Source organism: Ctenopharyngodon idella, unplaced genomic scaffold (genome assembly GCF_019924925.1).
Source record: "Ctenopharyngodon idella isolate HZGC_01 unplaced genomic scaffold, HZGC01 HZGC01CH25, whole genome shotgun sequence".
NCBI classification, from domain to species: Eukaryota; Metazoa; Chordata; class Actinopteri; order Cypriniformes; family Xenocyprididae; genus Ctenopharyngodon; species Ctenopharyngodon idella.
Window position 1 is genome coordinate 133,540 of NW_026138716.1, and position 54,850 is coordinate 188,389.

Genomic DNA, 54,850 nt, shown 5'->3' on the forward strand with positions numbered 1-54,850 from the left:
CCTCTCAGGAGCTGTGGACGGCGGCGGCGGCTGGAGCGGGCCTCGGCGGCAGCGGCTGCGGCTGGGGCGGGCTCGGCGGCGGCTGCGGCTGCGGCTGGAGCGGGCTCGGCGGCGGCTGCGGCTGCGGCTGGAGCGGGCTCTGCGGCTGGAGCGGGCTCGGCGGCGGCTGCGGCTGGAGCGGGCTCGGCGGCGGCTGCGGCTGCGGCTGGAGCGGGCTCGGCGGCGGCTGCGGCTGAAGCGGGCTCGGTGGCGGCTGCGGCTGGAGCGGGCTCGTTGGCAGTGAGGGCTGGCGAGGGGTCTGAAAACGGGGTCCAGTCCATCCCCTCATACTCAACCAAAAGACCCACTGACACTGGAACGGGCTGCGCGGAGGCAGAAAACTCAGGAGACTGGGGCTGCGCGGAGGCAGAAAACTCAGGAGACTGGGGCTGCGCGGAGGCAGAAAACTCAGGAGACTGGGGCTGCGCGGAGGCAGAAAACTCAGGAGACTGGGGCTGCGCGGAGGCAGAAAACTCAGGAGACTGGGGCTGCGCGGAGGCAGAAAACTCAGGAGACTGGGGCTGCGCGGAGGCAGAAAACTCAGGAGACGGGCTGCGCGGAGGCAGAAAACTCAGGAGACTGAGGTTGCTTGGCGGCCTTCTTCCTTTTCCTCTTTAGCCGTTTGGGCCCAGCGGAGGAATTTTTGTTGGCCATGCGGGGTTTTGGGTCCGGCAGGACACCGGGGAAAAGCTCACTGGAGAGGCAGGCGGAGGAAGATGGAGATTGACGAACCGGCACGGGAGAAGCGGGGACCTCGGAAATGAAGAATAAACCCATCTTCCTTGTAGACTTCCAAGCTGTTTAGGTCCGTTATTCTGTTACGTGCTGTGCTGCATAGATGAGGCGAATACAGAAATCACCAATTATATGGGCTTTATTGAACAGTCCAGGAACTAAGAAACAGCATGAACAGACATATCAAACAAGATAACGGACAAGGAGTGCAGGGAATGAGTCCAAAAGGGAGTGCTGACAAGGACAACAGGTGCTGGGAATCCGGGGAGATGGCGGGAAGACTGATGAGGGAAGTGCAGACAGGTGTGCGGAACAGGAGGATTCTGGGAACTGGAGTCTGGGAAGGCGTGGATGTAACAATATTAATATGTTTAATATTTTTGAAATATAAACAAAAAGAGGCAGGGTTGTTTAATATTTCGTTTTGTTATAAATACTATATATGCAGACATTGAAGATAATCAGTGAACGCGTTCCTGAACCACATTTGTGAGGCTATTAATATATTTTTTTTGTTCGTTTGTTTGTTTGTTTTTTAAATAAATTGAAAAGAGGCAGAGTGGTGTTTTATAACACATTTTGTTTTATTGTTGTCTAAAATATACACAGAGATAACCGGAGAGCTGAGTGACATTATCAAGTATGCTGCTGTGCCATTTGCTGAATCACCGGACTTGTGTTCTCCCGTTCACGGGAGTCCGTTCTCCTGAGTTGAACTTGCCAAGTCCTAACTACCAAGGATGCAACTCTGAACTTTGCGAACTTGGTATTGAGAAACGCCTCGTGTCATCAACCGGACATTCGCTGTGCAGGATCGGAGAAGAAAAATAGTGCATTCACCATTGCAACATAGTTCAGAAGATACACCAAGAGAACAGGAAGTGTTTACTCGTCTTGTTTTTGAATCGCTCTTTACACACTCTTCTTCGACGACTGCAGATTGCGCTCAGTACTGTGCGTATTGCTGTCCGCACGATCTCGAAATTTGAGAAGGGTCTGGCTGCCAGACCATGGGCGAGTGGAGCTCCACTCTCGAACAGGAAATACGTCACCTCCACTTGTGTTTTACTAACGTCTACACCTACCCCAACCCTAAACCTACCCTTACAATAATGCAAATACAGTAATTAAATGACGCAATATTGATGTGCGCATGCCCAGCGGCCACAGTAGCTAGCTCCTCTAGTGGAGGTGACGTATTTCCGCCCTTAAGTGGAACTCCACACGCTGCAGCCAGCCCCTAAGGCGACATTTGGGCTGCACGCGGACGGGGCGTGCGGCCGGCCGCGAGTATACCCGGGGCTTAAGTTACCGAAAGCGAAACCACAAACAAAACACTCGAACTGTATGACATGACAGACAACTAGTTGTCCAGTTCCGTTCACACAGCTCAAATATTCCGAGAATGCAGTTGTGAGTCCTGAAAATGTACGGGTGTGAGTTCGGTTATAGAATGCGGTTGAATGCGTAAATAACCGTACTGTATGTGAACATAACCATATTAAGGACTCAAAGACAGGAGTGACTACCGTATTCTGCTGCTGTGTGAATGTGGCCTGAAAAAGCTCAAAATTATGATGTTGAAAAAAATGCCACAAAGTTTTTTTTTTTTTTTTTTTTTTTTTTTTTTTACAAACATAAGACTGACCTAGCAACAGAAGGCATATAAACGATTAAATACAACTAACCTTTGTTCCAGTAATGGCTCGGTTGAGTTTGGGTACTGAAAAAATGGCACATATATGTGTGTCGTCATATGTGGACATAGCCTACCTTGGTCTTCCCTTCAGGACCATCTGTCACTTCATCCACTGTAATGTAAATTACAAAGAGAAAAATGTTATTGTTATTTAGATATTTTATTAAAAACATTTTCCATTTTGTTTCCTCCTACTAGTTCTAGGCTTAAACCCCAAGGGAATACTCAGTTTCGAATAACTGAGTATCCACTGAAATTGACATTACACAGGACAACATGTTGTATTTATTTAGCACTTACAATTAATTATATCTATGTCCAGTTACCGAACCATTAGTAACATGTCAGATTTTAGGAAAAATTGCCCAATTTTATTCTGAAAATTAGAAAAGCCATTAGAAATTAATTTTCACCAACAATGAATGCATGTAAAAAATAAAATTAAGATATTAGCAAGGTATTTATTTATCTCTCTATTAGACATGAAAATTACACTTTTGGTTTCACAATAACATAGTGAAACATAGTCATATTTATATTGTTTGATGCCACAATACCAAATTCTCTGTGATTTCAAAGCCTTTCAAATATTTAACAAAAAAGTAAAAATACTCAAATGGTTTTTGAAATTAACATTTTTACTAAAATTAGCAGATATAATTACCTACTTGCCTTACCTTCTAACAGATGATGTTTTCTTTTTTATTAAAACCATAAAGATCAAGTTATACCAAAAAAAAAGTAAATTTACATAAATTAACCTTAGATTGTATTAATTACAATCATCCCTTAACTACTTCGTGATAATATAGTGGCCTCTAAACTTCTATTTAAACTGACCAGTAATTCATTACAACATTGTTTACTTGTAACTGCTGAAGCTAAACCTTGACCCCCATTGGCCTGCCCCAACGTCCTACTATTGGTTGAACCACAATGATTGATATGTTTTGAACAAAGTCAATGCCATCACACTCACCAACAATCGGTTTTGCTGTACTTTTGCTAAACAACCGAACTCGCTGGAGTGCACACTATTGGGAATCTGTGTTGCAGATTTTGGCACATTTGTCAGAAGGAAACTTTAGAGTCTAGAAAGTCATTGTAGCTAAAGACACAAGTCTCACCATGTATTTCAAATCCGAGAATGATCTAATTATTTTTAGATGATGCTATTTAATTTTTTAGAGACTTTCTATTTGTGCAAACCACAGAAAACATGAGGTATGAACTGAAACATCTAGTTTGTTTCTGCTAATTGTCTGTAAGGGCAGAATTTTCAAACCCAACTTTTGCCTACAGCTCAGACGTAACCATGAGAAATGTGCAAAAAAAAAAAAAAGATTTAATTTGTTAAATATTTAAGTACTTCAGTAATTTATTTTTGTTGAATACTATGCTGCCTATGTGTGGATCAGATACCCTCGGATTTCATCCAAAATATCTTAAATTGTGTTCCGAAGACGAACGAAGTGTTACCAAAAGAAAGATTACCTTAAAAGAGAAATGATCTAAATGTTGCTGTGTCATCAATGAATGTGTGTATATTTGCTCTGTATTAGTAAATTACGACCATTTTTCAGATATAGTGTATTGTGTAAATCTGCGTATCTATTTATGCTTACCAAAAAAATCCAGCTCTTGGCAAGGTGTCAAGACCTTTCCATGTCCGTGATGGCTCGGGTGCTGACAATACAATGCAGAATCATATTTTTAATAATATACTTAAAATAGCGTATGCTTACCTTCATTGCTAGTTTTTATAGGAACACCCACCTGGAGGGTAAAACAAGGCCAAATTCAATATACACCTTTTTGATGATGCATACTATATATACAGGTCGAGCAAGCAGATGAGCCTAGAACATAAATGCAACGCACAGTTTGAGTTTGTCGGTAGGCATTGCATTTATGTTCTAGGCTCATCTGCTTGCCCAGTTAGTGTGTGGCGTTCATATTCTGGGCTCATCTGCTCGCCTGTATATACAGTAGTATGCATCATGGATAAACTGTATAAAGAAATTGATCTGTCAATCTCACTGTTTTATTACTTTAAGCTACTTAAGGTGAATACTCTACTGTTTAGTGATTGAAATACTGCAGCAGGTGCTGTTTATGGATCACAAGTGCCAGAAACGTGCATTTTACTCACAAATATTTTGTTTACCTTTTTTGAGACGCAATTGACAGGCCTGTCCTGCAGTTCTATGGATGTTTTGCCCTCCAGGTCTCTGCTCCAGTCGCCTGACTGAAAACTATGAGTAAGAAAATAGCCTGTTGAGTAAAGAAATAAAAGAAAATCAACATAAGAATAATTGCTTTATTCCAACCCTAGCAAAGATTTACATGATTATAATATTGAGTGCATAACACACACTACTGTTCATAAGTTTGGGCCTGTAAGATTTGTTTAATGTTTTTGAAAGAATTCACTTGTACTTTCCAAGGGTACATTCCTTGTATTTGATCAAAAATACAATATAAACAGTAATATTTAAATTATTACAATTTAAAATAACTAGCATTACAATTTGTAATTTATTCCTGTGATCAAAGCTGAATTTTCAGCATCATTACTCCAAGCTTTTGATCGGTAATGTGAAATGCTACAATGTTGGCCTGACGAAGAGCTTCTGTAATAATAAACAAGGTAAACAATACCGTGTTTCTCGATGGATAGCACGGGTTTCATGTTTACCCCCTTGTATTTAGATAATTAAAGAGTTTTAGGGCACAAGGACATGTCCATGTAGCATGTTAATCTAACCACAAAACGGCTTACTCTGAGTCTGCACTGTTACCCGCTAAAATGTCATGGTTCCTACACATGATAACAAATAATGTACATAAATAACGAACACATGTCAAAATGAAAAACACAGATACTTACAAGACCAAAAGCAGGAAAGAATTTGCTTCAACATTTGCTCTTGCTTGCTGTCCGACAGTTGTAAAATGGTGGAAATGTTCATCGCGAGATCTGGGAACAGTGATCTCTACTAACTAACAAGTCTCGCGTTGCCAGTAGTCATGTCTCAGTAGAGCCACAGTTGCCATCTAGCGGTTGAGAATTGTAATTGTCAATTTTTATGTAACTTAAAATTAAAGACAGTCATATAATGTGTGTAAAAAAAAATAAAAATAAATAATAATAATAATAATAAAATAAAAAAGTTTTTAGACAAACTTTAAGTTGGCTTGAAAAAGCCGGTCCAGAAAGTTTGAAGTAGTTTTAAAAGTTTGAAGTTTGAAAGTTTGAAAGTTTAAGTTTTAGTTTAGTAGTTTAAAAGACAGACAGACAGACAGACAGATAGATAGATAGATAGATAGATAGATAGAGTCAGGGTACTCTGAGTGGTTGCAAGGGTTTTATATGGTTGCTGGGGTTTTGCTTTGTGGTTGCTAAGGTACTAGGGGTGGTTGCTAGGGTGTTGCTATGTGGTTGCTAAGGTATTTTGGATGGTTGGTAGGGTGTTGCTATGCGGTTGCTAGGGTACTCAGGGTGGTTGCTAAGGTGTTGCTATACGGTTGCTAGGGTACTCGGGGTGGTTGCTAGGGTGTTGCTATGTGGTTGCTAGGGTACTCAGGGTGGTTGCTAAGGTGTTGCTATACGGTTGCTAAGGAATTCTGGGTGGTTGCTAGGGTGTTCCTATGTGGTTGCTAAGGCACTCGGGCTGGTTACTAGGATGTTGCCAGGGTGATTTGTGTGGTTGCTAGGCGGTTGCTAGGTTGTTCTAGGTGGTTGCTATGAGATGGTAGATAGATAGATAGATCGATTTAGTTAGAAAGATATGATCGAAATAGTCAGATAGATAGAGAGATAGATAGAAATGGTCAGATGATAGATAGATAGATAGATAGATAGATAGATAGATAGATAGATAGATTAAATGAGTTTATGAGTTTGAATGAGTCTCAATGGTTTAGAAATAGTACATAGAATGGCAGCTAATGGAGTCTGATGAGTCTTTAGTCTGAGTTTGGTGGTTGTAGCTTGTACAGTCTAGGAGGAGTAGCATTTAGAAATTTAGTCTAAGAATCGGAAGAATAATAATAATAAGCTTAAATAGTAGATGAACAGTTTTTTAAAAGCCGTTTTTAATACCAATGTACTCGGCAAATGTGTTTATTTTAACCGTGCGGTGGGGCCGGATATTCTTTAATCGGTAATGACAAACGGAGACATAATTAATTTACAACATTAACAGGATGACTCGTTGAATTCATTTTGGGAGCGACGACTGAATGTATTTTTAGTCAAATGCCTGTATATAAGATTAGTACTGGCAAAGTTCAGAAGCTGTCATATATGTGAATCAACTTTATTGTTGAAAAAAAAAAAAAACGTGTCATGGATTTATTGCATTTTGGGGAAAAAATAATCCATTATATAATAAACATTTTAAAATCAAAATGTAGATTTGAATTTTTAATGTTTTTATAACCAAAAGATGCTATGTGAAAGTTTGAAACAGAAAATAGTGGTTTTCATCTTGCCACTTTCTTGGTAAAGAAAACAGCTTTTAACTCAAATTAATCAAAATCAGAGTTATAGCGTTTTGGAACCAAACTCTTCACATACATTGTAGAATGTGTATGATTGTGTGACACCAAAAATATGCTGTTTCAAATGTATGGGCGACTTGCATTTGATGGTAGCATATATAATGAATCCCACAAGCTTTGTGGCCGAAAATTAGGCTGCTTAACACTATTTTGGCTACACTAATTGCTGGTCTGAATCAGGGCTATAGTCAAGCTGTAAAAATTAGACTATAGATTGCCTCGATTTCGCCGGGTGGGCTAAAAGCAGACTGCACATAACCTATCAAATTCAGAGCTAAATCGTGACTACAGATAGACCATGTCATGAAATGTCACTTACATCTTGTAGATATCATTGACATTGCAAACATGATGGGATATCAATCATCTCATGCACTTCCTGTTCAAAAAATACAATAAATCAGGATTGACTATAGGTGGGCTACAAATAGCCGGTCTGACTACGAGCTAAATCGTGGCTACGCACAGCCTACGCAATAGAACGTCAAAGATATGAAACCAAACACCTTGTAATCAGTGTGGGCATGGCTCAGGATTCCAACCACTCAAAACAACATCATAACTGTTAATCATTTCGAGGCTAATGGTGCCTAATAAATAAATAAATAAATAAATGAATGAATAAATAAATAAATAAATAAATAAGTAAACATGATCAAATTGGTCTGTAAGGGCATAGAGTTTTGATGCTGTTTGTGTCTATTTATTTGCTTAAGTAACCCAAACAATAATGTGTCTGCCTGTTGTTTATCTGACAGGGTCCTGGTATGCTGACAATACATTAATAGGTCATTTTTCATAATTACAGCGCTGTTGCTAATGTGTTACACTGTTTCCAGTGTGATGTACTGCAACTCCAAGTCATTTTGCATGCAAATTATACATTAATATGACTTGAAAGTTACCAATGTCTCATTTGTCATCTGCCTTCATTCCTATTAAAGGAAAGACGTCAAGGTGCTCTGCAAGCATTGAGTAATAGATGCAATTCATGGGCTGTAAAGTATGATATTCTTGCTTACGTTCATGTCCTTGCACTTCAAGAAATGTTGTTGGAACTACAATCATAAAATTCCTAATAAATGTTAGTAAAGCAAGATGCCTGCACTTTTTAAGAATTTAGAAAATATAATAAATAATATAATTAATTAGGATAATTTGTTCAAACACCTTAAAACTTTTTTTAAATGAATACATCTTATTAGATTCAGTAACAATAAATCCAATGCACATAACAAGCACAGAAAACAAAATAGAAGAACAGAGGAATAAACCCAGAGACGTCAGGTAGTTTAACAAACAACACTACTGTGTAAGATGCACCTGTGTTTTCTCTTGAATGAGGAGGAATTGTTAGACTACTGAGAAGTGCACATGCAAAACCAAAATGGGCGTTTACCAATCAGTGGCCAGAGTTTCAAACATACCTGCATGATCTTGTGGTCATCAACTACAAATCACCGTTAGTTCAGTGTCACTGTGTAGGGGAATTTTACAATTAAAGACCCAAAAGGCCAGATATGATGAATGAAGATCAGGAGTCAAAAATAAATTGAAGAAAATTTTGTTGAAGAATAGTTTGCAGCCTCATCAGCAGAAGCCAGCTTCAAGTCTCACATGGAGTTCGTAGGCCGCTCTGCGTACATTCACATTTCCACTAACTACGTCATTACCACGGGTTAAAATGATTCGGATTGGCTAAGAAAAATAGACAAGATTAGGAATCTTCCACACATGGACAGATAGTCAGAAGCATATCTCCATTCGTCAGGATGCTGACAAGGGGACCCTGGATTTAGGTACTGGATGTCCTGTTGGGTCATGACATGACGTCTTCAGGTCTCCGGCCAAATGCCATCTGTCCATTGATACCAATACAGGACCTAGACACAGAACACTAGCGCACATACACAGATACACATGATTCACAGCTTCTTCAAGGCTGAAGTTGGCCCTGTCTCCAACTGTAAACAGGAACGTTCCTCAAAACATACTGATAAGTTGTACTTTTCTCTCAGTGAGAGGCACAGACAATATTCATCATTATTCTCTAATGTTTGAAAAGGAAAATAAATGCTTTAACATAAGTTGATGAAATGAACTTAATCATCATAAATGATGATTAATAACTCAAAAGACATGTATTGACGCGGCAGTGGATTCTAGAATTCACCTTTCAACTGTCTTCACCCATGTGTGCGGTCGGCTTTCATCAAAATTTCAACGCTGATCCAACGCACTCTTTAAACACTGAAATGTCAGTCTCAACCAAAATGATGCTTTGGACCAAAAATCTACATCGTATCAATGTCACCATGCTATCTGGGTACTTAAGAACACATAGCGTATAGAAAATAAATTGTAAAAAGAAATGTATTTTGTTCAAACATGTTTATTCATGAAACTTACACAACTTAAAGTGCACAACAGAGGAAAAAAAACATGAAAAATCAATACAAGTATAAAAATGTCAACTTTCTATTAGAGTTTTAACAAAATTAGTTTGTCTTTGAGCATTTTGACACTCTGACCTCTGCAACTTTTGGTTGCCTGATATAAACATGAATACCTATGACAGGTACACGATTAATAAAGTGCAACAAATAAGACTTGAATAATGACAAATACAGATCATTAACAACAAAAGAAGAAATGACAAACGTAGATTGAAAACATGAACAAAAAATTATAATAGCATCTGTATGTACAGAATAAGAATATAATGATTATAGCTGTCTTGTTTTGAAGGCTGTGTCCTCCGAAGGTCACTTTTGAAGGCTGCATATGTCATCGAGGCGGTCTCATTTGAAAAAAAATTAACTGTTAGATTGCAAAGTAAGAAAGAAATTATAGTATTTTACGTCTCACGAGGAATAACAGTTTGTTTAATTACGTTTACTTTTCTTAAATAAGACATCCTTGATGACGTATGCAGCCTTCAAATGCGACCTCCGTAGGACGCAGTCTCCGAAATGAGATGCAGCGTATGGATCCAGCGTGCGCCTTCCTCTGTCAAATCCTCCTCCTCCTTCTTCTTCGTCTTCGTCTTCTTCTTCTTCTTCTCTGGAGTCCTCATGTAGTGGTCCTCGAGTGAGCTGCTGATGTTTGGTTATTTGTAGCTGCAATGAAGAAAAAAATCACAGTAGTTCAACTTAATGAATTGAATGATTAGTGGAGCATTTGTGAGTTTGTGAGTGTGTGAGAGTGTGCATAAAGGTTTTGTATCATTACCTGGTGCACTTCCAGTTGCCTATGAATATTGAAAGAAAAAAAAATCTGTATTGGTGGTCTTTTTTTACTTTTTTGTGGCTGAAAACAAAAAAGTAGGCAAGGAGAAGAGATATGTGGCTTGGAAATTAGCCCGCTCACATATCTTTGAGTAAAGTACTAAAAAAAGAGACAGAGTCATTCAGGGCAACTTGGAGAGCAAGAGAGGTGGTGTTTTGTGGCTGAAAACAAAAAAGTAGACAAAGAGAAGAGATATGTGGCTTGGAAATTAGCCCGCTCACATATCTTTGAGTAAAGTACTAAAAAAAGAGACAGAGTCATTCAGGGCAACTTGGAGAGCAAGAGAGGTGGTGTTTTGTGGCTGAAAACAAAAAAGTAGACAAAGAGAAGAGATATGTGGCTTGGAAATTAGCCCGCTCACATATCTTTGAGTAAAGTACTAAAAAAAGAGACAGAGTCATTCAGGGCAACTTGGAGAGCAAGAGAGGTGGTGTTTTGTGGCTGAAAACAAAAAAGTAGACAAAGAGAAGAGATATGTGGCTTGGAAATTAGCCCGCTCACATATCTTTGAGTAAAGTACTAAAAAAAGAGACAGAGTCATTCAGGGCAACTTGGAGAGCAAGAGAGGTGGTGTTTTGTGGCTGAAAACAAAAAAGTAGACAAAGAGAAGAGATATGTGGCTTGGAAATTAGCCCGCTCACATATCTTTGAGTAAAGTACTAAAAAAAGAGACAGAGTCATTCAGGGCAACTTGGAGAGCAAGAGAGGTGGTGTTTTGTGGCTGAAAAGTAGGCACAAAAATAATGTGGCTTGGAAGTAGCCCGCTCACATTTATTTTTGTAACCCACAGAGCCGCAGGGGAGCTGTTCAAGGCTACTTGGAGTATTTCTTGAGTATTAGGGAAGCCTGTGGGACGTTAGACGTCCATCCTTGTTTCTCCACCCAGGCCTCCACTTGTGACTCAGACAGCTGACACCGACCGAAATATTCTATAAAGACAAATCACGAGAAGCATTAGCCATTGTGGTTACATGTTCTATGAGATTTCACTATTTGTGCAGCCCTGACATTACATATATGACTGTCACAGAACACGTATGTGGCTCCTCACCAAGGACACGCTGTTCACGCAGCTTGAGCTGCTCGCTGCGCCAGCGGTCGTAGCAGTGCCTCTCGTGTTCAGCGCACAGTTCGTGTCTGCGTGCCCTTTTCGGAGGAGGCCCGTCAAGAGTCACTGGGCAGGACTGAACCAGCAAGTCAAACGCCGTCTGTTCATCCATCCTTTTCTCTTGGCCAGAAGCCCCACTAGACGCACCTCTATAAGATCAAAGAATAAAAAGCAAAGAAAGTGCTAATTAATGATGGCTTTGAGTAGCAACATCACAATAATCTCATTCGTTAGATTTCAGATTGCATACCGTGTTTTTGCAGTGAGCTCATCGACCACAACCTTGGCCAGGAATGCATCTGCCGGAGTTTTCATCCGGTAATGCTTCTCTGCTGTTTCCGGCGTGTGTCCCAAGAGACGTGCCACCGCATTCCTCTGCACCTCCGGCAGATTTTTAGCAGCCGTCTCAAAGGCTGTCCGAGCGTCGCTGCTGGTCACCCTGGGAATGTTGTATCTAGGACACACAGCAACATAAGTATGCAAAACAACAAGGGGACCATGAACAAATTTGTGTACTTTAGATTTTGTAAAAAATGATACAGATATGTATAATGGCACTTACTTGGCATGGAATCTTTTCAAGTCGTTGCAGGGGTTATAAATTGGCCTTCCAGTACTTGAAACAAAAAAACTCTGCTCTGCTGCTGCATTGTCCACTGACTTATTACCTTGTAACATCACCGGCCGAATCTCATCGAAGTACAGGCCAAACCACTGGGAAAATAAATAAATAACACTCACACATTAATACATATAGCCCTGTAGTCCTGCATGCCTTTATCCACAATACATTTAATCTGAGTGTAATTTTGAACTTAAACTCACATGTTCTTGGTCATCAGTCAGCGGTACTTCTGCTATTTGCGACGCGGCCGTTTTATGCTCCTTCACCGCCACGGAAGCTCCGTTTGGATGCCGGGTTCTCCCCTTCCATTCCTCAACCTGAAAACAGACAGTTGTGTGCTTTCAATGACAGGCGTCACAAACACTCAAAAGGTACACGCATCTGTGAAGCACAAGATCAGGAGGCATATGGGTAAAGGAAAATAAAAGATGCTGTTGTTACTAAAATACACTTACGGTCATATTCGTAACAACCCCTGGGCGTTGTAGAAGTTTAAGCATAATTATGGCCTCAAGATAATAGAGGACAAGCAGACGTTCGTTTTTGCTGAGTTCCTCCCCTGAAATGGCTCCTGGACCCTGAAGTTTGCCCATGACAGCCAGGAAATCCGTATAAGCAGCATCCAAGATTGTGATGCAGTCAGCCGGAAATTTTTCCTTGCCGTAGCCGCGGAATCTGAGGGGAAAAAAAAAATAGTAATGTTGAACTTGAACTCACCTGTGCTTTCCATTAAATAGATAAAAAAAAAAAAAAAAAAAGAGTAAAAAAAAAAAAAAACTGACCTTTTTTGTGTCTGCTCCTTGTTGACCTTCTTAGACATCCCAGCCCGTATGCCATCCAGAGGATCAGTGAAGCTCTTGCAGTCGTTGTACAGGCTGGGATCTTTGACACGGATGCTGGTGCTGGTAACAATGTACCTCATGAACCTTGAAGAGAGAGACAGGAAGTCAGAAGACGAATAATCATCCCATAAATATTAGTTGAAATTCAGATGAGATGTTTACGTTACACAGTACTGACCTCTTGAGACTCTTCCAGTAGTTCAGCACCGTCTGCTTCGAGAGCTTTGTCTGGGTCAGTGTATTGAAGTACTCTCGCACTTTCTCCACCTCCCGCACAAAATTCAGGTTCGGCTCACTGGGGTCCACGTAATACATGAACCTGGAGACTTCTTCCACCTGTAAGTATACATTTCACATTAAAATCTGCAGGGCTGAATATAACACAGGTTAACATGTGACCGCAGCACACAGTTCAGAAGAGCATTTGTCTTCACATTTATTTCTTTATTTTTCTGTGTGAAAGCGTGAGTGTGTGGGTGACACTTAAAGGTATCTTTTCTTTCACTTACCTCTTGTTTGCTCTTTTTGTTGCCCAAGTCAACACGCAAATATCGATTAAATCCCCGAAGGAGGGGGTGATCGATGGAGTGTTTCTTGTACAGGCCCTTTTTTGACATCTCCACCCTGACTTCATCGGTCCACCTCGGTCCCTCAGTGCTGAAAGAAAATAAACCAGGTGCTCAAATGATTGTGAATATGTTCAAGAGAAATCATGTCCAATCGCTGCACATGTTATCTGAGAATGATGATGTGAAACTTTACCTCTGATAGAACTCTCCAGAGCTCTCCTCAGACGATGGCTCGCGGTCTGGCTCCTCGTCTGGCTCGTCCGCACCTTCTCCAGGGCTTTGAGGAGCAGATGTAGCTGGAGAGGGCGCAGGCAGCGGGGGGGCCGGGAGAACTGGAGGTATGTTCATTACAACCAGGCCCTTCTTCTGCATCTCCTCTAACAACCTAAGGAAATAAAATACATAACAGTGAATACACACACACACACACACACACACACTGAGTATTGCACTGCAACAGGACATGACAAAGGAGCAAAAATTTACACACCTGGCAAGAGGATCAGCAGTTGCCAAGATGTCTCGAATACGCTGGTAATCCCAGAAACGTCCCTTGTGGGTAAATTCAGACATCTCTTTCTTGGCTTCAATCACAGTGGCCTGTATCTCTGCCTCTGTGCGGTCGCGCATGCACGCCGTCCTGAGGTGCCCAGGAAGGGAGCGTGGAGCCTTCTTGCAGTGAGAGCAGAGAAAGTAGATCCTGCTGTGGAAAGAGCTGTGCGAACAATAAGAAGACCAACAGTGGTTTAATAATGCATATAGATGTGCTAAATAACAAGTAGGCATCATGTAGACATCAGACACAACTCTTCAAAAACAATCACAAAAATATAAAAATAAAACACAAATTGTAGTGCCAAGGTGCAAATGTGTATCTTTTCACTCTGGCCTGAAAGCTTTGTGTCACCGACTCAACTATCCCCAAAATGACATTACTGAATTTGCACAAATTTTGTTTAACAGTAAGATCTTTTAACAAATAAAAACAAGACAGCTACACAGTGTGTGTGTGTGTGTGTGTGTGTTTCTTTAAAAATGCTTTTCTTTAGTTTTTTTTTCTTCTTGTTTCCAGTCCAGATAATTTAGCTTGTTTCAAGCAAAAACTCACTTAATTTTGATTGTTTTTTTCTTCAGAAAACAACACAATACTTTTTACTTATCTAGTAAATGCTTCTTTGTTTAATATTTTTTTTAGATTCTTGGACTGGAAACAAGAAAAAAAAAAAAATAAATAAATAAGTAAAGCATTCTATGCGGTGTAGTCAGATAATAGATAGAAAGTACTTACCTTTCAGAAGCCATTTCAAATGCTGAATATCCAAAACAAGCTGTTACTGGTCACAAAGAACAGATAATTCTCCAGATGATACTGAAAACAACTCTTGTAAGTCTTCACAGTCACAAGCAATAGACTGATTTCCAGATAAAACTGAAAAATAGCTGTTGGTAACTTTTCACAATGATGTCCAGATGAAGCGGTAGACAACCAATCGCATCTCAGCACCCAACAGCCCCGGATCAAACAACCAATCAGCATCCTGCAGCCCATGGCCAGGTGTTGATGGCCCATCACGCCCTACTGCTTTAGTTTAGTTTAGTAAGAAAAAAAAAAAAAAAAAAACTCTTTACCTCCTTTCATATAATAATACTATTGATATTATGTTGATATATTTGAACTAAGTCCTTGACATGGTGTCTTTGAGGTCAAGTCAAGCCTTCACAGAAACCAAGATTTTAGTTTTAAACAAGTGTTTGACAGTCGAATATCTGTGTTTTCTTTTTATTATGACAGGGGGTCTAATAAATGTAAGCACTGTATACTAATGTGTTTCTATTTTAAATAGAAATAAGGAAATTGTTCCTTTGTAGTTCTATATAAAAACCTGTATGTCACTTGTATGTGTATCCTTCAGAGGTTTTCTTCATTTTGAGAAATAAGTTATCCAAAAATAACCAGTTAAGGTCAGAGGTTATATTAGCAAAGAAAAGTTACTGTGTTTTGTTTTAAAGCAAATTTATAAATGCTCACCTGGAAGAAATGTTGCATTATTTTTGTAAGATATATGTTAAACTATGCATCGTCAGTTTATGAATAAATATCGATCGATCAGAACCTCTTTGTCTTACAATTGGAAAAGGTCTTTTTTCAGCTTTACTGCAAGCAGATCAGGCCTAAGAACATTTATCTGTGTTCTCCATGCCACGTCGGGTATTTCATAATAATATATTGTATTTATAATGGCATAAAAGAATATGTTTTCGGTCTGATTTTTTGATCCGATGCCACATCACATCAAAGAAGGTTTCTTTTTTCATTGCATTGATACAGTTTCAAAGATGGTGAAGTGAGAAGTTTGATGAAAGAAATGAGGGATTTAATCTGCTTGAATACAACATCGTCAGTAATTATAATAGAGACAAAAGAAAAGAATAATTTGAGCCATAATCAGGTCGGAGAGGTGTGAATGTGTGCAGGGGACTGAAACTGAACGGGGAAGTTTGCACCACATAACAAAAGAATGAATACACTGAATGGGTGCGTACAAGATGGCAATAAGTCATGCTATAATCAGTTAGCATTTTAGAGTCTTTTCAAAGTAAAACCACATGACTTGATCTTGAAAACATCATAATTAAACTTCTCATCTGCAGATTTGAAATATAACATGGTCAGACATGTGGCTTTAGCTGCAATGCATTTCTAGATTGCTACAAGGCCAACTTCACTTTTATTTTCATAACGATATTTCATAAAAAATAAATTTTGAATAACTATTATGACAATAATTAATTATGACTTTACAATAAACTGCATAGTGTCTGCCATTTCTTGGGATTTATTCAAAGGGGGGAGGATGTGCTGGCTAACAGGTTAAAAATGTCACGTTTTCATGAATACATCTTTATTATATGATTTAATATATGGAGATAATATTTATACTGATTAACTGATTACACGGTGGAAAACTGAACTTTCTGAATAAAAGAATGAAACTTTTCCCTTTTCCTTATAAAATGCTTGTTGTCAGTGGAGTCAGTTTGTGCTGCATCACGCTAAGAATATGCAGATAAATTAAGTCTGATTACACATTGGCAAAGCTTTCCAAATAAAGAAATATGTCATGTGACACTGACGACTGGAGTAATGATGCTGAACAACAGAAATAAATTGTATTTTAAAGTAGCCCATAGTAAAAATAGAAAACCATTGTTTTACATGGTGATAATATTTCACCAGTACAAAAGCATCTTTTGTGAGCTGTAATGTGTGACTCCATTAACACTCGATGTACTGTCGTTTACACATTAGAGATGAAACTCTGATAATCACTGCATCATCTGTTAATGAGACAGTGATGTTGTTTCTTACAAATAATTTGCTTTGCAAAACAAGTGTTGATCTTCCCAACAACAACAACAAGTGGTTGTTCCCAACAACCCAGTTAAATTTATCTTAAACTTGTTGCAGTTAATAACTGATTTTTGTTCTCAAGATTGTTTTAATATTTATACTGAATAAAAAAGTACTGGTACTGATAAAAGAAAAGAATGAAATTAAGCAATGGGTTAAGGGAAATTATTATAAAAAAAAGAATGATATACAACAAAGCACAGCTTAAAAATAAAAATAAAGATTCCAAAAAAAAAAATGTTTATTAAGAATGAGAAGAATATTAAGATATCTTGAATACTTTTAGAGTAACAGGCATGGAAACTTTAGAAAAAGAATATTTATGGCACTCAGGTGTGTTCTATGCATTTCAGGTGATAGAAAAAAGGAGATGCATTTCTAGTTTCAACATTATTTGTTCTTCAGATATTCCTCTTTAAAATAAAAACAGCATCGGCTGTTTGTATAAAAGTGACCCACATTTGGATTTTGACCACTGAAAATGTGTACATTCAACCAATTTACTGATGGGACCGCATTAAGATCGCCATATCTCTGAGATTGAACCATCGAGAGCCTTTAAAATGAAGATACCAAAAGAAAAGTTTGTTGAGAACCAGAATCTTTTTTTTTTTTTTTTTTGACTTTAGATAATTAATAGGAATATTGATAAATCACATTATGAAATAAATGTTTTTCTCCAAAACATGTTGGCCACAATTATTGGCACCCTTTTATTCAATACTTTTTGCAACCTCCTTTTGCCAAGATAACAGCTCCGAGTCTTCTCCTATAATGCCTGATGAGTTTGGAGAACACCTGACAAGAGATCAGAGACCATTCCTTCATACAGAATCTCTACAGATCCTTCAGATTCCAGCTCCATGTTGGTGCTTCTTCTCTTCAGTTCACTCCACTCATTTTCTATAGGGTTCAGGTCAGGGGATTGAGACAGCCATGGCAGAAGCTTCATTTTGTGCTCAGTGACACATTTTTGTGTTGGTTTTGATGTTTGTTTTGGATCATTGTCCTGATGGAAGATCCAACCACGGCCCATCATTGGATTTCTAGCAGAAGCGGTCATGTTTTGATTTTTTTATCTGTTGGTATTTGATAGAATTCATGATACCATGTATCTGAACAAGATAGGCCCACAACATATTTATCTGATCAAAAATACAAGGGAAAAAACAGCAATATTGTTTAAAATAATGGTTTTCTATTTTAATATACTTGACAATATAATTCATTTCTGTGCCATGGCACATGATCCTTCAGAAATCATTCTGATATGCTGATTTATATTATTAATGTTGGAAACAGTAGTGCTGCTTAATATTTTTTATAACCTGTGATATTTGATGAATAAAAAGATTTATATTGTTAGAAAAGATTTCTATTTTGAATAAATGCTGTTATTTTTAACTTTTTATTAATTAAAGAATCCTGAAAAAAGTATCACAACAGGTTATAAAAAAATATTAAGCAGCACAACTGTTTCAAAAATCATCATATTAGAATGATTTCTGAAGGATCATGTGACACTGAAGACTGGAGTAATGATGCTGAAATGATGCTGAAACTCCCTGAAAACAATATATATTTGGAAAAAAAGGTCCACTTACACCAAAGCACAGTGGATCCTAGGTCACCATCACAATCCCATGGGATAGACATTTACATGGCTGCACTGTAGTTTTGCCAAGCACTTGAGTAATGACACATTAACTGGACTGCTGGAATTGAATTTAAATTTATTTGATGAATAATTCAACCATAACATTCAATGTGTATTTTGTTTTCAAAAACTGTTTCATTTATACATAGAAGAATGGATAGCTAAAGTGCTTTAAAACCAGTGTAGGTCTGTTGTAAATAAAATATTGCATTAGGTTTTTCCCCTTCTCAAAAATAAAACAGCAATACTACATGAACATGTGCATAGGTTAACTGCATCAAAATCAATGTCCCAACAAGTCCAAACAACAGGTCAAACTATGGTACTGTAACTTAACTTATAGACATGGTGTCTTTGTGTCAACTGTGTCGGATTTCATAGATCTAAACAAGTTCAAAACCAAACTCAGAAGTGCCAATGCACATAAGGAGTTTGTCCTTAAAATGGCTGAAATCCGTGTAATGACCTGGTAAGCGTAGCATGTTGAAGCAAGTGGAGGACTTCGGCATGTCAGCATTAACAACTTTCACTGCCATCTTTCCATCTGGCACTTCCCACCCCAGCCACAACTTTACTAAGTGCTCAAGGTCAGAGCTGGATGCTAGATAAAGACAAAACAAAACAAAAACAAACAAACAAATTAGTAGATGAATTCCTAATACAAGTAGTTGTTCTTCCTAACAGTCAGCCTTACCTCTTTCCTATTTAAGAAATAGAGTGGAGGAAGTCTGATGTCAAAACCCCACCCCTGGTTCCCTCAAGATTTTCTTAATGGGGTTTAATGAGTTCCTTGAATTTAAGAGTAAAATAAGTTCTGTGATGAACATAACGTGACAATACTTTGAGAGTTTGTTCTACAATAAACACGGCACACTCACACCCCAAGCACACTGTAGAAGAAAAAGCATCATCAAGTTATGTTTACCACAGGCTTTATTTTACTCAAATTATAAAACCCCATAGGAAAATCTCAAAGGAACAAGTGATGAAATAGTCTTTCCTGATGTCATCCCTGCCACCACACCATTATATAATCCAGGTCATCAAACATGTAGTCATTGTAAATTAAAGCAAATTGTACGTGAAATACAGACCTACATAAACAGGATTCCCACTCTTTTTTTCAGCGATCATTTTCCAGGACATTTTCAATTTTACGATAGCAGGAATAAAATACAAGGATCACACTCTAAAGTAATATATTGCTCTCTAAGTCTTTAAAAGGCGTAGCTACAGTTTGTTGCCATAACTTAACTATAAAATTCTTTTTTTATATGAGCTCTTAATCATACATTATGACTATGGAAGCTTAAAAAAAGTTAATTGCATCTTTTTATCTCGCTATTCTGACTTTTTTTCCCCCCTCACAATTGCGAGTTGCAGAATCACAATTCTGACTTTATATCTTCACAAATCCACAATTATGTAAGCTCGCAATTGTGAGAATTTTTTTGAATTTGTGAGATAACGAGTTCCCTTTTAAATCACTGCAGCGCAATCTCACGAAGTTCTGCACTGTTGTGAAAAGCAGTTAATAGCATTAGCTAACTGCTGCAAGTGGCAACACAAGACTAAACACCATTGAAAATAATACTCTCACATGTCAAACCTCAGCATTCCGGAACATCGCACTTTCTGCAAGTGATTTCTGCAGGTAATTGTTTTTGGCCAGTGATAAACTCTTTGTTCTTGGCTAAGAAAAAACTGAAGAACTTTTTAAAAAACTATGGTCTCAATGAAGTGATGCAAATCCACACTGCCAGCAGATACAGGGAAGCAGCATCTGGAAACAATTATAGTATATTTCTGTTTCAACATCTATCTATAGCTATAAACTGATGTGTATATGTATTACACACACACACACACACACACACACACACACACACACACCTACCTATCTATAGTGGTGGCCAAAATTCTTAAATTAAATCATGTTTTAGAAGAAGTCTGAAATATTTTTACAAATTTAAAATTACACTTTACTATATATTCAGTTAAAAGTTATGTATTCCTGGGATCAAAGCTGAATTTTCAGCATCATTACTCCAGTCTTCAGTGTCACATGATCCTTCAGAAACCATTCTGATATGATGATTTGATGCTCAAGAAACATTTATGATTATTATCAATGTTGAAAAAACAGTTGTGTACAACTTTTTCAGGGTTATTTGATGAATAGAAAAGTTCAAAAGAACAGCATTTATCTGAAACGGAAAGCTTTTGTAACATTACTGCTACTGTTCGAAAGTTAGGGGTCAGAGTTTTTTTTTTTTTTTTTTGAAAGAAATTAACACTTTTATTCATCAAGGGTGCATTAAATTGATCAAAAGTCACAGTAAAGACATTTATAATGTTGTTTCTATTTCAGATAAATGCTGTTCTTTTGAACTTTCTATTCTTCAATAATCCTGAAAAGAAATTGTACACAACTGTTTTCAACATCGATAATAATAACAATAATAAATGTTTCTTGAGCAGCAAATCATCATATCAGAATGATTTCTGCAGGATCATGTGACACTGAAGACTGGAGTAATGATGCTGAAAAGTCAGCTTTGATCACAGGAATAAATTATATTTTAAAATATATCCAAATTGAAAACAGTTATTTTAAATTGTAAAAATATTTCACAATTTTACTATATGTATACACATGCATCACTTTATAGCAATTAAAAATTTACCGACGGGGTGAGTGAATTTTCATATTCTTTCGGAAAGATATCCACATCTTTCCTTTCGATCAGCAGTGGCCACACTCTAGTTTCTTTGAGTCCTTTACGTATTTGTTTCAACTGCGTCCAATGACCTATAGTATTGCACTGAATATCAAGCTGTCCTTGACCTTAGTCTTGCTTGGGATCTTCCTGGCCCAACATCACAACTGAGTTCAGCCTCTCCATCAAGCTCCATGCAGAACAGTATAAATGAATTAAAAAAAAATATGAATTGTTTCAATTACTGATTATGCTACATACCAGTCAGTCTCGGGTGAACCTCCTAGAAGTACATGGACTATTGCTTGGCTGACTCCAGCCATCCGAGGTCCACCATGTTGGAAAGAGTGTCCTATCATGCGTCCTGCAACTAGGAACAGAAATTGTGATGATGATGATGGAACAAGATGACCTGGTTCACCCTCAAAGAGACATGTCCTTGCAGTATTAAAACAATGGGCTTAAAGTAATGCCGTTCGGTGGCAGAGCAGTGGTGTCCAATTCAATTTGAAGAGGAGCTATGTAAAGAACTCCAAAAGAAAGATTACCTTAAAAGAGAAATGATCTAAATGTTGCTGTGTCATCAATGAATGTGTGTATATTTGCTCTGTAGTCCTCCCTAGCGTCTCTGGATCAATGACATACAGTATTAGTAAATTACGACCATTTTTCAGATATAGTGTATTGTGTAAATCTGCGTATCTATTTATGCTTACCAAAAAAATCCAGCTCTTGGCAAGGTGTCAAGACCTTTCCATGTCCGTGATGGCTCGGGTGCTGAAAATACAATGCAGAATCATATTTTTAATAATATTACTATCTGCTGTTATAGACAAATGACAACAAAGTTATAGTTCACAGTAAAAAATAAATAAATAAATAAAAATCTTTTTAGATAATTTCTTACTTGTTCTTGGTGAGGAGAGCAGGGCCTGTTGTATGGTGTTGATATTGCCTAAAAAAACGAGAGAGAGAGAGAGAGAGAGAGAGAGATTTTTGTATCTAACAACACTTTCACACAGTACTTATGTTATCTACTGCATCCATCCATCAGGAATTACAGCTTCACTGCTCTGAGGTGAATCTCACAAATGAAAACATTCTGAAAGTGTTACTTACTTTTTTATTGTTACTGAGCCCTGCAGATGAGTTCAATTAACAATCTTTAAATTGTATTAAATTTAATAGATTCATTAATAGACCCATTTGACTGTTTACAAGAAAATACTTAAAATAGCGTATGCTTACCTTCATTGCTAGTTTTTATAGGAACACCCACCTGGAGGGTAAAACAAGGCCAAATTCAATATACACCTTTTTGATGATGCATACTATATATACAGGTCGAGCAAGCAGATGAGCCTAGAACATAAATGCAACGCACAGTTTGAGTTTGTCGGTAGGCATTGCATTTATGTTCTAGGCTCATCTGCTTGCCCAGTTAGTGTGTGGCGTTCATATTCTGGGCTCATCTGCTCGCCTGTATATACAGTAGTATGCATCATGGATAAACTGTATAAAGAAATTGATCTGTCAATCTCACTGTTTTATTACTTTAAGCTACTTAAGGTGAATACTCTACTGTTTAGTGATTGAAATACTGCAGCAGGTGCTGTTTATGGATCACAAGTGCCAGAAACGTGCATTTTACTCACAAATATTTTGTTTACCTTTTTTGAGACGCAATTGACAGGCCTGTCCTGCAGTTCTATGGATGTTTTGCCCTCCAGGTCTCTGCTCCAGTCGCCTGACTGAAAACTATGAGTAAGAAAATAGCCTGTTGAGTAAAGAAATAAAAGAAAATCAACATAAGAATAATTGCTTTATTCCAACCCTAGCAAAGATTTACATGATGAGTGCATAACACACACTACTGTTCATAAGTTTGGGCCTGTAAGATTTGTTTAATGTTTTTGAAAGAATTCACTTGTACTTTCCAAGGGTACATTCCTTGTATTTGATCAAAAATACAATATAAACAGTAATATTTAAATTATTACAATTTAAAATAACTAGCATTACAATTTGTAATTTATTCCTGTGATCAAAGCTGAATTTTCAGCATCATTACTCCAAGCTTTTGATCGGTAATGTGAAATGCTACAATGTTGGCCTGACGAAGAGCTTCTGTAATAATAAACAAGGTAAACAATACCGTGTTTCTCGATGGATAGCACGGGTTTCATGTTTACCCCCTTGTATTTAGATAATTAAAGAGTTTTAGGGCACAAGGACATGTCCATGTAGCATGTTAATCTAACCACAAAACGGCTTACTCTGAGTCTGCACTGTTACCCGCTAAAATGTCATGGTTCCTACACATGATAACAAATAATGTACATAAATAACGAACACATGTCAAAATGAAAAACACAGATACTTACAAGACCAAAAGCAGGAAAGAATTTGCTTCAACATTTGCTCTTGCTTGCTGTCCGACAGTTGTAAAATGGTGGAAATGTTCATCGCGAGATCTGGGAACAGTGATCTCTACTAACTAACAAGTCTCGCGTTGCCAGTAGTCATGTCTCAGTAGAGCCACAGTTGCCATCTAGCGGTTGAGAATTGTAATTGTCAATTTTTATGTAACTTAAAATTAAAGACAGTCATATAATGTGTGTAAAAAAAAATAAAAATAAATAATAATAATAATAATAAAATAAAAAAGTTTTTAGACAAACTTTAAGTTGGCTTGAAAAAGCCGGTCCAGAAAGTTTGAAGTAGTTTTAAAAGTTTGAAGTTTGAAAGTTTGAAAGTTTAAGTTTTAGTTTAGTAGTTTAAAAGACAGACAGACAGACAGACAGATAGATAGATAGATAGATAGATAGATAGATAGATAGATAGATAGATAGATAGATAGATAGATAGAGTCAGGGTACTCTGAGTGGTTGCAAGGGTTTTATATGGTTGCTGGGGTTTTGCTTTGTGGTTGCTAAGGTACTAGGGGTGGTTGCTAGGGTGTTGCTATGTGGTTGCTAAGGTATTTTGGATGGTTGGTAGGGTGTTGCTATGCGGTTGCTAGGGTACTCAGGGTGGTTGCTAAGGTGTTGCTATACGGTTGCTAGGGTACTCGGGGTGGTTGCTAGGGTGTTGCTATGTGGTTGCTAGGGTACTCAGGGTGGTTGCTAAGGTGTTGCTATACGGTTGCTAAGGAATTCTGGGTGGTTGCTAGGGTGTTCCTATGTGGTTGCTAAGGCACTCGGGCTGGTTACTAGGATGTTGCCAGGGTGATTTGTGTGGTTGCTAGGCGGTTGCTAGGTTGTTCTAGGTGGTTGCTATGAGATGGTAGATAGATAGATAGATCGATTTAGTTAGAAAGATATGATCGAAATAGTCAGATAGATAGAGAGATAGATAGAAATGGTCAGATGATAGATAGATAGATAGATAGATAGATAGATAGATAGATAGATAGATAGATAGATAGATAGATAGATAGATAGATAGATTAAATGAGTTTATGAGTTTGAATGAGTCTCAATGGTTTAGAAATAGTACATAGAATGGCAGCTAATGGAGTCTGATGAGTCTTTAGTCTGAGTTTGGTGGTTGTAGCTTGTACAGTCTAGGAGGAGTAGCATTTAGAAATTTAGTCTAAGAATCGGAAGAATAATAATAATAAGCTTAAATAGTAGATGAACAGTTTTTTAAAAGCCGTTTTTAATACCAATGTACTCGGCAAATGTGTTTATTTTAACCGTGCGGTGGGGCCGGATATTCTTTAATCGGTAATGACAAACGGAGACATAATTAATTTACAACATTAACAGGATGACTCGTTGAATTCATTTTGGGAGCGACGACTGAATGTATTTTTAGTCAAATGCCTGTATATAAGATTAGTACTGGCAAAGTTCAGAAGCTGTCATATATGTGAATCAACTTTATTGTTGAAAAAAAAAAAACGTGTCATGGATTTATTGCATTTTGGGGAAAAAATAATCCATTATATAATAAACATTTTAAAATCAAAATGTAGATTTGAATTTTTAATGTTTTTATAACCAAAAGATGCTATGTGAAAGTTTGAAACAGAAAATAGTGGTTTTCATCTTGCCACTTTCTTGGTAAAGAAAACAGCTTTTAACTCAAATTAATCAAAATCAGAGTTATAGCGTTTTGGAACCAAACTCTTCACATACATTGTAGAATGTGTATGATTGTGTGACACCAAAAATATGCTGTTTCAAATGTATGGGCGACTTGCATTTGATGGTAGCATATATAATGAATCCCACAAGCTTTGTGGCCGAAAATTAGGCTGCTTAACACTATTTTGGCTACACTAATTGCTGGTCTGAATCAGGGCTATAGTCAAGCTGTAAAAATTAGACTATAGATTGCCTCGATTTCGCCGGGTGGGCTAAAAGCAGACTGCACATAACCTATCAAATTCAGAGCTAAATCGTGACTACAGATAGACCATGTCATGAAATGTCACTTACATCTTGTAGATATCATTGACATTGCAAACATGATGGGATATCAATCATCTCATGCACTTCCTGTTCAAAAAATACAATAAATCAGGATTGACTATAGGTGGGCTACAAATAGCCGGTCTGACTACGAGCTAAATCGTGGCTACGCACAGCCTACGCAATAGAACGTCAAAGATATGAAACCAAACACCTTGTAATCAGTGTGGGCATGGCTCAGGATTCCAACCACTCAAAACAACATCATAACTGTTAATCATTTCGAGGCTAATGGTGCCTAATAAATAAATAAATAAATAAATAAATGAATAAATAAATAAATAAATAAATAAGTAAACATGATCAAATTGGTCTGTAAGGGCATAGAGTTTTGATGCTGTTTGTGTCTATTTATTTGCTTAAGTAACCCAAACAATAATGTGTCTGCCTGTTGTTTATCTGACAGGGTCCTGGTATGCTGACAATACATTAATAGGTCATTTTTCATAATTACAGCGCTGTTGCTAATGTGTTACACTGTTTCCAGTGTGATGTACTGCAACTCCAAGTCATTTTGCATGCAAATTATACATTAATATGACTTGAAAGTTACCAATGTCTCATTTGTCATCTGCCTTCATTCCTATTAAAGGAAAGACGTCAAGGTGCTCTGCAAGCATTGAGTAATAGATGCAATTCATGGGCTGTAAAGTATGATATTCTTGCTTACGTTCATGTCCTTGCACTTCAAGAAATGTTGTTGGAACTACAATCATAAAATTCCTAATAAATGTTAGTAAAGCAAGATGCCTGCACTTTTTAAGAATTTAGAAAATATAATAAATAATATAATTAATTAGGATAATTTGTTCAAACACCTTAAAACTTTTTTTAAATGAATACATCTTATTAGATTCAGTAACAATAAATCCAATGCACATAACAAGCACAGAAAACAAAATAGAAGAACAGAGGAATAAACCCAGAGACGTCAGGTAGTTTAACAAACAACACTACTGTGTAAGATGCACCTGTGTTTTCTCTTGAATGAGGAGGAATTGTTAGACTACTGAGAAGTGCACATGCAAAACCAAAATGGGCGTTTACCAATCAGTGGCCAGAGTTTCAAACATACCTGCATGATCTTGTGGTCATCAACTACAAATCACCGTTAGTTCAGTGTCACTGTGTAGGGGAATTTTACAATTAAAGACCCAAAAGGCCAGATATGATGAATGAAGATCAGGAGTCAAAAATAAATTGAAGAAAATTTTGTTGAAGAATAGTTTGCAGCCTCATCAGCAGAAGCCAGCTTCAAGTCTCACATGGAGTTCGTAGGCCGCTCTGCGTACATTCACATTTCCACTAACTACGTCATTACCACGGGTTAAAATGATTCGGATTGGCTAAGAAAAATAGACAAGATTAGGAATCTTCCACACATGGACAGATAGTCAGAAGCATATCTCCATTCGTCAGGATGCTGACAAGGGGACCCTGGATTTAGGTACTGGATGTCCTGTTGGGTCATGACATGACGTCTTCAGGTCTCCGGCCAAATGCCATCTGTCCATTGATACCAATACAGGACCTAGACACAGAACACTAGCGCACATACACAGATACACATGATTCACAGCTTCTTCAAGGCTGAAGTTGGCCCTGTCTCCAACTGTAAACAGGAACGTTCCTCAAAACATACTGATAAGTTGTACTTTTCTCTCAGTGAGAGGCACAGACAATATTCATCATTATTCTCTAATGTTTGAAAAGGAAAATAAATGCTTTAACATAAGTTGATGAAATGAACTTAATCATCATAAATGATGATTAATAACTCAAAAGACATGTATTGACGCGGCAGTGGATTCTAGAATTCACCTTTCAACTGTCTTCACCCATGTGTGCGGTCGGCTTTCATCAAAATTTCAACGCTGATCCAACGCACTCTTTAAACACTGAAATGTCAGTCTCAACCAAAATGATGCTTTGGACCAAAAATCTACATCGTATCAATGTCACCATGCTATCTGGGTACTTAAGAACACATAGCGTATAGAAAATAAATTGTAAAAAGAAATGTATTTTGTTCAAACATGTTTATTCATGAAACTTACACAACTTAAAGTGCACAACAGAGGAAAAAAAACATGAAAAATCAATACAAGTATAAAAATGTCAACTTTCTATTAGAGTTTTAACAAAATTAGTTTGTCTTTGAGCATTTTGACACTCTGACCTCTGCAACTTTTGGTTGCCTGATATAAACATGAATACCTATGACAGGTACACGATTAATAAAGTGCAACAAATAAGACTTGAATAATGACAAATACAGATCATTAACAACAAAAGAAGAAATGACAAACGTAGATTGAAAACATGAACAAAAAATTATAATAGCATCTGTATGTACAGAATAAGAATATAATGATTATAGCTGTCTTGTTTTGAAGGCTGTGTCCTCCGAAGGTCACTTTTGAAGGCTGCATATGTCATCGAGGCGGTCTCATTTGAAAAAAAATTAACTGTTAGATTGCAAAGTAAGAAAGAAATTATAGTATTTTACGTCTCACGAGGAATAACAGTTTGTTTAATTACGTTTACTTTTCTTAAATAAGACATCCTTGATGACGTATGCAGCCTTCAAATGCGACCTCCGTAGGACGCAGTCTCCGAAATGAGATGCAGCGTATGGATCCAGCGTGCGCCTTCCTCTGTCAAATCCTCCTCCTCCTTCTTCTTCGTCTTCGTCTTCTTCTTCTTCTTCTCTGGAGTCCTCATGTAGTGGTCCTCGAGTGAGCTGCTGATGTTTGGTTATTTGTAGCTGCAATGAAGAAAAAAATCACAGTAGTTCAACTTAATGAATTGAATGATTAGTGGAGCATTTGTGAGTTTGTGAGTGTGTGAGAGTGTGCATAAAGGTTTTGTATCATTACCTGGTGCACTTCCAGTTGCCTATGAATATTGAAAGAAAAAAAAATCTGTATTGGTGGTCTTTTTTTACTTTTTTGTGGCTGAAAACAAAAAAGTAGGCAAGGAGAAGAGATATGTGGCTTGGAAATTAGCCCGCTCACATATCTTTGAGTAAAGTACTAAAAAAAGAGACAGAGTCATTCAGGGCAACTTGGAGAGCAAGAGAGGTGGTGTTTTGTGGCTGAAAACAAAAAAGTAGACAAAGAGAAGAGATATGTGGCTTGGAAATTAGCCCGCTCACATATCTTTGAGTAAAGTACTAAAAAAAGAGACAGAGTCATTCAGGGCAACTTGGAGAGCAAGAGAGGTGGTGTTTTGTGGCTGAAAACAAAAAAGTAGACAAAGAGAAGAGATATGTGGCTTGGAAATTAGCCCGCTCACATATCTTTGAGTAAAGTACTAAAAAAAGAGACAGAGTCATTCAGGGCAACTTGGAGAGCAAGAGAGGTGGTGTTTTGTGGCTGAAAACAAAAAAGTAGACAAAGAGAAGAGATATGTGGCTTGGAAATTAGCCCGCTCACATATCTTTGAGTAAAGTACTAAAAAAAGAGACAGAGTCATTCAGGGCAACTTGGAGAGCAAGAGAGGTGGTGTTTTGTGGCTGAAAACAAAAAAGTAGACAAAGAGAAGAGATATGTGGCTTGGAAATTAGCCCGCTCACATATCTTTGAGTAAAGTACTAAAAAAAGAGACAGAGTCATTCAGGGCAACTTGGAGAGCAAGAGAGGTGGTGTTTTGTGGCTGAAAACAAAAAAGTAGACAAAGAGAAGAGATATGTGGCTTGGAAATTAGCCCGCTCACATATCTTTGAGTAAAGTACTAAAAAAAGAGACAGAGTCATTCAGGGCAACTTGGAGAGCAAGAGAGGTGGTGTTTTGTGGCTGAAAACAAAAAAGTAGACAAAGAGAAGAGATATGTGGCTTGGAAATTAGCCCGCTCACATATCTTTGAGTAAAGTACTAAAAAAAGAGACAGAGTCATTCAGGGCAACTTGGAGAGCAAGAGAGGTGGTGTTTTGTGGCTGAAAACAAAAAAGTAGACAAAGAGAAGAGATATGTGGCTTGGAAATTAGCCCGCTCACATATCTTTGAGTAAAGTACTAAAAAAAGAGACAGAGTCATTCAGGGCAACTTGGAGAGCAAGAGAGGTGGTGTTTTGTGGCTGAAAAGTAGGCACAAAAATAATGTGGCTTGGAAGTAGCCCGCTCACATTTATTTTTGTAACCCACAGAGCCGCAGGGGAGCTGTTCAAGGCTACTTGGAGTATTTCTTGAGTATTAGGGAAGCCTGTGGGACGTTAGACGTCCATCCTTGTTTCTCCACCCAGGCCTCCACTTGTGACTCAGACAGCTGACACCGACCGAAATATTCTATAAAGACAAATCACGAGAAGCATTAGCCATTGTGGTTACATGTTCTATGAGATTTCACTATTTGTGCAGCCCTGACATTACATATATGACTGTCACAGAACACGTATGTGGCTCCTCACCAAGGACACGCTGTTCACGCAGCTTGAGCTGCTCGCTGCGCCAGCGGTCGTAGCAGTGCCTCTCGTGTTCAGCGCACAGTTCGTGTCTGCGTGCCCTTTTCGGAGGAGGCCCGTCAAGAGTCACTGGGCAGGACTGAACCAGCAAGTCAAACGCCGTCTGTTCATCCATCCTTTTCTCTTGGCCAGAAGCCCCACTAGACGCACCTCTATAAGATCAAAGAATAAAAAGCAAAGAAAGTGCTAATTAATGATGGCTTTGAGTAGCAACATCACAATAATCTCATTCGTTAGATTTCAGATTGCATACCGTGTTTTTGCAGTGAGCTCATCGACCACAACCTTGGCCAGGAATGCATCTGCCGGAGTTTTCATCCGGTAATGCTTCTCTGCTGTTTCCGGCGTGTGTCCCAAGAGACGTGCCACCGCATTCCTCTGCACCTCCGGCAGATTTTTAGCAGCCGTCTCAAAGGCTGTCCGAGCGTCGCTGCTGGTCACCCTGGGAATGTTGTATCTAGGACACACAGCAACATAAGTATGCAAAACAACAAGGGGACCATGAACAAATTTGTGTACTTTAGATTTTGTAAAAAATGATACAGATATGTATAATGGCACTTACTTGGCATGGAATCTTTTCAAGTCGTTGCAGGGGTTATAAATTGGCCTTCCAGTACTTGAAACAAAAAAACTCTGCTCTGCTGCTGCATTGTCCACTGACTTATTACCTTGTAACATCACCGGCCGAATCTCATCGAAGTACAGGCCAAACCACTGGGAAAATAAATAAATAACACTCACACATTAATACATATAGCCCTGTAGTCCTGCATGCCTTTATCCACAATACATTTAATCTGAGTGTAATTTTGAACTTAAACTCACATGTTCTTGGTCATCAGTCAGCGGTACTTCTGCTATTTGCGACGCGGCCGTTTTATGCTCCTTCACCGCCACGGAAGCTCCGTTTGGATGCCGGGTTCTCCCCTTCCATTCCTCAACCTGAAAACAGACAGTTGTGTGCTTTCAATGACAGGCGTCACAAACACTCAAAAGGTACACGCATCTGTGAAGCACAAGATCAGGAGGCATATGGGTAAAGGAAAATAAAAGATGCTGTTGTTACTAAAATACACTTACGGTCATATTCGTAACAACCCCTGGGCGTTGTAGAAGTTTAAGCATAATTATGGCCTCAAGATAATAGAGGACAAGCAGACGTTCGTTTTTGCTGAGTTCCTCCCCTGAAATGGCTCCTGGACCCTGAAGTTTGCCCATGACAGCCAGGAAATCCGTATAAGCAGCATCCAAGATTGTGATGCAGTCAGCCGGAAATTTTTCCTTGCCGTAGCCGCGGAACCTGAGGGAAAAAAAAAAAAATAGTAATGTTGAACTTGAACTCACCTGTGCTTTCCATTAAATAGATAAAAAAAAAAAAAAAAAAGAGTAAAAAAAAAAAAAAACTGACCTTTTTTGTGTCTGCTCCTTGTTGACCTTCTTAGACATCCCAGCCCGTATGCCATCCAGAGGATCAGTGAAGCTCTTGCAGTCGTTGTACAGGCTGGGATCTTTGACACGGATGCTGGTGCTGGTAACAATGTACCTCATGAACCTTGAAGAGAGAGACAGGAAGGGTTGTTACAGTCAGAAGACGAATAATCATCCCATAAATATTAGTTGAAATTCAGATGAGATGTTTACGTTACACAGTACTGACCTCTTGAGACTCTTCCAGTAGTTCAGCACCGTCTGCTTCGAGAGCTTTGTCTGGGTCAGTGTATTGAAGTACTCTCGCACTTTCTCCACCTCCCGCACAAAATTCAGGTTCGGCTCACTGGGGTCCACGTAATACATGAACCTGGAGACTTCTTCCACCTGTAAGTATACATTTCACATTAAAATCTGCAGGGCTGAATATAACACAGGTTAACATGTGACCGCAGCACACAGTTCAGAAGAGCATTTGTCTTCACATTTATTTCTTTATTTTTCTGTGTGAAAGCGTGAGTGTGTGGGTGACACTTAAAGGTATCTTTTCTTTCACTTACCTCTTGTTTGCTCTTTTTGTTGCCCAAGTCAACACGCAAATATCGATTAAATCCCCGAAGGAGGGGGTGATCGATGGAGTGTTTCTTGTACAGGCCCTTTTTTGACATCTCCACCCTGACTTCATCGGTCCACCTCGGTCCCTCAGTGCTGAAAGAAAATAAACCAGGTGCTCAAATGATTGTGAATATGTTCAAGAGAAATCATGTCCAATCGCTGCACATGTTATCTGAGAATGATGATGTGAAACTTTACCTCTGATAGAACTCTCCAGAGCTCTCCTCAGACGATGGCTCGCGGTCTGGCTCCTCGTCTGGCTCGTCCGCACCTTCTCCAGGGCTTTGAGGAGCAGATGTAGCTGGAGAGGGCGCAGGCAGCGGGGGGGCCGGGAGAACTGGAGGTATGTTCATTACAACCAGGCCCTTCTTCTGCATCTCCTCTAACAACCTAAGGAAATAAAATACATAACAGTGAATACACACACACACACACACACACACACTGAGTATTGCACTGCAACAGGACATGACAAAGGAGCAAAAATTTACACACCTGGCAAGAGGATCAGCAGTTGCCAAGATGTCTCGAATACGCTGGTAATCCCAGAAACGTCCCTTGTGGGTAAATTCAGACATCTCTTTCTTGGCTTCAATCACAGTGGCCTGTATCTCTGCCTCTGTGCGGTCGCGCATGCACGCCGTCCTGAGGTGCCCAGGAAGGGAGCGTGGAGCCTTCTTGCAGTGAGAGCAGAGAAAGTAGATCCTGCTGTGGAAAGAGCTGTGCGAACAATAAGAAGACCAACAGTGGTTTAATAATGCATATAGATGTGCTAAATAACAAGTAGGCATCATGTAGACATCAGACACAACTCTTCAAAAACAATCACAAAAATATAAAAATAAAACACAAATTGTAGTGCCAAGGTGCAAATGTGTATCTTTTCACTCTGGCCTGAAAGCTTTGTGTCACCGACTCAACTATCCCCAAAATGACATTACTGAATTTGCACAAATTTTGTTTAACAGTAAGATCTTTTAACAAATAAAAACAAGACAGCTACACAGTGTGTGTGTGTGTGTGTGTGTTTCTTTAAAAATGCTTTTCTTTAGTTTTTTTTTCTTCTTGTTTCCAGTCCAGATAATTTAGCTTGTTTCAAGCAAAAACTCACTTAATTTTGATTGTTTTTTTCTTCAGAAAACAACACAATACTTTTTACTTATCTAGTAAATGCTTCTTTGTTTAATATTTTTTTTAGATTCTTGGACTGGAAACAAGAAAAAAAAAAAAATAAATAAATAAGTAAAGCATTCTATGCGGTGTAGTCAGATAATAGATAGAAAGTACTTACCTTTCAGAAGCCATTTCAAATGCTGAATATCCAAAACAAGCTGTTACTGGTCACAAAGAACAGATAATTCTCCAGATGATACTGAAAACAACTCTTGTAAGTCTTCACAGTCACAAGCAATAGACTGATTTCCAGATAAAACTGAAAAATAGCTGTTGGTAACTTTTCACAATGATGTCCAGATGAAGCGGTAGACAACCAATCGCATCTCAGCACCCAACAGCCCCGGATCAAACAACCAATCAGCATCCTGCAGCCCATGGCCAGGTGTTGATGGCCCATCACGCCCTACTGCTTTAGTTTAGTTTAGTAAGAAAAAAAAAAAAAAAAAAACTCTTTACCTCCTTTCATATAATAATACTATTGATATTATGTTGATATATTTGAACTAAGTCCTTGACATGGTGTCTTTGAGGTCAAGTCAAGCCTTCACAGAAACCAAGATTTTAGTTTTAAACAAGTGTTTGACAGTCGAATATCTGTGTTTTCTTTTTATTATGACAGGGGGTCTAATAAATGTAAGCACTGTATACTAATGTGTTTCTATTTTAAATAGAAATAAGGAAATTGTTCCTTTGTAGTTCTATATAAAAACCTGTATGTCACTTGTATGTGTATCCTTCAGAGGTTTTCTTCATTTTGAGAAATAAGTTATCCAAAAATAACCAGTTAAGGTCAGAGGTTATATTAGCAAAGAAAAGTTACTGTGTTTTGTTTTAAAGCAAATTTATAAATGCTCACCTGGAAGAAATGTTGCATTATTTTTGTAAGATATATGTTAAACTATGCATCGTCAGTTTATGAATAAATATCGATCGATCAGAACCTCTTTGTCTTACAATTGGAAAAGGTCTTTTTTCAGCTTTACTGCAAGCAGATCAGGCCTAAGAACATTTATCTGTGTTCTCCATGCCACGTCGGGTATTTCATAATAATATATTGTATTTATAATGGCATAAAAGAATATGTTTTCGGTCTGATTTTTTGATCCGATGCCACATCACATCAAAGAAGGTTTCTTTTTTCATTGCATTGATACAGTTTCAAAGATGGTGAAGTGAGAAGTTTGATGAAAGAAATGAGGGATTTAATCTGCTTGAATACAACATCGTCAGTAATTATAATAGAGACAAAAGAAAAGAATAATTTGAGCCATAATCAGGTCGGAGAGGTGTGAATGTGTGCAGGGGACTGAAACTGAACGGGGAAGTTTGCACCACATAACAAAAGAATGAATACACTGAATGGGTGCGTACAAGATGGCAATAAGTCATGCTATAATCAGTTAGCATTTTAGAGTCTTTTCAAAGTAAAACCACATGACTTGATCTTGAAAACATCATAATTAAACTTCTCATCTGCAGATTTGAAATATAACATGGTCAGACATGTGGCTTTAGCTGCAATGCATTTCTAGATTGCTACAAGGCCAACTTCACTTTTATTTTCATAACGATATTTCATAAAAAATAAATTTTGAATAACTATTATGACAATAATTAATTATGACTTTACAATAAACTGCATAGTGTCTGCCATTTCTTGGGATTTATTCAAAGGGGGGAGGATGTGCTGGCTAACAGGTTAAAAATGTCACGTTTTCATGAATACATCTTTATTATATGATTTAATATATGGAGATAATATTTATACTGATTAACTGATTACACGGTGGAAAACTGAACTTTCTGAATAAAAGAATGAAACTTTTCCCTTTTCCTTATAAAATGCTTGTTGTCAGTGGAGTCAGTTTGTGCTGCATCACGCTAAGAATATGCAGATAAATTAAGTCTGATTACACATTGGCAAAGCTTTCCAAATAAAGAAATATGTCATGTGACACTGACGACTGGAGTAATGATGCTGAACAACAGAAATAAATTGTATTTTAAAGTAGCCCATAGTAAAAATAGAAAACCATTGTTTTACATGGTGATAATATTTCACCAGTACAAAAGCATCTTTTGTGAGCTGTAATGTGTGACTCCATTAACACTCGATGTACTGTCGTTTACACATTAGAGATGAAACTCTGATAATCACTGCATCATCTGTTAATGAGACAGTGATGTTGTTTCTTACAAATAATTTGCTTTGCAAAACAAGTGTTGATCTTCCCAACAACAACAACAAGTGGTTGTTCCCAACAACCCAGTTAAATTTATCTTAAACTTGTTGCAGTTAATAACTGATTTTTGTTCTCAAGATTGTTTTAATATTTATACTGAATAAAAAAGTACTGGTACTGATAAAAGAAAAGAATGAAATTAAGCAATGGGTTAAGGGAAATTATTATAAAAAAAAGAATGATATACAACAAAGCACAGCTTAAAAATAAAAATAAAGATTCCAAAAAAAAAAATGTTTATTAAGAATGAGAAGAATATTAAGATATCTTGAATACTTTTAGAGTAACAGGCATGGAAACTTTAGAAAAAGAATATTTATGGCACTCAGGTGTGTTCTATGCATTTCAGGTGATAGAAAAAAGGAGATGCATTTCTAGTTTCAACATTATTTGTTCTTCAGATATTCCTCTTTAAAATAAAAACAGCATCGGCTGTTTGTATAAAAGTGACCCACATTTGGATTTTGACCACTGAAAATGTGTACATTCAACCAATTTACTGATGGGACCGCATTAAGATCGCCATATCTCTGAGATTGAACCATCGAGAGCCTTTAAAATGAAGATACCAAAAGAAAAGTTTGTTGAGAACCAGAATCTTTTTTTTTTTTTTTTTTGACTTTAGATAATTAATAGGAATATTGATAAATCACATTATGAAATAAATGTTTTTCTCCAAAACATGTTGGCCACAATTATTGGCACCCTTTTATTCAATACTTTTTGCAACCTCCTTTTGCCAAGATAACAGCTCCGAGTCTTCTCCTATAATGCCTGATGAGTTTGGAGAACACCTGACAAGAGATCAGAGACCATTCCTTCATACAGAATCTCTACAGATCCTTCAGATTCCAGCTCCATGTTGGTGCTTCTTCTCTTCAGTTCACTCCACTCATTTTCTATAGGGTTCAGGTCAGGGGATTGAGACAGCCATGGCAGAAGCTTCATTTTGTGCTCAGTGACACATTTTTGTGTTGGTTTTGATGTTTGTTTTGGATCATTGTCCTGATGGAAGATCCAACCACGGCCCATCATTGGATTTCTAGCAGAAGCGGTCATGTTTTGATTTTTTTATCTGTTGGTATTTGATAGAATTCATGATACCATGTATCTGAACAAGATAGGCCCACAACATATTTATCTGATCAAAAATACAAGGGAAAAAACAGCAATATTGTTTAAAATAATGGTTTTCTATTTTAATATACTTGACAATATAATTCATTTCTGTGCCATGGCACATGATCCTTCAGAAATCATTCTGATATGCTGATTTATATTATTAATGTTGGAAACAGTAGTGCTGCTTAATATTTTTTATAACCTGTGATATTTGATGAATAAAAAGATTTATATTGTTAGAAAAGATTTCTATTTTGAATAAATGCTGTTATTTTTAACTTTTTATTAATTAAAGAATCCTGAAAAAAGTATCACAACAGGTTATAAAAAAATATTAAGCAGCACAACTGTTTCAAAAATCATCATATTAGAATGATTTCTGAAGGATCATGTGACACTGAAGACTGGAGTAATGATGCTGAAATGATGCTGAAACTCCCTGAAAACAATATATATTTGGAAAAAAAGGTCCACTTACACCAAAGCACAGTGGATCCTAGGTCACCATCACAATCCCATGGGATAGACATTTACATGGCTGCACTGTAGTTTTGCCAAGCACTTGAGTAATGACACATTAACTGGACTGCTGGAATTGAATTTAAATTTATTTGATGAATAATTCAACCATAACATTCAATGTGTATTTTGTTTTCAAAAACTGTTTCATTTATACATAGAAGAATGGATAGCTAAAGTGCTTTAAAACCAGTGTAGGTCTGTTGTAAATAAAATATTGCATTAGGTTTTTCCCCTTCTCAAAAATAAAACAGCAATACTACATGAACATGTGCATAGGTTAACTGCATCAAAATCAATGTCCCAACAAGTCCAAACAACAGGTCAAACTATGGTACTGTAACTTAACTTATAGACATGGTGTCTTTGTGTCAACTGTGTCGGATTTCATAGATCTAAACAAGTTCAAAACCAAACTCAGAAGTGCCAATGCACATAAGGAGTTTGTCCTTAAAATGGCTGAAATCCGTGTAATGACCTGGTAAGCGTAGCATGTTGAAGCAAGTGGAGGACTTCGGCATGTCAGCATTAACAACTTTCACTGCCATCTTTCCATCTGGCACTTCCCACCCCAGCCACAACTTTACTAAGTGCTCAAGGTCAGAGCTGGATGCTAGATAAAGACAAAACAAAACAAAAACAAACAAACAAATTAGTAGATGAATTCCTAATACAAGTAGTTGTTCTTCCTAACAGTCAGCCTTACCTCTTTCCTATTTAAGAAATAGAGTGGAGGAAGTCTGATGTCAAAACCCCACCCCTGGTTCCCTCAAGATTTTCTTAATGGGGTTTAATGAGTTCCTTGAATTTAAGAGTAAAATAAGTTCTGTGATGAACATAACGTGACAATACTTTGAGAGTTTGTTCTACAATAAACACGGCACACTCACACCCCAAGCACACTGTAGAAGAAAAAGCATCATCAAGTTATGTTTACCACAGGCTTTATTTTACTCAAATTATAAAACCCCATAGGAAAATCTCAAAGGAACAAGTGATGAAATAGTCTTTCCTGATGTCATCCCTGCCACCACACCATTATATAATCCAGGTCATCAAACATGTAGTCATTGTAAATTAAAGCAAATTGTACGTGAAATACAGACCTACATAAACAGGATTCCCACTCTTTTTTTCAGCGATCATTTTCCAGGACATTTTCAATTTTACGATAGCAGGAATAAAATACAAGGATCACACTCTAAAGTAATATATTGCTCTCTAAGTCTTTAAAAGGCGTAGCTACAGTTTGTTGCCATAACTTAACTATAAAATTCTTTTTTTATATGAGCTCTTAATCATACATTATGACTATGGAAGCTTAAAAAAAGTTAATTGCATCTTTTTATCTCGCTATTCTGACTTTTTTTCCCCCCTCACAATTGCGAGTTGCAGAATCACAATTCTGACTTTATATCTTCACAAATCCACAATTATGTAAGCTCGCAATTGTGAGAATTTTTTTTAATTTGTGAGATAACGAGTTCCCTTTTAAATCACTGCAGCGCAATCTCACGAAGTTCTGCACTGTTGTGAAAAGCAGTTAATAGCATTAGCTAACTGCTGCAAGTGGCAACACAAGACTAAACACCATTGAAAATAATACTCTCACATGTCAAACCTCAGCATTCCGGAACATCGCACTTTCTGCAAGTGATTTCTGCAGGTAATTGTTTTTGGCCAGTAATAAACTCTTTGTTCTTGGCTAAGAAAAAACTGAAGAACTTTTTAAAAAACTATGGTCTCAATGAAGTGATGCAAATCCACACTGCCAGCAGATACAGGGAAGCAGCATCTGGAAACAATTATAGTATATTTCTGTTTCAACATCTATCTATAGCTATAAACTGATGTGTATATGTATTACACACACACACACACACACACACACACACCTACCTATCTATAGTGGTGGCCAAAATTCTTAAATTAAATCATGTTTTAGAAGAAGTCTGAAATATTTTTACAAATTTAAAATTACACTTTACTATATATTCAGTTAAAAGTTATGTATTCCTGGGATCAAAGCTGAATTTTCAGCATCATTACTCCAGTCTTCAGTGTCACATGATCCTTCAGAAACCATTCTGATATGATGATTTGATGCTCAAGAAACATTTATGATTATTATCAATGTTGAAAAAACAGTTGTGTACAACTTTTTCAGGGTTATTTGATGAATAGAAAAGTTCAAAAGAACAGCATTTATCTGAAACGGAAAGCTTTTGTAACATTACTGCTACTGTTCGAAAGTTAGGGGTCAGAGTTTTTTTTTTTTTTTTTGAAAGAAATTAACACTTTTATTCATCAAGGGTGCATTAAATTGATCAAAAGTCACAGTAAAGACATTTATAATGTTGTTTCTATTTCAGATAAATGCTGTTCTTTTGAACTTTCTATTCTTCAATAATCCTGAAAAGAAATTGTACACAACTGTTTTCAACATCGATAATAATAACAATAATAAATGTTTCTTGAGCAGCAAATCATCATATCAGAATGATTTCTGCAGGATCATGTGACACTGAAGACTGGAGTAATGATGCTGAAAAGTCAGCTTTGATCACAGGAATAAATTATATTTTAAAATATATCCAAATTGAAAACAGTTATTTTAAATTGTAAAAATATTTCACAATTTTACTATATGTATACACATGCATCACTTTATAGCAATTAAAAATTTACCGACGGGGTGAGTGAATTTTCATATTCTTTCGGAAAGATATCCACATCTTTCCTTTCGATCAGCAGTGGCCACACTCTAGTTTCTTTGAGTCCTTTACGTATTTGTTTCAACTGCGTCCAATGACCTATAGTATTGCACTGAATATCAAGCTGTCCTTGACCTTAGTCTTGCTTGGGATCTTCCTGGCCCAACATCACAACTGAGTTCAGCCTCTCCATCAAGCTCCATGCAGAACAGTATAAATGAATTAAAAAAAAATATGAATTGTTTCAATTACTGATTATGCTACATACCAGTCAGTCTCGGGTGAACCTCCTAGAAGTACATGGACTATTGCTTGGCTGACTCCAGCCATCCGAGGTCCACCATGTTGGAAAGAGTGTCCTATCATGCGTCCTGCAACTAGGAACAGAAATTGTGATGATGATGATGGAACAAGATGACCTGGTTCACCCTCAAAGAGACATGTCCTTGCAGTATTAAAACAATGGGCTTAAAGTAATGCCGTTCGGTGGCAGAGCAGTGGTGTCCAATTCAATTTGAAGAGGAGCTATGTAAAGAACTCCAAAAGAAAGATTACCTTAAAAGAGAAATGATCTAAATGTTGCTGTGTCATCAATGAATGTGTGTATATTTGCTCTGTAGTCCTCCCTAGCGTCTCTGGATCAATGACATACAGTATTAGTAAATTACGACCATTTTTCAGATATAGTGTATTGTGTAAATCTGCGTATCTATTTATGCTTACCAAAAAAATCCAGCTCTTGGCAAGGTGTCAAGACCTTTCCATGTCCGTGATGGCTCGGGTGCTGAAAATACAATGCAGAATCATATTTTTAATAATATTACTATCTGCTGTTATAGACAAATGACAACAAAGTTATAGTTCACAGTAAAAAATAAATAAATAAATAAATAAATAAAAATCTTTTTAGATAATTTCTTACTTGTTCTTGGTGAGGAGAGCAGGGCCTGTTGTATGGTGTTGATATTGCCTAAAAAAACGAGAGAGAGAGAGAGAGAGAGAGAGAGAGATTTTTGTATCTAACAACACTTTCACACAGTACTTATGTTATCTACTGCATCCATCCATCAGGAATTACAGCTTCACTGCTCTGAGGTGAATCTCACAAATGAAAACATTCTGAAAGTGTTACTTACTTTTTTATTGTTACTGAGCCCTGCAGATGAGTTCAATTAACAATCTTTAAATTGTATTAAATTTAATAGATTCATTAATAGACCCATTTGACTGTTTACAAGAAAATACTTAAAATAGCGTATGCTTACCTTCATTGCTAGTTTTTATAGGAACACCCACCTGGAGGGTAAAACAAGGCCAAATTCAATATACACCTTTTTGATGATGCATACTATATATACAGGTCGAGCAAGCAGATGAGCCTAGAACATAAATGCAACGCACAGTTTGAGTTTGTCGGTAGGCATTGCATTTATGTTCTAGGCTCATCTGCTTGCCCAGTTAGTGTGTGGCGTTCATATTCTGGGCTCATCTGCTCGCCTGTATATACAGTAGTATGCATCATGGATAAACTGTATAAAGAAATTGATCTGTCAATCTCACTGTTTTATTACTTTAAGCTACTTAAGGTGAATACTCTACTGTTTAGTGATTGAAATACTGCAGCAGGTGCTGTTTATGGATCACAAGTGCCAGAAACGTGCATTTTACTCACAAATATTTTGTTTACCTTTTTTGAGACGCAATTGACAGGCCTGTCCTGCAGTTCTATGGATGTTTTGCCCTCCAGGTCTCTGCTCCAGTCGCCTGACTGAAAACTATGAGTAAGAAAATAGCCTGTTGAGTAAAGAAATAAAAGAAAATCAACATAAGAATAATTGCTTTATTCCAACCCTAGCAAAGATTTACATGATGAGTGCATAACACACACTACTGTTCATAAGTTTGGGCCTGTAAGATTTGTTTAATGTTTTTGAAAGAATTCACTTGTACTTTCCAAGGGTACATTCCTTGTATTTGATCAAAAATACAATATAAACAGTAATATTTAAATTATTACAATTTAAAATAACTAGCATTACAATTTGTAATTTATTCCTGTGATCAAAGCTGAATTTTCAGCATCATTACTCCAAGCTTTTGATCGGTAATGTGAAATGCTACAATGTTGGCCTGACGAAGAGCTTCTGTAATAATAAACAAGGTAAACAATACCGTGTTTCTCGATGGATAGCACGGGTTTCATGTTTACCCCCTTGTATTTAGATAATTAAAGAGTTTTAGGGCACAAGGACATGTCCATGTAGCATGTTAATCTAACCACAAAACGGCTTACTCTGAGTCTGCACTGTTACCCGCTAAAATGTCATGGTTCCTACACATGATAACAAATAATGTACATAAATAACGAACACATGTCAAAATGAAAAACACAGATACTTACAAGACCAAAAGCAGGAAAGAATTTGCTTCAACATTTGCTCTTGCTTGCTGTCCGACAGTTGTAAAATGGTGGAAATGTTCATCGCGAGATCTGGGAACAGTGATCTCTACTAACTAACAAGTCTCGCGTTGCCAGTAGTCATGTCTCAGTAGAGCCACAGTTGCCATCTAGCGGTTGAGAATTGTAATTGTCAATTTTTATGTAACTTAAAATTAAAGACAGTCATATAATGTGTGTAAAAAAAAAAAAAAAAAAAAATAATAATAATAATAAAATAAAAAAGTTTTTAGACAAACTTTAAGTTGGCTTGAAAAAGCCGGTCCAGAAAGTTTGAAGTAGTTTTAAAAGTTTGAAGTTTGAAAGTTTGAAAGTTTAAGTTTTAGTTTAGTAGTTTAAAAGACAGACAGACAGACAGACAGATAGATAGATAGATAGATAGATAGATAGATAGATAGATAGATAGATAGATAGATAGATAGATAGATAGAGTCAGGGTACTCTGAGTGGTTGCAAGGGTTTTATATGGTTGCTGGGGTTTTGCTTTGTGGTTGCTAAGGTACTAGGGGTGGTTGCTAGGGTGTTGCTATGTGGTTGCTAAGGTATTTTGGATGGTTGGTAGGGTGTTGCTATGCGGTTGCTAGGGTACTCAGGGTGGTTGCTAAGGTGTTGCTATACGGTTGCTAGGGTACTCGGGGTGGTTGCTAGGGTGTTGCTATGTGGTTGCTAGGGTACTCAGGGTGGTTGCTAAGGTGTTGCTATACGGTTGCTAAGGAATTCTGGGTGGTTGCTAGGGTGTTCCTATGTGGTTGCTAAGGCACTCGGGCTGGTTACTAGGATGTTGCCAGGGTGATTTGTGTGGTTGCTAGGCGGTTGCTAGGTTGTTCTAGGTGGTTGCTATGAGATGGTAGATAGATAGATAGATCGATTTAGTTAGAAAGATATGATCGAAATAGTCAGATAGATAGAGAGATAGATAGAAATGGTCAGATGATAGATAGATAGATAGATAGATAGATAGATAGATAGATAGATAGATAGATTAAATGAGTTTATGAGTTTGAATGAGTCTCAATGGTTTAGAAATAGTACATAGAATGGCAGCTAATGGAGTCTGATGAGTCTTTAGTCTGAGTTTGGTGGTTGTAGCTTGTACAGTCTAGGAGGAGTAGCATTTAGAAATTTAGTCTAAGAATCGGAAGAATAATAATAATAAGCTTAAATAGTAGATGAACAGTTTTTTAAAAGCCGTTTTTAATACCAATGTACTCGGCAAATGTGTTTATTTTAACCGTGCGGTGGGGCCGGATATTCTTTAATCGGTAATGACAAACGGAGACATAATTAATTTACAACATTAACAGGATGACTCGTTGAATTCATTTTGGGAGCGACGACTGAATGTATTTTTAGTCAAATGCCTGTATATAAGATTAGTACTGGCAAAGTTCAGAAGCTGTCATATATGTGAATCAACTTTATTGTTGAAAAAAAAAAAACGTGTCATGGATTTATTGCATTTTGGGGAAAAAATAATCCATTATATAATAAACATTTTAAAATCAAAATGTAGATTTGAATTTTTAATGTTTTTATAACCAAAAGATGCTATGTGAAAGTTTGAAACAGAAAATAGTGGTTTTCATCTTGCCACTTTCTTGGTAAAGAAAACAGCTTTTAACTCAAATTAATCAAAATCAGAGTTATAGCGTTTTGGAACCAAACTCTTCACATACATTGTAGAATGTGTATGATTGTGTGACACCAAAAATATGCTGTTTCAAATGTATGGGCGACTTGCATTTGATGGTAGCATATATAATGAATCCCACAAGCTTTGTGGCCGAAAATTAGGCTGCTTAACACTATTTTGGCTACACTAATTGCTGGTCTGAATCAGGGCTATAGTCAAGCTGTAAAAATTAGACTATAGATTGCCTCGATTTCGCCGGGTGGGCTAAAAGCAGACTGCACATAACCTATCAAATTCAGAGCTAAATCGTGACTACAGATAGACCATGTCATGAAATGTCACTTACATCTTGTAGATATCATTGACATTGCAAACATGATGGGATATCAATCATCTCATGCACTTCCTGTTCAAAAAATACAATAAATCAGGATTGACTATAGGTGGGCTACAAATAGCCGGTCTGACTACGAGCTAAATCGTGGCTACGCACAGCCTACGCAATAGAACGTCAAAGATATGAAACCAAACACCTTGTAATCAGTGTGGGCATGGCTCAGGATTCCAACCACTCAAAACAACATCATAACTGTTAATCATTTCGAGGCTAATGGTGCCTAATAAATAAATAAATAAATAAATAAATGAATAAATAAATAAATAAATAAATAAGTAAACATGATCAAATTGGTCTGTAAGGGCATAGAGTTTTGATGCTGTTTGTGTCTATTTATTTGCTTAAGTAACCCAAACAATAATGTGTCTGCCTGTTGTTTATCTGACAGGGTCCTGGTATGCTGACAATACATTAATAGGTCATTTTTCATAATTACAGCGCTGTTGCTAATGTGTTACACTGTTTCCAGTGTGATGTACTGCAACTCCAAGTCATTTTGCATGCAAATTATACATTAATATGACTTGAAAGTTACCAATGTCTCATTTGTCATCTGCCTTCATTCCTATTAAAGGAAAGACGTCAAGGTGCTCTGCAAGCATTGAGTAATAGATGCAATTCATGGGCTGTAAAGTATGATATTCTTGCTTACGTTCATGTCCTTGCACTTCAAGAAATGTTGTTGGAACTACAATCATAAAATTCCTAATAAATGTTAGTAAAGCAAGATGCCTGCACTTTTTAAGAATTTAGAAAATATAATAAATAATATAATTAATTAGGATAATTTGTTCAAACACCTTAAAACTTTTTTTAAATGAATACATCTTATTAGATTCAGTAACAATAAATCCAATGCACATAACAAGCACAGAAAACAAAATAGAAGAACAGAGGAATAAACCCAGAGACGTCAGGTAGTTTAACAAACAACACTACTGTGTAAGATGCACCTGTGTTTTCTCTTGAATGAGGAGGAATTGTTAGACTACTGAGAAGTGCACATGCAAAACCAAAATGGGCGTTTACCAATCAGTGGCCAGAGTTTCAAACATACCTGCATGATCTTGTGGTCATCAACTACAAATCACCGTTAGTTCAGTGTCACTGTGTAGGGGAATTTTACAATTAAAGACCCAAAAGGCCAGATATGATGAATGAAGATCAGGAGTCAAAAATAAATTGAAGAAAATTTTGTTGAAGAATAGTTTGCAGCCTCATCAGCAGAAGCCAGCTTCAAGTCTCACATGGAGTTCGTAGGCCGCTCTGCGTACATTCACATTTCCACTAACTACGTCATTACCACGGGTTAAAATGATTCGGATTGGCTAAGAAAAATAGACAAGATTAGGAATCTTCCACACATGGACAGATAGTCAGAAGCATATCTCCATTCGTCAGGATGCTGACAAGGGGACCCTGGATTTAGGTACTGGATGTCCTGTTGGGTCATGACATGACGTCTTCAGGTCTCCGGCCAAATGCCATCTGTCCATTGATACCAATACAGGACCTAGACACAGAACACTAGCGCACATACACAGATACACATGATTCACAGCTTCTTCAAGGCTGAAGTTGGCCCTGTCTCCAACTGTAAACAGGAACGTTCCTCAAAACATACTGATAAGTTGTACTTTTCTCTCAGTGAGAGGCACAGACAATATTCATCATTATTCTCTAATGTTTGAAAAGGAAAATAAATGCTTTAACATAAGTTGATGAAATGAACTTAATCATCATAAATGATGATTAATAACTCAAAAGACATGTATTGACGCGGCAGTGGATTCTAGAATTCACCTTTCAACTGTCTTCACCCATGTGTGCGGTCGGCTTTCATCAAAATTTCAACGCTGATCCAACGCACTCTTTAAACACTGAAATGTCAGTCTCAACCAAAATGATGCTTTGGACCAAAAATCTACATCGTATCAATGTCACCATGCTATCTGGGTACTTAAGAACACATAGCGTATAGAAAATAAATTGTAAAAAGAAATGTATTTTGTTCAAACATGTTTATTCATGAAACTTACACAACTTAAAGTGCACAACAGAGGAAAAAAAACATGAAAAATCAATACAAGTATAAAAATGTCAACTTTCTATTAGAGTTTTAACAAAATTAGTTTGTCTTTGAGCATTTTGACACTCTGACCTCTGCAACTTTTGGTTGCCTGATATAAACATGAATACCTATGACAGGTACACGATTAATAAAGTGCAACAAATAAGACTTGAATAATGACAAATACAGATCATTAACAACAAAAGAAGAAATGACAAACGTAGATTGAAAACATGAACAAAAAATTATAATAGCATCTGTATGTACAGAATAAGAATATAATGATTATAGCTGTCTTGTTTTGAAGGCTGTGTCCTCCGAAGGTCACTTTTGAAGGCTGCATATGTCATCGAGGCGGTCTCATTTGAAAAAAAATTAACTGTTAGATTGCAAAGTAAGAAAGAAATTATAGTATTTTACGTCTCACGAGGAATAACAGTTTGTTTAATTACGTTTACTTTTCTTAAATAAGACATCCTTGATGACGTATGCAGCCTTCAAATGCGACCTCCGTAGGACGCAGTCTCCGAAATGAGATGCAGCGTATGGATCCAGCGTGCGCCTTCCTCTGTCAAATCCTCCTCCTCCTTCTTCTTCGTCTTCGTCTTCTTCTTCTTCTTCTCTGGAGTCCTCATGTAGTGGTCCTCGAGTGAGCTGCTGATGTTTGGTTATTTGTAGCTGCAATGAAGAAAAAAATCACAGTAGTTCAACTTAATGAATTGAATGATTAGTGGAGCATTTGTGAGTTTGTGAGTGTGTGAGAGTGTGCATAAAGGTTTTGTATCATTACCTGGTGCACTTCCAGTTGCCTATGAATATTGAAAGAAAAAAAAATCTGTATTGGTGGTCTTTTTTTACTTTTTTGTGGCTGAAAACAAAAAAGTAGGCAAGGAGAAGAGATATGTGGCTTGGAAATTAGCCCGCTCACATATCTTTGAGTAAAGTACTAAAAAAAGAGACAGAGTCATTCAGGGCAACTTGGAGAGCAAGAGAGGTGGTGTTTTGTGGCTGAAAACAAAAAAGTAGACAAAGAGAAGAGATATGTGGCTTGGAAATTAGCCCGCTCACATATCTTTGAGTAAAGTACTAAAAAAAGAGACAGAGTCATTCAGGGCAACTTGGAGAGCAAGAGAGGTGGTGTTTTGTGGCTGAAAACAAAAAAGTAGACAAAGAGAAGAGATATGTGGCTTGGAAATTAGCCCGCTCACATATCTTTGAGTAAAGTACTAAAAAAAGAGACAGAGTCATTCAGGGCAACTTGGAGAGCAAGAGAGGTGGTGTTTTGTGGCTGAAAACAAAAAAGTAGACAAAGAGAAGAGATATGTGGCTTGGAAATTAGCCCGCTCACATATCTTTGAGTAAAGTACTAAAAAAAGAGACAGAGTCATTCAGGGCAACTTGGAGAGCAAGAGAGGTGGTGTTTTGTGGCTGAAAAGTAGGCACAAAAATAATGTGGCTTGGAAGTAGCCCGCTCACATTTATTTTTGTAACCCACAGAGCCGCAGGGGAGCTGTTCAAGGCTACTTGGAGTATTTCTTGAGTATTAGGGAAGCCTGTGGGACGTTAGACGTCCATCCTTGTTTCTCCACCCAGGCCTCCACTTGTGACTCAGACAGCTGACACCGACCGAAATATTCTATAAAGACAAATCACGAGAAGCATTAGCCATTGTGGTTACATGTTCTATGAGATTTCACTATTTGTGCAGCCCTGACATTACATATATGACTGTCACAGAACACGTATGTGGCTCCTCACCAAGGACACGCTGTTCACGCAGCTTGAGCTGCTCGCTGCGCCAGCGGTCGTAGCAGTGCCTCTCGTGTTCAGCGCACAGTTCGTGTCTGCGTGCCCTTTTCGGAGGAGGCCCGTCAAGAGTCACTGGGCAGGACTGAACCAGCAAGTCAAACGCCGTCTGTTCATCCATCCTTTTCTCTTGGCCAGAAGCCCCACTAGACGCACCTCTATAAGATCAAAGAATAAAAAGCAAAGAAAGTGCTAATTAATGATGGCTTTGAGTAGCAACATCACAATAATCTCATTCGTTAGATTTCAGATTGCATACCGTGTTTTTGCAGTGAGCTCATCGACCACAACCTTGGCCAGGAATGCATCTGCCGGAGTTTTCATCCGGTAATGCTTCTCTGCTGTTTCCGGCGTGTGTCCCAAGAGACGTGCCACCGCATTCCTCTGCACCTCCGGCAGATTTTTAGCAGCCGTCTCAAAGGCTGTCCGAGCGTCGCTGCTGGTCACCCTGGGAATGTTGTATCTAGGACACACAGCAACATAAGTATGCAAAACAACAAGGGGACCATGAACAAATTTGTGTACTTTAGATTTTGTAAAAAATGATACAGATATGTATAATGGCACTTACTTGGCATGGAATCTTTTCAAGTCGTTGCAGGGGTTATAAATTGGCCTTCCAGTACTTGAAACAAAAAAACTCTGCTCTGCTGCTGCATTGTCCACTGACTTATTACCTTGTAACATCACCGGCCGAATCTCATCGAAGTACAGGCCAAACCACTGGGAAAATAAATAAATAACACTCACACATTAATACATATAGCCCTGTAGTCCTGCATGCCTTTATCCACAATACATTTAATCTGAGTGTAATTTTGAACTTAAACTCACATGTTCTTGGTCATCAGTCAGCGGTACTTCTGCTATTTGCGACGCGGCCGTTTTATGCTCCTTCACCGCCACGGAAGCTCCGTTTGGATGCCGGGTTCTCCCCTTCCATTCCTCAACCTGAAAACAGACAGTTGTGTGCTTTCAATGACAGGCGTCACAAACACTCAAAAGGTACACGCATCTGTGAAGCACAAGATCAGGAGGCATATGGGTAAAGGAAAATAAAAGATGCTGTTGTTACTAAAATACACTTACGGTCATATTCGTAACAACCCCTGGGCGTTGTAGAAGTTTAAGCATAATTATGGCCTCAAGATAATAGAGGACAAGCAGACGTTCGTTTTTGCTGAGTTCCTCCCCTGAAATGGCTCCTGGACCCTGAAGTTTGCCCATGACAGCCAGGAAATCCGTATAAGCAGCATCCAAGATTGTGATGCAGTCAGCCGGAAATTTTTCCTTGCCGTAGCCGCGGAACCTGAGGGAAAAAAAAAAAATAGTAATGTTGAACTTGAACTCACCTGTGCTTTCCATTAAATAGATAAAAAAAAAAAAAAAAAAGAGTAAAAAAAAAAAAAAACTGACCTTTTTTGTGTCTGCTCCTTGTTGACCTTCTTAGACATCCCAGCCCGTATGCCATCCAGAGGATCAGTGAAGCTCTTGCAGTCGTTGTACAGGCTGGGATCTTTGACACGGATGCTGGTGCTGGTAACAATGTACCTCATGAACCTTGAAGAGAGAGACAGGAAGGGTTGTTACAGTCAGAAGACGAATAATCATCCCATAAATATTAGTTGAAATTCAGATGAGATGTTTACGTTACACAGTACTGACCTCTTGAGACTCTTCCAGTAGTTCAGCACCGTCTGCTTCGAGAGCTTTGTCTGGGTCAGTGTATTGAAGTACTCTCGCACTTTCTCCACCTCCCGCACAAAATTCAGGTTCGGCTCACTGGGGTCCACGTAATACATGAACCTGGAGACTTCTTCCACCTGTAAGTATACATTTCACATTAAAATCTGCAGGGCTGAATATAACACAGGTTAACATGTGACCGCAGCACACAGTTCAGAAGAGCATTTGTCTTCACATTTATTTCTTTATTTTTCTGTGTGAAAGCGTGAGTGTGTGGGTGACACTTAAAGGTATCTTTTCTTTCACTTACCTCTTGTTTGCTCTTTTTGTTGCCCAAGTCAACACGCAAATATCGATTAAATCCCCGAAGGAGGGGGTGATCGATGGAGTGTTTCTTGTACAGGCCCTTTTTTGACATCTCCACCCTGACTTCATCGGTCCACCTCGGTCCCTCAGTGCTGAAAGAAAATAAACCAGGTGCTCAAATGATTGTGAATATGTTCAAGAGAAATCATGTCCAATCGCTGCACATGTTATCTGAGAATGATGATGTGAAACTTTACCTCTGATAGAACTCTCCAGAGCTCTCCTCAGACGATGGCTCGCGGTCTGGCTCCTCGTCTGGCTCGTCCGCACCTTCTCCAGGGCTTTGAGGAGCAGATGTAGCTGGAGAGGGCGCAGGCAGCGGGGGGGCCGGGAGAACTGGAGGTATGTTCATTACAACCAGGCCCTTCTTCTGCATCTCCTCTAACAACCTAAGGAAATAAAATACATAACAGTGAATATTATGCATAAAGGTTTGTATCATTACCTGGTGCACTTCCACTATGAATATTGAAAGAAAAAAAATATCTGTATTGGTGGTCTTTTTTTACTTTTTTGTGGCTAAAGAGAAAAAAGACACACACACACACACACACACACACACACACTGAGTATTGCACTGCAACAGGACATGACAAAGGAGCAAAAATTTACACACCTGGCAAGAGGATCAGCAGTTGCCAAGATGTCTCGAATACGCTGGTAATCCCAGAAACGTCCCTTGTGGGTAAATTCAGACATCTCTTTCTTGGCTTCAATCACAGTGGCCTGTATCTCTGCCTCTGTGCGGTCGCGCATGCACGCCGTCCTGAGGTGCCCAGGAAGGGAGCGTGGAGCCTTCTTGCAGTGAGAGCAGAGAAAGTAGATCCTGCTGTGGAAAGAGCTGTGCGAACAATAAGAAGACCAACAGTGGTTTAATAATGCATATAGATGTGCTAAATAACAAGTAGGCATCATGTAGACATCAGACACAACTCTTCAAAAACAATCACAAAAATATAAAAATAAAACACAAATTGTAGTGCCAAGGTGCAAATGTGTATCTTTTCACTCTGGCCTGAAAGCTTTGTGTCACCGACTCAACTATCCCCAAAATGACATTACTGAATTTGCACAAATTTTGTTTAACAGTAAGATCTTTTAACAAATAAAAACAAGACAGCTACACAGTGTGTGTGTGTGTGTGTGTGTTTCTTTAAAAATGCTTTTCTTTAGTTTTTTTTTCTTCTTGTTTCCAGTCCAGATAATTTAGCTTGTTTCAAGCAAAAACTCACTTAATTTTGATTGTTTTTTTCTTCAGAAAACAACACAATACTTTTTACTTATCTAGTAAATGCTTCTTTGTTTAATATTTTTTTTAGATTCTTGGACTGGAAACAAGAAAAAAAAATAAATAAATAAATAAGTAAAGCATTCTATGCGGTGTAGTCAGATAATAGATAGAAAGTACTTACCTTTCAGAAGCCATTTCAAATGCTGAATATCCAAAACAAGCTGTTACTGGTCACAAAGAACAGATAATTCTCCAGATGATACTGAAAACAACTCTTGTAAGTCTTCACAGTCACAAGCAATAGACTGATTTCCAGATAAAACTGAAAAATAGCTGTTGGTAACTTTTCACAATGATGTCCAGATGAAGCGGTAGACAACCAATCGCATCTCAGCACCCAACAGCCCCGGATCAAACAACCAATCAGCATCCTGCAGCCCATGGCCAGGTGTTGATGGCCCATCACGCCCTACTGCTTTAGTTTAGTTTAGTAAGAAAAAAAAAAAAAAAAAACTCTTTACCTCCTTTCATATAATAATACTATTGATATTATGTTGATATATTTGAACTAAGTCCTTGACATGGTGTCTTTGAGGTCAAGTCAAGCCTTCACAGAAACCAAGATTTTAGTTTTAAACAAGTGTTTGACAGTCGAATATCTGTGTTTTCTTTTTATTATGACAGGGGGTCTAATAAATGTAAGCACTGTATACTAATGTGTTTCTATTTTAAATAGAAATAAGGAAATTGTTCCTTTGTAGTTCTATATAAAAACCTGTATGTCACTTGTATGTGTATCCTTCAGAGGTTTTCTTCATTTTGAGAAATAAGTTATCCAAAAATAACCAGTTAAGGTCAGAGGTTATATTAGCAAAGAAAAGTTACTGTGTTTTGTTTTAAAGCAAATTTATAAATGCTCACCTGGAAGAAATGTTGCATTATTTTTGTAAGATATATGTTAAACTATGCATCGTCAGTTTATGAATAAATATCGATCGATCAGAACCTCTTTGTCTTACAATTGGAAAAGGTCTTTTTTCAGCTTTACTGCAAGCAGATCAGGCCTAAGAACATTTATCTGTGTTCTCCATGCCACGTCGGGTATTTCATAATAATATATTGTATTTATAATGGCATAAAAGAATATGTTTTCGGTCTGATTTTTTGATCCGATGCCACATCACATCAAAGAAGGTTTCTTTTTTCATTGCATTGATACAGTTTCAAAGATGGTGAAGTGAGAAGTTTGATGAAAGAAATGAGGGATTTAATCTGCTTGAATACAACATCGTCAGTAATTATAATAGAGACAAAAGAAAAGAATAATTTGAGCCATAATCAGGTCGGAGAGGTGTGAATGTGTGCAGGGGACTGAAACTGAACGGGGAAGTTTGCACCACATAACAAAAGAATGAATACACTGAATGGGTGCGTACAAGATGGCAATAAGTCATGCTATAATCAGTTAGCATTTTAGAGTCTTTTCAAAGTAAAACCACATGACTTGATCTTGAAAACATCATAATTAAACTTCTCATCTGCAGATTTGAAATATAACATGGTCAGACATGTGGCTTTAGCTGCAATGCATTTCTAGATTGCTACAAGGCCAACTTCACTTTTATTTTCATAACGATATTTCATAAAAAATAAATTTTGAATAACTATTATGACAATAATTAATTATGACTTTACAATAAACTGCATAGTGTCTGCCATTTCTTGGGATTTATTCAAAGGGGGGAGGATGTGCTGGCTAACAGGTTAAAAATGTCACGTTTTCATGAATACATCTTTATTATATGATTTAATATATGGAGATAATATTTATACTGATTAACTGATTACACGGTGGAAAACTGAACTTTCTGAATAAAAGAATGAAACTTTTCCCTTTTCCTTATAAAATGCTTGTTGTCAGTGGAGTCAGTTTGTGCTGCATCACGCTAAGAATATGCAGATAAATTAAGTCTGATTACACATTGGCAAAGCTTTCCAAATAAAGAAATATGTCATGTGACACTGACGACTGGAGTAATGATGCTGAACAACAGAAATAAATTGTATTTTAAAGTAGCCCATAGTAAAAATAGAAAACCATTGTTTTACATGGTGATAATATTTCACCAGTACAAAAGCATCTTTTGTGAGCTGTAATGTGTGACTCCATTAACACTCGATGTACTGTCGTTTACACATTAGAGATGAAACTCTGATAATCACTGCATCATCTGTTAATGAGACAGTGATGTTGTTTCTTACAAATAATTTGCTTTGCAAAACAAGTGTTGATCTTCCCAACAACAACAACAAGTGGTTGTTCCCAACAACCCAGTTAAATTTATCTTAAACTTGTTGCAGTTAATAACTGATTTTTGTTCTCAAGATTGTTTATAAAAAAAGAATGATATACAACAAAGCACAGCTTAAAAATAAAAATAAAGATTCCAAAAAAAAAATGTTTATTAAGAATGAGAAGAATATTAAGATATCTTGAATACTTTTAGAGTAACAGGCATGGAAACTTTAGAAAAAGAATATTTATGGCACTCAGGTGTGTTCTATGCATTTCAGGTGATAGAAAAAAGGAGATGCATTTCTAGTTTCAACATTATTTGTTCTTCAGATATTCCTCTTTAAAATAAAAACAGCATCGGCTGTTTGTATAAAAGTGACCCACATTTGGATTTTGACCACTGAAAATGTGTACATTCAACCAATTTACTGATGGGACCGCATTAAGATCTCCATATCTCTGAGATTGAACCATCGAGAGCCTTTAAAATGAAGATACCAAAAGAAAAGTTTGTTGAGAACCAGAATCTTTTTTTTTTTTTTTTTGACTTTAGATAATTAATAGGAATATTGATAAATCACATTATGAAATAAATGTTTTTCTCCAAAACATGTTGGCCACAATTATTGGCACCCTTTTATTCAATACTTTTTGCAACCTCCTTTTGCCAAGATAACATTATACGAATTAAGCAAATATTGGATGTTTAATCTTAGCACTTCGGACTCGGAGCTGTCGCTGACTGGTGATTGTTGAAATCTGTCTCTCTTCCTCCCTCCGCCCGCACACACACAGACCACGTGAGTGATTTCAGCCTATCCTAGAATATCTCCAGGAGTTGTGCGCAACAGCAATTTAAAAAATAAATAACGCAGTCAGCGCCGCAT

The 54,850-nt window shown here is 37.5% G+C and overlaps 5 long non-coding RNA genes across 11 annotated transcripts; all 5 read right to left on the reverse strand.

The window, feature by feature from the left end:
- Positions 1-1,371: 1,371 nt before the first annotated feature.
- Positions 1,372-6,261, reverse strand: LOC127507960 (uncharacterized). Its single transcript, XR_007928622.1, has 4 exons — positions 5,364-6,261; positions 4,641-4,747; positions 4,099-4,159; positions 1,372-2,585 (listed from the first exon to the last, which is right to left on the reverse strand). It is a non-coding gene; the product is annotated as an uncharacterized LOC127507960 (long non-coding RNA).
- A 3,198-nt stretch (positions 6,262-9,459) lies between these two features.
- On the reverse strand, positions 9,460-52,840 carry LOC127507952 (uncharacterized). Of its 2 annotated transcripts, XR_007928613.1 has the most exons (7): positions 52,182-52,840; positions 12,261-15,094; positions 11,998-12,149; positions 11,686-11,889; positions 11,379-11,584; positions 10,271-11,256; positions 9,460-10,158 (listed from the first exon to the last, which is right to left on the reverse strand). It is a non-coding gene; the product is annotated as an uncharacterized LOC127507952 (long non-coding RNA). The 2 variants fall into 2 exon arrangements; XR_007928612.1 differs by lacking the exon at positions 52,182-52,840 and having other exon boundaries at positions 12,261-15,752.
- LOC127507947 (uncharacterized) lies at positions 18,457-43,245 on the reverse strand. Of its 4 annotated transcripts, none has more exons than XR_007928604.1 (7): positions 42,421-43,245; positions 41,707-41,813; positions 40,942-40,989; positions 40,743-40,803; positions 40,575-40,654; positions 21,522-21,630; positions 18,457-19,141 (listed from the first exon to the last, which is right to left on the reverse strand). It is a non-coding gene; the product is annotated as an uncharacterized LOC127507947 (long non-coding RNA). The 4 variants fall into 4 exon arrangements; XR_007928603.1 differs by lacking the exon at positions 21,522-21,630 and adding an exon at positions 40,288-40,396 and having other exon boundaries at positions 18,458-19,141; XR_007928605.1 differs by lacking the exons at positions 40,575-40,654; positions 40,743-40,803; positions 40,942-40,989; positions 41,707-41,813; positions 42,421-43,245 and adding exons at positions 21,809-21,888; positions 21,977-22,037; positions 22,168-22,215; positions 22,931-23,037; positions 23,645-24,578 and having other exon boundaries at positions 18,458-19,141.
- LOC127507948 (uncharacterized) lies at positions 27,807-34,525 on the reverse strand. Of its 2 annotated transcripts, XR_007928607.1 has the most exons (7): positions 31,860-34,522; positions 31,028-31,754; positions 30,765-30,916; positions 30,453-30,656; positions 30,146-30,351; positions 28,618-30,023; positions 27,807-28,505 (listed from the first exon to the last, which is right to left on the reverse strand). It is a non-coding gene; the product is annotated as an uncharacterized LOC127507948 (long non-coding RNA). The 2 variants fall into 2 exon arrangements; XR_007928606.1 differs by having other exon boundaries at positions 31,028-34,525.
- LOC127507946 (uncharacterized) lies at positions 46,558-50,817 on the reverse strand. 2 transcript variants are annotated; one of them, XR_007928601.1, is made up of 7 exons: positions 50,050-50,817; positions 49,219-49,944; positions 48,956-49,107; positions 48,644-48,847; positions 48,337-48,542; positions 47,369-48,214; positions 46,558-47,256 (listed from the first exon to the last, which is right to left on the reverse strand). It is a non-coding gene; the product is annotated as an uncharacterized LOC127507946 (long non-coding RNA). The 2 variants fall into 2 exon arrangements; XR_007928600.1 differs by having other exon boundaries at positions 49,219-50,817.
- Positions 52,841-54,850: the final 2,010 nt, after the last annotated feature.